A 72089-nucleotide genomic window follows, 5' to 3' on the forward strand; every position below is an offset into this window, starting at 1 on the left:
CATAATAACACACCATCACTATGTTCCAAGATATAAGAGAAGGTGGTATGGAAGGCTCAATATGCAACACCCCTCAACAAAAATAACGTTTCTTGTTGATGTAGGATACAAAACATGTGGTGAGTATGTTATTGAGAGACCATTGACAACATTAACGTATCATACGAGGTTAGAACAAAGATGCACAATATGTAGTAGGAACGTCGCACGCGGAAGGGTTCATAATATATTTAACATCCGATCCCAACAACGTCAACCATTTAAATAGAAAACCTCCCCATTGGTATGATGAATGATACGAGTGATTTGTGGAGAGGATACTCCCTTTCTTGAGTGTTTGGGGTGTGGTTGACAATGTGTGTGTCTGTGTGTGTGTGTGTGTTTATTTATTTATTTATGTGTAGGTATGTTTGTATGTATGTATGTGTGTATGTATGTGTGTGTGTATGTGTGTGTGCTTATTTCTATTTGCAATCAAATCATAATTAGGCTTGAGTGTTTGGGGTGTGGTTGACAATGTGTGTGTCTGTGTGTATGTATGTGTGTGTGTATGTGTGTGTGCTTATTTCTATTTGCAATCAAATCATAATTAGGCTTGGTGAGGAAATTGTGGTCACGGACGGTGCAAGACACATTTCAAATGGCGCATGTGATCTACACCGTTTGATCTCTATCCACAAAATGTGTGGGCCTAAAACCCAACCCGGCTTTGACAAGCCTCTGTCACATCTAACCTGGCTCTACCCATCAGATCTGTAATGTCTAACCCAGCTCTAACAAAACTGTTGAGCGATAAGCTCAACCGGATCCAGATCGACTGAATAAGCCTGAGCCGGATCAGCATCCGGAAGGATGAGCCGGATTGGTAAGCCGGTGAGCAAGTGAGCTGGTGAGTTGGGGAGCCAGTTAACCAGATCCATCGGTAACCGGAAGCCTAGTAGCAGCCTAGACTACTAGGTAGTTAATGTCTCATAGTTAGTGTCAGATGCCTGTGTGAGCATTGAAGTACACTGTACTTCTGTCAGTCCGTATGGACTTGTATAAAAGTGTTCACTAAACACATACGATGTACAGAGCATTACAGAGAACTATTATTGTTTTGTAATAGAATTTGAACGTTCTGCTCTTTCTCTGTCTCTCCCGCGTACTGTGTATATTCAAGCTCTCCATTAAACCTGCATTTCTGTTTTCGGTTTTCTATTGCTTCCGCACGCTATTCTTTTTACATGGTATCAAAGCGCGAGGGTTGAGAACCTCTGCAGCCGACATAGCTTGAAAGGAAAACCAACCAAGAAGAACAGGTAAAACCGATGGATAGAGGCATGGCTAGCTCGCTTCTGACGGAGAAGCGAGACAAAAACAGCTACACCTCTTGGTCCTACAAGATGCACCAGTACCTGCTCGGGCATGGTTACTGGAGCTATGTCGATGGAGCAAATGACACAGCACCTGATTCAACACACAAAGACTTCCCGGCTTGGGAATAATCGGCAAGCAGAGTTCTCTACTGCTTCGCGTCTTGTGTGGGCGAACAGCTTCTAGCTATATTCGGGATGCGAAAATGCCGAAGGATTCTTGGGGAAATCTGAAGAAGATTTTCGCCGTAGCACCACAACCAGGAAGCTTCAACTCCGACAAGAGCTGAGCTACTTACGACAATGCGACTTGTCGGTGGCTGATTACACCTCAAAGATCAAAGAGATATGCGACTCCTTAGCCTCTATCGATGTGAACGTCGAGGAAGGCGAGATGGTGCAGATCTGTCTCAGGGGACTGGCGTCGACGTTCGGAGTGTTCCCAACTGCTGTGTGTACACGGGAGAATACACTGTCGTTTTTCAACCTACAGTCGATGCTCCTTATAGAGGAGAACCACGCGGGTGCGTCAACAAGTGCACCCACCGATAGCCGGATGTTGTACACGGACGCGGATCGGCCCCGTGGGCGTGGTGGACGAGGTGGGTTGGCTCATAATCGAAGCGGCCGGCAAGAGCAGGACCGAAGGTACAGAGAACGTGCCGACAGCAGTTCCGAACCCTCCACCAGCAGGGGGAGTCAAGGCGGCGCCAGAGGCCGGCAAGCAAAGGCCGACACGGAATGCTGGTACTGTGGTAAAAAGGGCCACAGAGAAAGCGAGTGCTGGAAGAAGCGCACCGATTCAGATAAATCCGGATCCGGCAAGGCCGACAGAGAGAATCGGCAATACTCGCACTATGTAGAAGGATCAGGAAGATCCAAAACCGGAAAAGCCGATAAAGGGCCAGCCATGGTGATGAAACACGAGGCTAGCTCGATGAAGAAGACTACTTCCAAATCAGAGGAAGTATGGTACATTGATTCTAGTGCGTCGAATCACATGACGAGCCACAAAGAGTGGTTCTCCTTTTTGGAGAAACCAGTACAACTGGGAGTCGTCGAAACCAGAGACGACACTCCTCACCCAATCGTGCATGTCGAAGAAGTCCCTTTGAGCAACGTTGGACAGAGGGGGAAGCTGATGAACGTATTACACATTCCGACTATCACGAAGAACCTAGTGTCAGTCGGTCAAATCATTGACCAAGGGATGCAGGTGCGATTTACACACCTTGGGTGCTTCATCGAGGAAGAGGGCCAAATCATTGTGCAAGGGCGCAGAGACGGGAGGATGTTTATCCTCGATACCAATGACGTCGGCACCACTTTATTTTCCAAAGGATAGAAGATTGAATCAGATATTGATCTTTGGCACAAGTAGATCGACCACATCAATTACCAGAGGCTTAAGACCTGCAATCGAAACAAGTTGTTTTTGGTTTGCCGAAGTTTAGCAGCCGAAAGGCCAAAATTTGTGAAGTTTGCCAATTTGGGAAGCAACACCGGCTTCCATTCCCCACCAAACAAAACCGTAGCCATAACAAGCTCGACCTTATTCATTCGAATGTATGGGGACCGGCACAAAACGTTAGTCTTGGCAGGAGTCCGTATTTCGTCTCCTTCATCGACGACTACAGCCAACACACGTGGATCTACCTCATTGAGTGGAAGAGCGAAGTCTTCAAGTGTTTCCGGAACCTGCAAAGCCTGGTTGAAAGGGAAACGGAGAGGAAGATCAAGTGCCTGTGGTCGGATGGCGGAAAAGAATATTTTTCTGGCCAATTCAAAAGTTATCTGCAGCAAAAAGGAATTTGGAGAGAGTTCAGTTGTAGATACACACCGGAGCAAAACGGTGTGGCCGAAAGGAAGAACCGGTCGATTGTCGACACGGTAAGGGCAATGCTGGAGGAGAAGAGCATGCCCCATTTCTATTGGGCTGAGGCGGTCCGAACGGTCGTCTATATCCAAAACCGGATTGGTGACAAGGTGTCCGCGCATGAGCTGTATTTCGAGCACAAGCCGAATTTGAGACACCTTCAGATATTCGGTAGCATTGCATATGTGCATGTGTCGGATGAGAAGCGGAGGAAGTTGGATGCAAAGTCGGGATGACCAGTCAAATGAGGAACCGACGAGTAGTCGAGACTCTGTCGTGCTCTCCTTGCGCAAGGAACCGAGGAGACGGTTCACGCGCAAAGAGAAGAGGAAGAAGAAGATGTCGGAATACGAAACCGGCAACGGTGACACGGATCGGAGCGGATCCGACTCCGGAAAGGAGGAAGGCGGATCTTCGGCAACGAAGACCAAACCGGCCAAAAAGGGCCTCAAACCGGGTAACGATAAGATACGCCGGTCTTCCCACCAGAAGAACCCCGTGAATCGGTATGGGTACAATGAGTACATGGCGCATCACTATGCGTACATGACCAAGATGGCGGAAGTGCGTGAGCCGGAGAGCTACCTAGAAGCGGCAAAGGACGCAAATTGGCGTGCTGCTATGGAGGAAGAAATGCGGGCACTTGATGCCAATGACACATGGGACCTAGTCGACCCTCCCCGACATTGTAAACCGATCGGATGTAAGTGGGTGTACAAGGTAAAGTACAATGTTGACGGTTCGGTTAACCGGTACAAGGCCCGGTCAGTGGCGAAGGGATACGCGCAGACCTACGGAATCAACTACAACGAGACCTTCGCTCCGATAGCGAAGATGACGACAATTCGTGTGGTGTTGGCGGTTGTTGCGACAAAGGGGTGGCATCTTCACCAGATGGACATGAAGAATGTATTTCTTCAAGGCGATCTTGAAGAAGAGGTCTTTATGACCCAACCCCTTGATTTCCAGTCGGCGGTATGCCAGCTGAAGAAGTCACTTTATGGCCTGAAGCAAGCACCCCGAGCTTGGAATGCGAAGATCACGCACCAGTTGCGTAAGATGGGGTTTGCAACCTCCAAGTCCGACTCTTCGTTGTTCATCTGGCAAGGTCCAGACGGTCTGGTTTGCATCTTACTATATGTTGATGATCTAGTCATCACCAAACCCGGACTCGATGAAATCAGCTGAGTCAAGTCCCAGCTGTCGGACGCATTTGAGATGAAGGACCTGGGGAACCTTCATTATTTCCTTGGGATCGAGGTGATCCGAACCCCCGACGGCATATTGCTCTCACAAAGACACTATGTCTTGAATATGTTGTACAAGTTTGGCATGATGGAATGCCGACCGATCTCCACACCCCTAGTCCGGAACCAAAAGCTTTGTCCCGACTCCGGACCGGCCTGCGATGAGAAGAGGTTCCGACAAATCGTCGGAAGCCTTATATATTTGACAATCACCCGACCCCAACATCAGTTATCCGGTCGGCGTGATCAGCCAGTATATGCAAAAGCCGACCGTGGAGCACCTTTTGTGCGCGCATAGAATTATGCAATATGTGAGCGGCACAAAGGACCGGAGACTATTATACCGGCATGGTATAACCGAAGACCTAGTCCGCTACACCAATGCCGACTGGGCTAGCGATGCATCGGATCGCCGATCCACCTCCGGCTATATGTTTTCCCTTAGTAGCGCGGCTATTGCGTGGAGCAGCAAAAAGCAGCCAATAGTGGCCCTTTCGAGCACTGAGGCTGAATACCGGGGCACTACCATTACCACCTATGAAGCCATTTGGCTTCAACGACTGTTGCAAGACCTGCGTATCGAGGTACCAACCCCAATCCTGATCTACTGCGACAACATCAACAGCATGCAGCTCGCCAAGAACCTCGTATTCCATGCTCGCACAAAGCACATAAAGGTGCACTACCACTTCGTGCGTGAGTGTGTCCTGAGCGATGAAGTCGAACTTCGGTATGTTCATACGGATCGGCAAGTTGTCGACATCTTCACCAAACCGCTCGGATCGGACAAGTTGCAGCACTTCACTGAAATGCTTGGTGTTCAGCATCTCGACATGCCACACTTGAGAGGGAGAACGGGCAAAGGCAAAGAAACTGCTGATTGCGCCGGATGAGGAAGAACCGTCAAAGGGAGAGACAAGAAGAAGAAAGGAGCCGAGTCGACAAAGGAAGTTGACACATCCGAACAAGTCGGAGCAAGCGACAGCGGCGGCAGAGTCAAGAAGGACAGAGCCGACTGGAAGAAGAAGGCCAAGACCCAGACATGGTCCGATGTGGTGAAGGGCCTAGAACCGGAAGACGAATCGGGAGTGACCAATTCGGACAAGAGTTGGAACGAATCAGAGACAACTGATCCGGTTCAACAGACGGATTTAGAAGAACCGGATCATTTCAAGGCCAAGACTACGAGAATGCAGTGAAAGTCGACGCCAACATGAAGGAATCGGTGAATCGGCAAGCGTCGAAGTCACAGCAACGAGGGAGCTGAATTGGGCCTGTTGAGCAGACAAGTCGACCGAGGTCGAGGTGCGCAGAACCAGAGGGTTCGCGGCAAACGGGACCGGACCGAACAAGGAGCGCGAGCAAGGCGAAGTGACGCCAGAAGGAGCCGGGTGGAAGGACCGGCTGCCATGGAGACTGACACTACGATCCGACCTCAAGTTGAGCTTGAGGGGGAGTGTTGAGCGGCAAGCTCAACCGGATCCGGATCGGCTGAATAAGCCTAAGCCGGATCGACATCCGGAAGGATGAGCCGGATCGGTAAGCCGGTGAGCAAGTGAGCCGGTGCGCTGGGGAGCCGGTCAGCCGGATCCATCAGTAATCGGAAGCCTAGTAGTAGCCTAGACTACTAGGTAGTTAATGTCTCATAGTTAGTGTCAGACGCCTGTGTGAGCATTGAAGTACACCGTACTTCCGTCAATCTGTATGGACTTGTATAAAAGTGTTCACTAATCACATACGATGTACAGAGCATTACAAAGAACTATTATTGTTTTGTAACAGAATTTGAACGTTCTGCTCTTTCTCTGTGTATATTCAAGCTCTCCATTAATCCTGTGTTTCTGTTTTCGGTTTTCTATTGCTTCCGCACGCTATTCTTTTTACAAAAACTCTGTCACACCTAACTTGAGCACCTAAACCTAACATGGGTACCTAAACCTAACCCAAGTACATGCACCTAACCCGACTAAAATTTCTAAAGAGACCATTTTTTGAAAACATCAAAAACTTTTTTTAAAAACAAAATTTCAAAGTTTTACATATAAAAACTCACCAAAACTTTCATCCAACATTGAATTTAAACAAAACGTGAACAATTTTAGTCACCAAAATGGCCATACATGTTCAGAGATCAAAATCACAGAGTTGTATATTTACAAAATCCAAACACTACAAACCTAAAAAGCCACATGATGTAATGTAATAAAAAACTCAATGATCACATGTGGCTCTTGTTCAGAGCATGGCAAGATATACCCACAAGTTTTGTTGTAATTTGCATTGGAGTCATTTGAAATCAATGTCAAACCATCATGGCTCTTGTTCATAGCATGGAAAGATACACCGACAATTTTTGCTGCAATTTGCATTAGAGTCATTTGAAGTCAATGTCAAACCATCATAATGCAAACACCGAACCTTCTAAGTCTCACATATTGGCAACTACCTCATTAAGATTACTAAAAAAGTTGATTGATAGATTGAAGGTCTGCCAAACATGGCCAGAAATTAGCTCTTCATTAATTTTGTAAAAGAATTTACAAGGTTAAGGTTTACAAAGGGCGAAACTACATGCCAGAAATTTACAATTTAATGAATACAAGTTGACTGATGATCACAAAAGTTTATGTCATTCCAATCTTTTTGTTGTTCCTATCTTGCTTGCGTAGATGGCTACTCGGTACTTACAGTTGCTTGACATGGATGGAGATTGGGGTGAAAGAAAACCTTGTGAGGAGAGGTACTATTCCGATTCGTTTATAAAAAAATGTGATAATGATTGAAGGTTCTAGTTTCAAGTGTTCTATTTTCTCACGGCAACAAAGTTTATGTACGAAGGATTATCAAAACCAACAATTCAAGATGGATGGAGGCCCAAGACAATATGACATTCGGACCACGATTCCAAGAGTGTTGAAGATAGGGGAAGAGGAGGTAGCATTGTAAGGTAGTCAAAAATACTTTAGCAACTACCAACAGGAAAAGATAAATCAAGCATTTTTCAATGCTGACAAACCGAAGTCACCGGCGACGGAGCCAGTTCAGTCCGGGATGTGAACCGAACCGGATCGGGATGCGGACTGGGCCGGACCAACTAGATGCAAATCGGACGGATCGGTCGGGTCGGTTGATCGTGGTGCATGGTGTCTTAAAGATATTTGGTCCAAAAGCCTAATATAGTATTTTATGCATAAAAGAAAAAGATGTAAGCAAGACTCGAACTCAACACCTCCAAGATAAGAAGCAATAGGCTTATCATTAAGCCAAACCATTTCTTTAGGGATTATATTTTTATCATTATAGCTTTATATGTAAATTCTTATGTGTGAGAGCTTAGATGATGACATGGCAAGCATGCATTACGTGCATTGCATGCATTTCGTGCATGTCTTGCACCCTCACATGCACCATATGCATGGGGGCATCTATAAAAGAGTGGAGGAATCAAGCAAAAGGGGGATTTTTATCAAGCAATATTTGTACTTTATATCAAAATTAATATTAAGAAGAAAATTTGTTATCCTTTTGATGATATACCTTGTTCTTCAAATCTAAAGTCAAGAGTTCAACCTTAATCTCTCTTTCTATTTCAATCGTTCTGAATCTATTTTAAAATTGGAATCTTAATCTCAATCTCTCTCTCCCAATCTATCTTAAATACTTTTTCGCTAAACTAGTACAAACTTCAAATCCTTCCGGTCCAGGACCCCGGCGGTTCCGCCTCACGATCCGCACATAGTGACGGATCTTCACGACATAATTAAGTGGTGAACCCGACGTGAAAGAGGTGGCAGGAAGGATCAAATCAAGGATCAACCGATACTTGGAGATGGCATCCTCAAGCAACCAAGCAGGAGAGTTTGAAAGGATGATGCTAATCGCCGAACAAATGATGAGATCTCGAGACAACGATGCGAGCGTGGAGAAGGTTGTCGACCGTGTTGTTGAGCTCAAGGGTCAATTTGACAGAAGGAACATTACAAAGTTCCTTGATGCATATAGAAGGGAGATGAATCAAAGGGACGTGTCCGAAGCACGTCAAATCGCAAGCTTCAAGAGAGTTGTTGCCAAACAACATACAAAGACGTGTCATCGAGCTTCAAGAAGGCAAGACAACGTGGTCAAAGTTTGAAAGATCAATATTAGCGGAGTTTGCGACGGAAGATTTGTCGAGGATGACTTGACATACCTTGATGAGGTGGATAAAGAAGAAAAATAAGAAGATGTGCGCCTCGAGGGTGTACGACGAGTTCGACCAAATGTTTCGTTGTCTCCCCGCCATGGACCAAGTGCTACTTGAGGAAGACAAGACTTTGTACTTCTTGAAAGCTGTGGACATGAAGGATAGACGAGAGTTGGGGACTCTCCATGATACCCAAGCGAACGGGCTTGTGGTAGACTGGGTTGCGGTGAAGCAAGCATGCAACAAGATCGACATGCGTCATCAATGGCTCAATGATATTGACTTGGTAGGACCAAGCGTAGAAAAATCAAAACCATCTAAAGAAGTTGAGACACCTAAACAACGCATCCAACATGAAAAGAAGATTGATGAAGACTCGAGGACGATGACGGCCATTTCAAAGGAGGACAAATGTTTCGGAACGTGCGTCGTGTTCGAAACATCGGATGATGAAGGAGCAAGCCTAATTGAAGCTTGCATCAATAAAGATAAGGAGAGCGAGGCTAGTGTAATTGAGGATCTAGCCGCTAAAGAAGACATCGAGGAGGTGACTTTATCTCGACATCGCCAATCGTGATGGGGATGTGAAGACATGCCCCATACAAGTCTTCGGTAGCTTTCGTAGCAGCACGGATCTTCCACCCATGATTCGTATTTATGGGCCATCTTCCCTTCCTGTAGACCTCAGTCGACATAAGGTTGATTTCAGACCCATGGTCTATTAACTCTACGACTGTCTCTTTTCTTTCCCCTAACTTTACTGGCGTCTCCATCATTGCTTGCGCCCAATGAGGCTAAGTATAGTGGCTCTCCACCATATCTTCCTCGACTTCGTCTCTTGCCATTGTTATGGCATTCACTTTTGCTTTTAGTGGTTTCTCTTCTTCTTCGTCCGATTGTTGCCTTTTTCTCTTTACGAGGTTCACAATTGTATCATGGAACTCCTTCGTAATGCCGAGCAATTCCCTCAAGGACAAGGTCACGTGGCTATGAAGAACACGTTCGTTGAGAATCCTCTTCAAATCTGTCATCTGCTCTATGTCCGACCTTAGTTTATAGGTAGGCATAATTCTTGTCTTCCAAACGGGGTCTTCGACACCAATCTTCAGAGGCCGTACCATTTATTCGACTCGTTTCCTTGACTCTTCTTTCTGGCTTGAGTCTCCATCCTCCATTCATAAAGCTCGAGTTGCTTCTGCATCTTCTTTCTTCTTCGTGCTCCTTGTTTCATGTCTTTTTGATGGGCTATCTTGCCCTTCCATCCTTTTTCTCTTTTCATCCACGAACACCTCATGGTTGTCACACATCACTTCCGCGAGTATGGTGTTGTCATCTACCAGATCCGACCATCCGGTGATACTTTGTACACTTCGGTCCGCAAGCTCTACATCGTCCGAAGTAACTTTGCCCTTCTTCTTACACTCGAGAACAGAAGACCAAAACTTTGTTCCCGTTCTAGCAACTTCATTTTTATCTTTTCCGACTCTAATTCCAGCCAATGTAGCATAGTGCATCATATCCACATGAGTTGCCTCAACATCTTCCATAGATTTCTTCATTCCCCCTCTTTCGAAATTCACCCACAGGGGTCTTCGAGTTTCAGTCGAGCAAATCATGTTGTCATCCATGTATACGATATTTTGTCAGATGGCCTCTCGAAGGCTCGCGCAATCCCTTCTCATGTGGCCACACGCATCTAAAGGGTTCTTTTCCTTTGGGGCCCTAATGATTCATGTTGTTTAGCGTGACCATCTCGAACTTCTTCGCTAGCTCTTCGATGATGTCGTCATCAATCTTCTTTTCTTCCGGGCTACTTTGTTTGGGCAGCCCAGCTACTTTCGGTTGTCTTGTTTTCTCCCCGACAGTTGATCCCGCCAAGTCGGTGTCATCAACCCACTGTTGACGCTTGTCGAGCCTATTGCACGCCCGCTTCACCGCAATCCAATCTACCACAAGCCCATTTACTTGGGAATCATCTTCAAGAAGAGTCCCCAATTCTCGTCTATCCTTTATGTCCACGGCTTTCAAGAAGTACAAAGTTTTGTCCTCCTCAAGCATCACTTAGTCTGTGGCAGGGAGACGACTATACATCTGGTCGAATTCGTCGTACACCCTCAAGGCGCTCATCTTCTTATTTTTCTTCTCTATCCACGTCATTAAGGCATGTCGAGTCATCCTCGACAAATATTCCGTCGAGAACTCTGCCAATATCTCTTTCTCAAATTCGGACCATGTTGTCTTCCCTTCTTGAAGCTCAACGATGCGCCTTTGAATGTTGTTGGCGACCACTCTCTTGAAACTTGTAATTTGACGCGCTTCAGACACGTCCCTCTGATTCATCTCCCTTTTGTGTGCATAAAGGAACTTCGTAATGCTCCTTCCGTCCAATTGACTCTCGAGCTCAACGACACGGTCCACAACCTTCTCCACGCTCGCATCGTTGTCTCGAGATCTCATCATTTGTTCGAAGATCAACATCATCCTTTCGAACTCTCCCGCTTGATTGCTTGAGGATGTCGACTTGATCCTTCCTACCGCCTCTTTCACGTCAGGTTCACCACTTAATTATGTCGTGAAGATTCGTCACTACGTGCGGATCATGAGGTAGAACCGTCGGGGTTTTTGACCGGAAGGACTCGAAGTTTGCACTAGCTTTAGCGAGAAAGGAATTAAGATAGATTGAAAGAGAGAGAGAGAGAGAGAGAGAGATTGAGATAAGATAGAACGCTTGACTTTAGATTGAGAGAGATTAAGATTGAACTCTTGACTTTAGATTTGAAGAACAAGATTGATACATCAATTGGATAACGAATTTCTTACTTTTAATTTCTTGATTAATACATACCACCCATTTTTCTTCTTTATCCACTCTTTTATAGACGCCCCCATGCATATGATGCATGTGAGGGTACAAGACATGCATACAATGCATGGAATTCATGTGATGCGTGTTTGCCATTTGGCGCTCATGCATTACATGTGATACATGATAACCATCTACAAGTATAATGATAAAAAAATTATTTCTAAGAAAATGACTCAACTTAGTGGTAAGTTTATTGTCTCCTATCTTGGAGGTGCAAGGTTCAAGCCTTTCTTGCATCCCTTTTATTACAAATTTCTAATAGGTTTTTTAGTCTAGATGATTTTGTTCGTTTCACACCGAAATCGTCGCGATCAACCTATCCGATCGATCCGCCTATCCAGTCCGCTTCCAACCCGGTGATCCGGTCTGGTTCCAATTTCGGTTTCGGTTCTGTCGTCGTCCGTACCTTCTGATTCCGTCGTCGTCTAGTGCCGGTGTCGGTTCCGGCTCCGCCAAAACCATTACAAGTAGTTAAGCCACAATTTAGCCCAAGAACGTTCTATGCTCCACACATAAACAAAAAGTAATAATCTTGCTCTGCTTATATACTGTGGGATCCTGATTTGTCCTATATATGTGGGATATTTCACAGTTTTGTTTTTCTCTTCTTCTTCTCAAACTTCACACTCACATAACTTGACACTAAGTTGTCCATTTCACATGTAGTAAAGTACATTCGGAAACTCTTGAAGACCTCCATCTGTTGGGATATCGGTCCCTCCGAATGGGATGTCCGGAGATGAATGACGGCAAGCCCGGTTACGGTTACGGTGTCGTGAAGTACGAAAGCTTCACATTAAAAGTCTACAATAAGATAAATACGTAACTAAAATAACATTTGATAATGTTTTATAACAACACATATGATAATATTATATATATGTAAAGAAAAAATATATATATATATAGATAAATATATTATATTACACGAACAAGAGAGGACTTGAACCAATAAGCCCACCCTATGACTCTCAAATCTTACCATTTACTCTACACTAATAATATTCATAAAATAAAGCATACTTTATATATACTTTATATTACATAAAGGATTTGCTTCATGATATAAAAATAAAGTTGCATGTTGTATTCAATAGTATTTTGAGACTCGAACCCACAACCTCATACACTAAAGTCAACACACCTACCATTAGGCTAGGCCCTTTCTCTTTAAGATTATGTTTTCATGTTTATTGTTATTGCATATATTGTTTCATACATAAAAGCTCAAATGAGCGAGATGTTTATCATGCATCACATGTAATGCATGAACGCCAAATGGCGATCATGCATCACATGCATTTCATGCACTACATGCATGATTTGTACCCTCCAATGCATCATATGCATGGGGGCACCTATTTAAATGGTGAAAGAGAAGATCAAAGGGGGATATGTATGAGATATCAATCAAATTATGTATTACATAAGAGATACCATAAAATAGAGAAAGAAAGGAAGAAGTTCAAGAGAAAGGTGGAGCTCTAGCTTGGCGGTCGTGGTGGTCAACTCTCAACAAGAGGGAGGCGGTTCGAGCCTTATCTTCATTAAAATATTGAAGTGAAGATTGTAGTGGTCGACGATCAAGAAAGAGAAGAGCGATTACCTTGCAAGACAAAGTTCGGAGGTTCAACGACGTGAACAACCACTTTTGTAACTCTTTCATCAAATAATTATAAATCTCTTTTATTGCTTCAAATATCATTCTATATCCTATCTTGTCATATCTTGTTGATCACTATTTATCTATCTCTACTCTTTCGTCTCTTCCGTCCATAATCCCAGTGATTCCTTCCTCACTTTCACGATATCTTTTGTCTACGCAACGCTACGCTTCTAGGCGAGCCACGCCACGACACAAATTGGTGAACCCGACGTGAAACGGGGAAGTAGAAGAGACATCTAAAGTAAAGATCAACATCAACATGGCAAGTACGAGTACAATGGATCCGGTAATGTTGTTTATTGAAAAGTTGAATCAAGATCGATTATTTCATGCCTTACGAGAAGTCCGAGAGAAGATTGGTATGTTTGATGGCACAAATATTTCGAAGTATGTGAATATATATTATGATGAAATGGAAATGTTTGGTATAAATGATGTCAATATGATAGCAAACTTTTATAAATTAGTGGACATGGAATTAAGAGATAGAATTCATGAAATACAAGCATTGCATAGTTTGGATTGGAATGCATTCAAAGAAGCACTTGTGTCTGAATATGCTCGTGAGGATTTCTCTCGAGTTACTATGCGTTCATTTCATGAATGGATCTTAAAAGAAGATAAAGGGTTATCTGTGTCTGACACAAAAAGAGAGTTTGATAGGATGTATGGACACCTAAAGCCAGAAGAAAGAAATTCTTTGTCTTGGCAAAAGGTTGCTTTATTTTTGCAGGCAGTTGACAAGAGATATAGAAAAGAATTGGAATTTATGCTTGAAGTGCCAAATACCGAGGATGGTATAACGACAGATTGGAATGAGGTAACAAATGCTTGTAATAAATTTATGAAAAGAATGCAAAGGAATGGTGTAATGCTACAAATACCACATGTGGGAAACACAAATCGGCTTGAGCAAAACATCGAAGTTCAAAGACTTGGTCGAGAACCATCACACGAAATGGTCCATCAACCACGAGAAATGACGGGAACTAAGAGTGAGTTTTTGCTTGATGATTTAGTTCAAAGTATGAAAGATCTAACAATTAAAGTGGCAAAGCTTGAGAATGGTCAGACTTCGAGGTCAAGGGAACCATTTCGACCTCGATGCATGTGGTGTGATAGTCTCGACCATCGTCTACGTGATTGTGAAGAATATAAAGACATGGAGAATCGAGACTTGGTCTATTGGAAAAATGGTAACATTTACTTAACTGAAACTAGATCTCTGCTTACAAAGAACTTTGGTGATGGTGGTGTTAAGGTTAAATTTGAAAAAGCTGAAGCAAAGAAGGCTTCCGCAATGTACTACTCGGCAACGGCAGGGGTGCGTCTCGATGACATGCCATCCCGATCACCATTCTGGGAGAAGGTTGTAAGTACCGCACAAAAACAAAAGATGAAGATGGAAGACCTTCGTGTTGCCGGAGATTCTGTGAGGAAAAACACTGGATGGGATGTTCCAGTAGATGTTATGACAGTCTATGCTCAAATGGCAGAACACCAAGAGCATGAGGTGATAGTGGAAGAAAAAAGGAAAAGATCGGATGATGAGATTGGCTCAACCAAAAAGCATGAAACAAGAGAAAGCAAAAGAAAAGAGATGGACGCAAAAGTTGAAAAAGGTAAATCTGGTCCTTCATTCAAATTAATGTCTGATATTGAAAAGGATACAGATTTAAAGAAAGTTTTAGAAACAAGAATACTAGACAGCCGAGTAGAATTTACACTAAGAGAAGTATTAGGTATTGCAAAAAAGGAATTTCATGATGAAATAATTGATATTGTGCGAAGAAAGAAGCAAGTAAATGAGCAGGTTAAAGAGACAAATCCGAAGGTGGCATATGAAGTGGTGAGCAACGAGTCAAACAATATTGTTGTTGACTCTCAACATGCATCAACCTCAATGATAAATTCAACAGATGTAAGAAGCCATTACTCTCTCAAATGTTGGGCAAGAGCCACTACTGAGCATCATGTGAAGATTGGAAATGTTCCAGACCCCGTCATGGCACTTATTGATCATGGTTCTGAAATAAATATAATGAGTGCTGATTTTTACAGGAAAGGTAGATGGCCAATTGATACTCAACATGGTTGGCGAGTAAAAGCTGCCACATCAGTCACGGAAGATTTATTTGGTGCATGCCCAAATGTAAAGGTTACTATTGGTGATATAGAGGTAGATCAACATTTCTTTGTGCAGGAAGGATCTACCTATCCAATAATCCTAGGGCAACCATACATTACAGCGGTACGAATGGAGACCAAAGTCCTCGACAATGGTTCTGCCTATGCGAAAATCCGTAGCCAAGATGGACGACGAACTGTACAATTTATGACAGTTCGCCCAAATCATGAGAGGAACAAGCAAGAGCTTCGTGATCATTTAATACCAAAAGACTGTGATGATTTTGATAATCAGGTTTTTGACTAGGACTGTTGCGAGTGAGGGTTGCAATAGTCCCATTATTAAAAGACCCTCATATAGGGCATTACAACATATGAATAAGTCATTTCATGTTTCTGAAAGTGGTGCTATATGTGTGACTAGGATGTATGAATGCAAGAGGAACTTGAAAAAGAATGCTAATCTGTTTCAGCAGGCATTGAAGGATACTGGAGTACTTGAAATGGAAGAGCAGATTGAAAGTGTTATGGAAGAAATTTCTTTTGCAAATACTTTAGAAGAGTTAGAAATGTATTTGAAAGAAGATGATGAGAATGTTAGAAAGATACATGTAAACTCAATTGATATGTATTATGAGATTGATAGGTATAATTGTAAATATGAAGAAGTAGAAAGTTTATGTAATACAAAATACAAAACAATAGATAAAAAGGTCAAACCTGCTGCAGTACCATTACCTATTGGTAGTGAAGAGAAGATGGAGGCAGCAGCAACCGAGCCTATGCTTCGACCAATAGAGAAGATCGGACATCACTTCACTTCGGAGACAATAAATAACTTGAGAATCGGAAGGGGTGAATTTCTTCTGCAATCAGAGATCGTGACTTTCAAAGAAATGATCTTTAGGCATGGGAAAGCGTTTGCATTCAAAGCTGAGGAGATTGGTTGTGTAAATCCAAAGGTGGTGACGCCAATGGTAATATTTACTATCCCTCATATTCCTTGGAATTTTAAACCTATTGCAGTACCGAGAGCTCGATTACCTCAATTGTTGGAGTTGCTGAAGGATAAAGTCAAGATGAAGATTTTAGAGCCTTCAAATGCACCATACTCCAATAGATGGTTCACAGTTCCAAAGAAAGATGGTTCTCTAAGATTCATTCAAGATCTACAACCAGTCAACAAAGTCACAATCCGAAATGCGGGAATCGGACCGATCGTTGATGAATTTGCGGAAGCGTTTGCTGGCAGAGCGATTTACTCTATGGGAGACCTATATTCAGGATACGACCAATTTCAACTAGCAATTGATAGTCGCAATATCACAACAATGAAAACACCAATTGGGTTGGTTCGAATGTGCACTCTACCTCAAGGTGCGACGAATTCGGTTGCTCATATGATGAATGCAATGAACAAAGTTCTACATGAATACATCCCAAAGGTAACTATGCCATTTTTAGATGATATTCCTATTAAGGGATGCTTAGAAAGAGAGAAAGATGAGACTATGGTTGGAAATGGTTGCAGAAAGTTTGTGATGGATCACATTAATGACTGTGAAAATATTTTAAATAAGCTTGAGCAGGTACATTTGACACTATCAGGAACAAAGTCTTGCTTTGGGCAAAACGAAGTTCTAATAGTTGGTCATATGTGTGGGTGGTATGGGAGGAAGCCTTCACCGATCAAAATTAACGCAATACAAAATATGAAGGAAGTTTGCGACTCGGTAACAGAGGTGAGAAGATTTTTGGGTGCATGTGTGTTTTATCATATTTGGTTACCACACTTTGCACATGTCTCAGATCCTCTCTACCAACTTTTAAGAAAAGGAAAGAAGTTTATTTGGACTGATGAACATACACAAGTTGTTCAACAGCTGAAAGAAGCATTACTGAAAGCACCAGTTCTTCGTCAACCAGACTACAAAGGTGAAAGACCAATTATAGTAACAGTTGATACTAGCCCAATCGGGATCGGTTGGGTTATCAACCAAGAAGATGAAGACCAACATCGATATGCTATCAGATTTGGAGCAAAGATATTAAATGAAAGACAAAGAAACTATGCACAAGTTAAACGAGAATTGTGGGGTTTGCTTACTGCATTAAAAACAGATAGAGATTACTTGATCGGAGCAGATGTAGTGGTTGAAACAGATTGTTTGCCACTCATTGGAATGATAGCAAGTTGCACGACACCAGATATTGCAATGCTTCGGTGGATTGCATACATCAGAACCATGAACCCAGAATTGCGGCATATAAAGGGAAAAGACAACCCAGTTGCAGATATGTTGTCAAGGGCAAGGTTCATAAATGAAAAGGTGATGCAAACTGAATATAGGAACTGGGCAACTACAAGCCATCAATTTGCTCATCAAGAATCTATTACGCCTCATGATGAGTTTAATGTAAGTATAATGTTCAAAGACACAGAGTATGAAGGTCAATGGTTAGAAATAGGAAATTTTCTAAAGACTCAAGAAGCCAACCCATCATGGTCGAAGAAACAATTAAATGAATTTCGAAGACGAGCATTCAAGTTTTTTTTACATGAAGGGCATTTATGGAGGCGTCCAAAAAGACCAACCGAAAATCCTCTTCGAGTCATTTGTAAGGATGACATTAAGAGAAAATTAATTAATGAATTCCATGATAGTTTGTGGGCAGGACATAGAGGCATATGGGCGACATTTATGAAGTTGAAAGAAAAGTATTGGTGGCCACATATGTATAAAGATGTAACGAAATTTGTGGAAACCTGTGAGGTTTGCCAGAGGTATTCAACTATCCGGTATCGAGATGAGCTAAAACCAACATATTCATCATCAATGCATTATAAATGGATGGTTGATTTAGTGACAATGCCACTTGGGGAAGATCAAATGCGATATTTAGTACTAGCAAGAGAAGACCTTACAAACCAAGTAGAAGGAAGACCACTACGACAAAAAACAACTAGAGCTGTATGTAAATTTTTGTTAGAAGATGTAATATGTCGTTACGGGTGTGTTGGTAAAATAATTGCAGATAGAGGAGAACTCGACTCTGATGAAGCTAGAGAATTCTTCAGCCGAATAGGGGTCAAATTATCACTTACAACTGCGTATAATCCAGAAGCCAATGGAAAGATTGAAAGAGGACATAGCCCAATAGTTAAGGCGATCGTGAAAAGCTGTAAAGGTAAAATAAGAGATTGGCCACGCATGCTACCTTATGCACTATGGGCGGATCGAACAACTCATAGTTCAGTAACAGGATACATGCCAGCTGAATTGATACTTGGCCAAAAGCCCATCATGCCGATAGAAGAATCAATTATGTCATGGATATCTATTCCATGGAGAGAAGAGGTGAGCAGAGAAGAATTACTTGCTTTGCGAATTCAACAATTAGAGCGTCGACCTGAAGATATAGAAATAGCAGCCCAACGATTGAAGGAGGCTCGACTAAAGAATAAAATCCGTTTTGATAAAAGTCATAGAATTCGACCTAAGAAAATAGAAGAAGGAGATTGGGTGCTCGTGTACGATAGCAGTTTAGATAATCAACATAGCACCGTCCGCAAGTTCGCTGAAAGATGGTTTGGGCCTTATATAGTAAGAAAAGTATATGATAACTTTACTTATAAGCTTAGTGAATTGGATGGGACACTAATCCTAAACGTGGTAGCTGGAAAGAGGATAAAAGTATTTAAGAAAAGGTTTGAGCTTGAACCTCCTCCGATAGATCAACATGAAGATGAAAGATAGTGGCACATGCCGGAGGATGTGCAGGTCTAGAGGGGGTGGATGTCGTGAAGTACGAAAGCTTCACATTAAAAGTCTACAATAAGATAAATACGTAACTAAAATAACATTTGATAATGTTTTATAACAACACATATGATAATATTATATATATGTAAAGAAAAAATATATATATATATAGATAAATATATTATATTACACGAACAAGAGAGGACTTGAACCAATAAGCCCACCCTATGACTCTCAAATCTTACCATTTACTCTACACTAATAATATTCATAAAATAAAGCATACTTTATATATACTTTATATTACATAAAGGATTTGCTTCATGATATAAAAATAAAGTTGCATGTTGTATTCAATAGTATTTTGAGACTCGAACCCACAACCTCATACACTAAAGTCAACACACCTACCATTAGGCTAGGCCCTTTCTCTTTAAGATTATGTTTTCATGTTTATTGTTATTGCATATATTGTTTCATACATAAAAGCTCAAATGAGCGAGATGTTTATCATGCATCACATGTAATGCATGAACGCCAAATGGCGATCATGCATCACATGCATTTCATGCACTACATGCATGATTTGTACCCTCCAATGCATCATATGCATGGGGGCACCTATTTAAATGGTGAAAGAGAAGATCAAAGGGGGATATGTATGAGATATCAATCAAATTATGTATTACATAAGAGATACCATAAAATAGAGAAAGAAAGGAAGAAGTTCAAGAGAAAGGTGGAGCTCTAGCTTGGCGGTCGTGGTGGTCAACTCTCAACAAGAGGGAGGCGGTTCGAGCCTTATCTTCATTAAAATATTGAAGTGAAGATTGTAGTGGTCGACGATCAAGAAAGAGAAGAGCGATTACCTTGCAAGACAAAGTTCGGAGGTTCAACGACGTGAACAACCACTTTTGTAACTCTTTCATCAAATAATTATAAATCTCTTTTATTGCTTCAAATATCATTCTATATCCTATCTTGTCATATCTTGTTGATCACTATTTATCTATCTCTACTCTTTCGTCTCTTCCGTCCATAATCCCAGTGATTCCTTCCTCACTTTCACGATATCTTTTGTCTACGCAACGCTACGCTTCTAGGCGAGCCACGCCACGACAACGGAACCGGATGAAGATACAGGCCCGGTGAGCGCACTCTCCGGATGTGAAGAGTACCCGGTATGGAGCCGGATGATGAAGACCCCGGCTACGGAGCCGGATGATGAATGTACCCGGAGAAAGATCCGGATGCGGGGACATATTTGTGAATATGTTTGCCAAGGGCCTTCTAGGCTATATTTGTAAATAGCCCGAAAGTCATATGTGTATAAATATGACCTAGGGCAAACAGTTTTGATGTTGTTGCCCATTTCTCTGTTTGCCACTTAGAGGGAGTGAAGATAGCAGCCGAGAGAGAGAGAGAGAGAGGGAGAGAGAGGAGGTCGTTGCCTCTGTGTATTACCGCCGCCTGTGGCGAAGACAGTGAGCTCAAGGTTGTTGCCTTGTAGCTTCACCATTGTACATCTCTGTGTATAGTGATCGTTGGAGTTTGAGAACTCCCGTGGTTTTTCCCATTTAGGGTTTTCCACGTAAAACACCCTGTGTATTTTTTTCTTCTCTAGTGTCCTCGTGCATTTTGTATTTCCTGTTTTCTGTGAGTTGATCCTATTCCTCGTTTGTGACCGAGCACTGTTTACTACAAACTGGTATCAGAGCGACGGCAGTACAGAAAATGGAAGGCGGCGGCAGCGGGCAGCCGGGGATGATGGTGCTGAATGCACAGAACTACGCCGACTGGAAGATAAAGATGGAGGATCTGCTCATTGTTCGGGACCTGTATGAACCGATCGACAGGTCGGAAATTCCCAAGGGGGTACTTGAGACGGAATGGAGGCTTCTGAACCGGAAAGCCGTAGCGACGATCCGGCAATATGTCGATGTAAGCGTCCTACAACATGTGGCGAACGACACCAACGCATATGAGATGTGGAAGAAGCTGTCGGGCCTCTACGAGAGGAAGAACGCGTTGAACCGGACCTCCTTGATGAGGAAGATAGTGAACCTCAAGTACCGGGACGGCGAGAGTATGGTGGAACACGTAAGCACGTTCATGGGATTCGTGAACCAGCTTGCGGCGATCAAGTTCCCGTTGGAGGATGCAATGCAAGCCATCATTCTGATGTGTACATTGCCGGAAAGCTGGGAGAACTTGGTGGTGACACTCAGCACCTCCTGCACCGAAGATAACTTGTCTCTACAAACGGTAAAGACAAGCATTCTAAATGAAGAAGCGCGTCGGAGAGATAAAGAACCGGTCTCCGACTCGAAGGCGCTGCTTACCGAATCGGAACGGGCAAGACAATGGAACCGGAGTCCGCAAAGACAGGAGAAGTCGGGGACCCGGTCGCAGTCAAGAGGAAGGCCCACATGCTTCCACTGTGGGAAGCCGGGGCACTTCCGGAAGAACTGTCGGCATTACCGAAAAGACAACGGAACCGACGGTACCGATTCGAAGAAGTCACCGGAGCGAAACGGTGCATACCGAGGAGCCACGGACCGGAGAGGTCCGGATCGGCGAGGGCAGGACCGGAAAGGAACGACGGCACTCGCGGCAAGTGAAGAAGAGATAATGCTCATTACCGAAGAGAGGGAGCTGAACCTTGCCGGTGAAGAGATGACCTGGGTGGTCGATTCCGGAGCGTCGTTCCACCTGACCCCGGAGAAGAAATACTTCTCATCCTACACAGCCGGTGAGCACGGCTGTGTCCGGATGGGAAATGAAGGTACATGCCGGATTGCCGGCATAGGAGACGTGTGGCTGATGACATCAACCGGATGCAAGATGCTGCTGAAGGATGTTCGACACGTTCCGGAGGTCCGATTGAACCTGATCTCGGCCGGGAGGCTAGATGATGAAGGCTACACGGGTAGCATCCGGAACGGGGTCATGAAGTTCAGCAAAGGGAGCCTGATAGTGGCTCGGGCCCGGAAGGTCAATACACTGTACCTGATGAATTCCCGGCTATGTCCGGAGGAGCTGAACGTGGCAGCCGACACCGCCGGTGAGCTGTGGCACAAGAGACTGTGCCACATGAGTGAGAAGGGGATGAAGAGGCTTGCCGATGACAACCTGATTCCAGTGAAGCATGTGCACCTGGAGAAGTGCACCGATTGCCTGGCCGGTAAGCAGAACCGAACCTCCTTCCACTCAAGGCCACCGACGAGACGAAGTGCACCATTGGAGTTGGTGCACACTGACGTGTGTCAAGTAGAAACGAAGTCACATGGCGGAGCCCAGTACTTCGTGACATTCATTGATGACCACAGCCGGAAGCTGTGGACGGCACCGTTGAAGACAAAGGACCAAGTTTTGTCCGTCTTCAAAGAACTCCACGCGAGAGTGGAAAGAGAATCCGGCAAGAAGCTGAAAGCGATACGAGCGGATAACGGAGGAGAATACCGAGGGCAATTTGAGGAGTATTGCCGTTCGATGGGAATCCGGGTCGAGTTTACTGTGCCGAAGACGTCGGAACTGAACGGGCTGGCCGAGAGGATGAACCGGACCATAATGGAGAGGGTCCAGAGTATGCTGCCAAATGCGAAATTACCCAAGGGATTTTGGGCTGAGGCAATGTCGACGGCGACATATGTGATAAATAGATCACCCTCAGTACCCCTGGATGGAGACACGCCACAGAGAGTGTGGACCGGTAAGGGAGTGTCCTACCGGCATCTGAAGGTGTTCGGGTGTCTCGCATATGTGCATGTGGCAAAGGACCGGAGAGGAAAGCTAGATCCAAAGACCCGGCCATGCATATTCCTCGGTTACGGCGACGACGAGTTCGGCTACCGAGTATGGGACCTGGTCGACAAGAAGATATTCAGGAGTCGAGATATCATCTTCATGGAGGACAAGACACTCGCCGACTGGGAGTCGGAGAAGAAGATGAAGAGCTCCAAGTCGACCGGTGAGGATCAACTCTACGAGGAGCAGTCCCGACCGGCAAGGGACCGGTTAGCACTCGAGGATCCGGCCGAAGACGGTGAAGAAACAGAACCGGCCGAGGAAGATGAAACTGATATCGGAACCGGCCCCGATCCCGAAATGGATTCGGATGAAGAGGAAATGGAGGAGCCGGTTACCGAAGCTCCGGAACGGAGATATCCTCTAAGAGAGAGAAGGGCCCCCCGGAGATTTCCGGAACCAGAGCACGTGCTGCTAACCGACGAGGGGGAGCCGGAGAGCTTTGAAGAAGCAAAGCATGACACCCAGAGCCGCAAGTGGTTGAGTGCCATGCAGGACGAGATGGATTCCCTGCATGAGAACCACACATATGAACTTGTGGAGTTGCCGAAAGGAAAGCGGGCACTTCGAAACAAGTGGGTGTTCAAGCTGAAACCGGGAGATGCCGGAAACCCCCCGAGATACAAAGCCAGGATCGTGGTGAAGGGGTTCCAGCAGAAGAAGGGCATCGACTTCGACGAGATATTTGCCCCGGTAGTGAAGATGACCTCCATCCGGACGGTGCTGAGCATAGCGGCAAGCATGGACCTCGAGGTAGAACAGATGGACGTGAAGACGGCATTCCTTCACGGTGACCTCGTAGAAGAGATCTACATGCAGCAACCGGAAGGATTCGAGAAGAAAGGGAAGGAGCACCTGGTATGCCGGTTGAAGAAGAGCCTTTACGGACTGAAGCAGGCTCCCCGGCAGTGGTACCGGAAGTTCGACTCCTTCATGACCGACGAAGGGTACTACAAAACGCAGTCCGATCACTGTGTGTTTGTGAAGAAGTTTGAAGGAGGAGACTTTCTAATACTCCTCCTGTACGTGGACGACATGTTGATCGTCGGACGGGACCAGGTCAAGATACGGATGCTGAAGAAAGCACTTCACCGAACCTTCGCAATGAAGGACCTGGGTCCGGCGAGGCAAATACTAGGGATGCACATCATCCGGAACCGGAAGAAGAAGCAGTTGTGGCTGTCACAGGAGAAGTATGTGACAAAGGTGCTTCACCGGTTCAACATGTCGAAAGCAAGACCGGTCGGGTCAACCCTCCCGGCAAACTGCAAGTTGTCTAGCAAGCAAAGCCCCAAGACAAAGGCTGAGAAGGAGGACATGATGAAAGTGCCATATGCCTCTGCCGTCGGAAGCTTGATGTACGCAATGGTGTGTACAAGACCGGACATAGGATACGCAGTCGGAGTGGTGAGCCGGTACATGAGCAATCCCGGCAAAGAGCACTGGAACGCGGTCAAGTGGATACTCCGATACCTGAAGGGCACGGCAAACGTGTGCCTTCGATTCGGCTCCGGTAAGCCCGAACTCGACGGCTTTACCGATTCGGATATGTCGGCTGATGCAGATACCAGCCGGTCCACATCAGGGTATGTGATGACGTATGCAGGGGGAGCTGTTTCGTGGCAGTCGAGGCTGCAGAAGACGCTTGCGTTGTCAACCACGGAAGCGGAGTACATGGCGGCTGTTGAAGCCGGCAAGGAAATAATATGGATGAAGGACTTCATTAGAGAGCTCGGTATCCGGCAGGAGGAGTACCGACTCTACTGCGACAGTCAGAGTGCCATCCACCTTGCGAAGAACGCGGCCTATCACTCCCGGACGAAGCACATCCAGCGAAGATATCACTGGATCCGGGAAAGGATAGAAGACAAGGAGTTCGTGCTGACGAAGATCCACACGGACGAGAACGGGTCGGATATGCTGACCAAGGTGCTCACACCCGACAAGCTGGAAGCATGCCGAAAGAGGATCGGATTGGAGAGACATCCCATGCCGAAGTGAAGGGGGAGTTTGTTGGGATATCGGTCCCTCCGGATGGGATGTCCGGAGATGAATGACGGCAAGCCCGGTTACGGTTACGGAACCGGATGAAGATACAGGCCCGGTGAGCGCACTCTCCGGATGTGAAGAGTACCCGGTATGGAGCTGGATGATGAAGACCCCGGCTACGGAGCCGGATGATGAAGACCCCGGCTACGGAGCCGGATGATGAATGTACCCGGAGAAAGATCCGGATGCGGGGACATATTTGTGAATATGTTTGCCAAGGGCCTTCTAGGCTATATTTGTAAATAGCCCGAAAGTCATATGTGTATAAATATGACCTAGGGCAAACAGTTTTGATGTTGTTGCCCATTTCTCTGTTTGCCACTTAGAGGGAGTGAAGATAGCAACCGAGAGAGAGAGAGAGAGGGAGAGAGAGGAGGTCGTTGCCTCTGTGTATTACCGCCGCCTGTGGCGAAGACAGTGAGCTCAAGGTTGTTGCCTTGTAGCTTCACCATTGTACATCTCTGTGTATAGTGATCGTTGGAGTTTGAGAACTCCCGTGGTTTTTCCCATTTAGGGTTTTCCACGTAAAACACCCTGTGTATTTTTTTCTTCTCTAGTGTCCTCGTGCATTTTGTATTTCCTGTTTTCTGTGAGTTGATCCTATTCCTCGTTTGTGACCGAGCACTGTTTACTACACCATCTTCCCGTACCAAGATATTAAGCTAGTCTAAATTTGGAACCTAAATCTGAAGTAGAAAGTCGTAGAAGGATTCATGGAAGCTCGAGATTTTTTGTCACAAAAGTCACTCATAGGAACTGAAAGAATAGGAAAATGCATCATACTAGCATCACATTCTGCTACTAAAGATACATTTGATATAATGACGCTCGTTCAATCTACCATGTTATCATCACCATTGGAAATCTATACTTGAGGTCTAATGATGTAGATGGGAATGACATAAGTTTTGATGTCGTCATGATGTAGTGCAGATAAGCCATCACTTTTCAAGCTAAATGAAATATATATATATATATATCCTTTGCTTTTGTTTTTGGATGACCTTCTCTTCTATATATATATATTTCCTTTGCTTTTGTTTTTGGATGACCTTCTCTTGGATGCCTTCAAGCAAGACCCCAAATGCAGAATGCATAATCTCAACCATAAATAAGGAAGAATATGTGAATTGCTTCCCATTCATAGGCTTTTATCTTGTAATTCAGGTCATGCATAAGCTCTCATTAGGCATCAACTCCATGGACATTAGGATCTCCCTAAAGTTGCATGTCTACATCTTCTAGGGACTTATATTGGCACAATACATGCTTGTGCAAAAACCAAGCATTTCAACAAGTGACAATCAAGTTTTCCTTTTGCCTCTTATATGGGATTGTAAGGTTGAACTATTTGATCGATCTTTCATGCATACACAACGTATTCATTAAAATGAAGTTGCAAATCTCAATATGAAACTTAACGTATGTTTCCTAAATCCCTAAACAAAGATAAATATAGATGAGAAAAAGAAGAAAGTACTTATCGAGTGGAGGTAGAGGTCCAGGTTCAGGTGTCGGTGTCGATGCAAGGTGTGGGTGTGGGTGTAGGTGTAGGTGCAGGTGTAGCACGTTTCAAAGAATTGGGGAAAAAAAGTAAATGTGCGGCGTTTTAGCAAGGTTGCATGACGCCTGCTCGGGTTAGGTGTACCGCAATGTTGGGTTAGTTTCGAACCTCGGGTTAGGTCAAAAGGTCCGGGTTACGTGCTCACATAGGGTTAGGTTCAAAGACCCAACTTAAGGTTACAGAATTACAAGGATCGGGTTACGTTTAGAAAATTACACTGCCCGAATTAGGTTGACAGAGCCCAGGTTAGGTAATCTAATGGCATGATCACTACCCGAGTAAGATCTGTGTGTGTATGTATGTATGTATGTATGTATGTATGCATTGGTTCTATGTATGTAGAGAGTGTGTGTGGATTTTTGTTGGAATCTGGAGATTGTTTTTGTTTTCTTCTTTATTAAAAATTAGTAGAGAGTCTGCAGATCTTTCTTCTAGAAAAAGACAAACGAGGTTTATAAGGAGAGAATATAGATGCAGACATGGAGGTTTCTATATTCTCTCTCTCTCTCTCTCTCATATATATATATATATATATATATATATATATATATATAGCATTATACTTGGATAAGGATTTCTATCTTCTTCTTCATCGTCTTTTGGATTGCTTGCATTAGGGTAAAAACATTTCTAATTGTGATCCTCTCTTCTTCTGCTTTCTGCTGATCATCCACACTATTAGTAATCGAGAAATCATGGGTTCAATTCCGTTCATGCCCATGGGTTATATATTTGGTATCTTATATGATGGGATGGGTTTTACTGTTAATTTAAAAACACAACAAAGGAAAGAATCAAATCCAGGAAAAACATATGCGCTCATAGGAGAGCCCGATTTCTGATTAGACTGTAGAAGCCAGCAAGTATGTTAAATATGCGATGGGTATACTTATGAAAACGAGAAAAATTCAGTGATTTGCTGTGTAAAAATTTTGAATTGTCGTACGGTCATCTGGGATCGAATCCTGTTTCTATCCCTGAATTTTTCATCCGGTATTGAATCCTGTTTTTATCCCCAAATTTGTCGTCTGGGATTGAATACTGTCTCTATTCATGTTATACTTGAAGAAATATGGTTTCCCTGTAGGAACCACAGCTCTACAGGTTAGAATCCAATGATCTTCTTGAAAACAACTCACACATAGGATGCAGGATCCTGTTTATACTAGCGATGATTCGAGTATAGGCTATATATACTATGATGATGATGATGATGATGATGAATAATAGCTAAAAGAAATAGAAGGGAGTTAAGAAAAAGATTCAGAAATTTTTGTATGCATGATGGCTTGTATTTGATATATACCATAGTTAAAAAAATCATTTGTGGTGTTATGTCTTTTATCTTGTTTGATCCAGGAGGAGTTACTATCAACACTAACTGTTGTGTAAGCCATGGCGATTTCTCAGCAAGAAGCTTATAACATGAGTACCAATGGGGCCGCCTCGAGCCTGTCTCTCCCAGCGGGGGTTCGAGTCCGGGGGAGAATCGAACCCGGGTTCGAGAGCATTCTCACGAGGGAGGCCCTCTCGTTCGTGGCCGAGCTTGAGCGAGCCTTCCGGCCGCGTGTCAAGTATAACATGGCTTGTAGGAAGGAACAACAAGGAAGGTATGATGGAGGAGAGGCTCCATCTTTCGATCCCGCCACGAGAGCGATCCGGGACGGAAACTGGGCCTGTGCCACCACGCCTCCCGTGATTCTCGATAGGAAGGTTGAGATCACGGGGCCTGTCGATCGCAAGATGGTCATCAATGCTCTCAACTCCGGAGCCAAAGTCTTTATGGTAAGCTATGGTTTTTCTTTTCTTAATGCATATTGAGTATTAATACTCTGAGAGATCACATATGGTTTTTCGTTCCTTAATCCATATTGAGTATTAATACTCTGAGCGATCACATATGGTGTTTCTTTTCTTAATCCATTTTGAGTATTAATACTCTGAGAGATCACATTGGTGTTTCTTTTCTTAATCCATATTGAGTATTAATACTCTGAGAGATCACATTGGTGTTTCTTTTCTTAATCCATATTGAGAATTAATACTCTGAGAGATCGCATTGGTGTAAGTATATATTACTAAGTGTATTTGTGTACATATATGTAATGTATATGCATTTGATATGCTGTATTTAGGTTCATATCATGAATGTAGAACTGTAAGATATCTTAAATGTAGACAAAGTAATCAGTTTTAGCTAATTTAAACGTGATGTACATATAGATGGGATAGGGAGACAGAGATGCTAAAAAACGAAGATTTGCATGCATATGTGTGATTGATGATAAATGGGAGAGAGATGCTAAAAAATGAAAATTTGCATGCATATGTGATGATGATTAATGGGAAAGAGATGCTAAAAAATGAAGATTTGCATGGATATGTGTGATGATTAATGGGAAAGACATACTAAAACCAAGATTTGCATGGATATGTGTGATGATTAATGGGTTTATTATCCTGATTATGTGGGAATTTGGTTTGACGTCCTCACGCAGGCAGATTTCGAAGACTCTCTGGCCCCGTCTTGGGGGAACACGATTCGGGGACATATCAATCTTCGGGATGCCGTGAATGGTACCATCCGATACGAAGACACTGCACGGAACAAGGTGTATAAGCTCAACCCGAGCACAGCCATCCTGTTTGTGCGAGCCAGGGGATGGCACCTCCCTGAAGCACATATCGAGATTGATGGCGAGCCTGCCACTGGTTGCCTTGTAGACTTTGGCCTCTATTTCTTCCATAATCACGCGGTGTTTAGGTCCAAACATGGTGGTTATGGACCATTCTTTTATTTGCCAAAGATGCAGCACTCAAGGTAACACTTATAAGATAAAATCAAAAAAATCTTCTTCATATATTTGATTTATATATGAAGCTTCATATGGTAATGCTGCATTGGTTCCATTATTTCTTTGGATTGGAATATTAGATGGGTTGATTTATATATGAAGCTTCATATGGTAATGCTGCATTGGTTCCGTCATTTCTTTCGCGTGGAATATAAGATGGGTTGATTTATATATGAAGCTTCATATGGTAATGTATTGTTGCATTGGTTCCATCATTTCTTTGGCTTGGAATATTAGATGGGTCTCTTCATGGTGCGTGCCGATTCTTTTTTGTTAAGAATTCGCATACTAATGAAAAAACTTTTAACCATAGGGAGGCTGCTCTATGGAATTCTGTGTTCGAGAGGGCTCAGGATCTCGCAGGTGTACCCCGTGGCAGCATCAAGGCGACAGTGCTCATCGAGACGCTTCCTGCAGTCTTCCAGATGCACGAGATCCTCTACGAGTTGCAACAACACTCGGCAGGTCTCAATTGTGGCCGTTGGGACTACATATTCAGCTATGTCAAGACGTTCCGGAATCATCCGGATCGTCTCCTTCCGGACCGCGTGCTCGTGGGCATGACCCAACACTTCATGAAGAGCTATAGCGATCTCCTCATTCAGACGTGCCACAAGCGAGGAGTGCATGCCATGGGAGGAATGGTAAGGGATTAGGGTTTTTTGGATTCTATTGAATTTCTTTGGGATGATATGCTTCATATCAAATCAAGTTTTATATCCAATCAAGTTTATCAGTATCTTTGGGAATCTAGGCTTCATATCAAATCAATTTCTCTTTTAATGTCCATGCATGGGTGGTTTAGGGATTATGGGTGTTTTTAACATTACTGCAAGTTTGACGTTGTTTTTCAGGCTGCCCAAATACCTATAAGAGACGATGAGAAAGCAAATCAAGCGGCCATGGATCTTGTAAGGGCGGACAAATTACGTGAAGTGAAGGCGGGGCACGATGGCACATGGGCGGCTCATCCGGGCCTCATAGAGTTGGTGACAAAGGTCTTCAATGAGAACATGGCCAAAAACAAACCAAATCAAATGGATGAGAAGAGGGAGGACGTGAAGATAACGGAGCACGACTTGCTTCAGATTCCACGTGGCACTAGAACATTGGAGGGATTGAGGCTTAACACACGTGTTGGGATCCAATACATTGCCGCATGGTTGTCAGGCTTAGGGTCGGTCCCGTTGTATAATCTCATGGAGGATGCGGCGACAGCTGAGATTAGTCGGGTACAGAATTGGCAATGGATCAAGTATGAGGTTGTGTTGGATGGAGAAGCAGTTCCGTTAAAAGTGACAAAGCAACTTTTCGGAAAGGTAAGGTTGTTATGGCATTTCCTATATGCATTGTGTTCTAATGGTGGTACTAGATCACTAGTTCTATCATTCATAGGAATTCTAGGTGTTTGGTTAGTTTGCAAAGGTAAGGTTGTTATGGCATTTCTTATATGCATTGTGTTCTAATGGTGGTACTAGAACACTAGTTAATATCATTCATAGGAAATTCTAGGTATTTAGTTAGATATGACTTTTGGGTATTTGGTTAGTGTTTTGTTTCATTCCATTGATTTCTTTGATATGAAAATATTGATGTCCTAACCACTAGACAAAATGGACTTGGGCTTTGAAACCCTAATGAAAAAAATGCTTGAATCAACTCCACTCCTAGCCAAATGCTTATGACAAGATGTTAAAGCACTCTGTGATATGTTTTACCTCCTCTTGATCCTTGGACCTTTAGATTTTAACCATTTCATTACCTCCTCTTGACACTACCTCCTTCAAATTAAATGCTTTCATACTATCTATAAGATGCATAGTCTTCACAAAACAAATTTTCAATTGTCATGGTTAAATTGTTGAGGAGGGATCAATGTGTTTGGTTTAGCATATGCGTGTCCTTGATGTTGAAGGAAACCATGGATATTTGCTTGTATTGGGTATTATAAGATCTAAATTATTGCTTGTTGGTTTTCGGCAAGTGTCGAGTATTATGTAAGGATATTAACCGTTTAGTTGTTATTGATTCTTGGATGCAATTGAAAAATAATCCCAAGACAAACCATCATTTTGTTCTCATTGAAATAATGAGGAATTTTTAATTTGCTCGAATGCAAGATATAAAAAATTTGCTTATTATTTGGATGCTATTGAAAAGGAATTCCATCTACATCATCACACCATTTTCTTCTCATTAAATGAGATCATTTTTAATGATTTTTTAAATACATTGCTATATGTGTCCATTAAATTTACTAATATTGGTGTGTAGATTGTGGAAGAAGAGATGCAACACGTGCGTCAAGAGGTTGGTGCGGCAAAGTTCAACCAAGGTCGATACAAGGAAGCGGCATATATGTTTGCCAAGCAATGCACTACTATGGAGCTCGATGATTTCCTCACTTTGGATGCATACAAACGTATTGTAGAATACGTTCCATCGTCACGTCTCTAGGCAGACACAAAATAAAATCGTATATGTAGTTGGACCCCCATGAATGCATGTGTTCATGTAGGGTTGAAATTCCCAAATTTCTAGTGTTTTCACTAGTGCGTTTCCTTTGTGTGCGTTTCCTTTGGAGGCTAGGGATTTGAGTTTTTTGTTAGTGCTTATTATTCTCATAGTTTGATAAAGTTTGTTTTATCCATTATAATCTTGATAAATAAAACAAACCCCATGTTTTGGATGGTCAAATTTGTTGCTTTCTCTATCATGTACTTTCTTTGTTTAGTGAATGAACACAAAAGCAGTGGTCAATGGTCAAATTTGTTACTTTCTCTCTTTAGTGAATTAACACAAGAGCAATGAAGATAGTGTTTATCCCTCTAAATTTTGGGTGTAGCTAGCATTTTATCTGAGATTATATAATTTAACTGTTGAATCACGTGGAAGGTAAGAAGATGGCAATTCGATTTCAGTCTTTGAAGAGTTGAAAGCCCTTCCATTGATCTAGAGATAAGTCTTACCTTCCCAAGAAGCATAACCAAACCAGGTGGTAAGATGACACCATCGTCACAAGGGTAGTCATAAATTACTACAACCATAACCTTCTCATCATTAGCTAACCCATTAGCACAACCAAAGTAGGTGGTAAGACGACCCCGACATCACAAGGGTAGTTATAACACCACCCTCGTAACTTTGTTATTAGTTAACTCATTAGCACAATCGAACTAGGTGATACTCATAAAACCACTCTTGTTAACTTTGATATCGGCAAGCCCATCATGCAATGACTTTTGGTAGACAATAAGGAATTGACGTAGTGTGCCTTATATTTGACAATTAAGACCAAAATATATTGTTGTTGATGGATTTAATTATCAATGAATTTGTATCCGAAGTGTGATTAATTTCGGATGTACGATATCTCTTTTATCACCTCTATAGTACATTGTGCAGTCATAAACCCCTATATGTACATGGTCTTATGCATTTCTAAGGTTAGACAAATCATATCCATAATTCTGTAACTCCAATGTTGAGTGTCTACATTGTGTTAGTGCCTTCTAACTCATTGATTTTAATTTAAGGTCACAAGGAAAATATATGTCATCAAGTGAAATTCTTATTTTGACTACAGACTTAATGTGCATCCATGATGGCGTTTCTTTTTACAATTGCATCTTTGGTTTCCATGAGAACCGTAGATAATTCAAAAATCTATAGAAGATCAATTTATTGTATGTAATATATACTCTTTTATTACTAGATCATGTGTGACGATCACACCATTTGTAAGTCTGCGTTGTTGTGGCTGAAACGGTGGAGGACTCGGAAGAAAAAAACGATTGTGTAACAATCAACACATACATAGAAATAGAGTTGGATAGGTGCAAGATTGTCAGGCTAATTGGCGGCAGTGCCATTCAAGCAAGCGGCTTCTTCCTAATTGGCCGAAGAAAACATTGATGGGACACTGATTGATGGATAGGGTCGTGCTCCGGCCAAAAGAATATGTTGGTTGTTGGTCTAGTGGTGCCACACTCTCTCTTCTTTACTACATACATACATACATACATTATGACATACATTATGACATACATACATACATACATACATACATTATCACATACATATATACATACATACATTATCACATACATATATACATACATACATTATCACATACATACATACATACATACATTATCACATACATATATACATACATACATTATCACATACATACATACATTATTACATACATACATACATTATTACATACATGCATACATACATACATACATACATACATACATACATACATACTCTACTACTACTACTCTTTAAAAATAACTGTTTGTCAGTGTGAAGAGAAGAAACACAAAGCTTATAGAGAAAAGAGAAGAGAAGAGAAGAATTACATACAGAAGAAGAGATAATAAAGAAGAGAAGAGAAACAGTCTACAGAAGAGAAGAGACAAGAGCGATCTTCTCTTCTTCTTCTGCTGGACCTGGCCCCTTCCCAAACAATGGCTATGGCTATGGCTATGCCCACGCAGATTCCTCTGCTTCTGTTGCTTCTCTGCTCCATGTCTGCGCTTTCTTTTGCCGCGGCCTCTGAAACTTCCGAAGCTTTCGTGAAGAGAGTCATCCAAGAGAACACGATCGTCGTCTTCTCCAAATCGTACTGCCCGTACGTCCTCCCTTTCACTTCCTCTCTCTCTCTCTGTTCATTTGTCCGATCGAAAGCACACAAAAATGGCATGCATCACGCATTCTCTGCTCATTTGCCCAGATTTAGGACTTAAGCGTAATCTGGTCCCATTTCAAGATGTATACAAATGCCTCCATCGTTTGCTCTGATTGTAAAATTCAAAGCATTGCAATAAACAAATGTTTGCATCATTTTAATTTTTTTGTTTCTTTGATCAGCTCTGAACCCTTAGTCTTGACCAAATTTTATTGCAATATACGAACATCTCCATCATTCTATGCTCCTCCGTAGTGCCTTATAAATTTATTTGATTGCTATAACATACCTATCAGTTTCCGTTTCTTTGCTCAGATTTGAACACTAGATTTGATCTTTCTGCTAACCTTATTCCAGTTCAACACACTTCTATGACGCCTATCATTTTTTCTGTTCCTTTGTTCAGATGTGAATCTTAGAATTAAATACTATGAGTATTTCAATACGATAAGATCTCCGTTATTCTCTGGTTCTTCGATCACAACTCACACCCAGCTGATTCCATTTGAAGGCACTAACATGCCTGTCATTTTCTGTTCTTTTACTCAAACTTGCAGTAGGCTTGTCCAATCATTTTCTGCCATTTTACTGAGATTGAAAACATAGACTACGATCTCTCGCCCATTTTCTGTTTTGTTGCTCAGCCGTGAAGCTTGGACTTGGATAATTTCTCTTCTACGCACTGAGATCCTCACCATCCTTAAATCCTCTCCCTCAGAGTTGAACCTTAGACTTGGTAGCTCCATTTAAGACACCAACGTTCCTATGATTTCTGCGTCTGTGCACGAATTTAATCCTTACACTTCACTAATTCTACTTTAATACTCTAAATTCTTTGCCATTTTCTTCAAATTTGTATTTTTTATGTGGGTATTTCGATTTCAACGATATCTGTCATTTTCTATTTTTTTCTCTGGTTTGAGATCTAAATTGGTTGGTCAGATCAGATAAATAATACCTATCTTGGCTGCATACTGGTCAACTTTCTTGGATCATCTGTTATTTTAGCAATGGATCTGAGGTTTTATCACTCATTAACGTTCTTCATTTTTTGTAATTGTTTTAGGTATTGTAAACGAGCCAAGGCTGTGTTTAATGAGTTGAAAGAGAAGCCATTTGTTATCGAGCTTGATGAAAGAGGTACTCTTTCTTGCTTTCTGAGATTTTCAAATGTGATGAAATGATGGAAAAACAGACAAGAGCTCTCAAAACTAGGTGGAAAATGTCACTATACATGTAGAAAGCATTTCTCAGAACAATGTTGAACATGATCTGAACTACTGTGGAATAATGTTCCACACAAAGAAAAAGTTCCAAAAACAATTAATTTTGAGTGTGAACTTCAGTATTATGTTCATTCAGCTTCCCTTTTTATGACATTTCCACTTGCTATAATATAACTAAGTGCTTCTATGATATGAGAGAGCTAATTTGATAGCATAACCTTGACATTTACAACATGGCACATCTTTACTACCTAGAGATGCTGAGTGATAGAGAGACAATGAATTGTGAATAATTCATTGTAGATGTATTCTGGTTTACTTGAATCAATCTTGTTGAAAGGATACCCTGCAATATAAATTTTGCACTAATGATTGAATGCAAGAAGGAATCATGCTATTATGGTGGAAGAATTTTTTATTCTTTTTAAAACATGAATGGAACAAGCTATAAAATAAGTTGGAGTCTGGAAGTTTAATATACCATCAATTTGGAGCTATATACATGTATACATTCTACAGACACCGCCCCCCTCCGCTACCCCCCTTCCATATGTACTGTTTCAATCATTGATTCTGATTATGTAATAATGTTTTTGCTATCCGTTACAATGTTTTGAGCTGTCTGAGAATTATTTCTTTCTGCTTACGAAATGAACAGATGATGGGTCTGCTATTCAGAGAGCAGTGAGTGATCTGGTGGGCAGACGCACTGTGCCGCAGGTCTTTATTCATGGCAAACATCTTGGTGGTTCTGATGGTAAAATTTCTGTTCACAACTTGTTTATGTCATCATTTTGTGTTTACAATAGTAACCCATGAACTTTACCCTTATATATATATATATATATATATGGTTTTCAGATACAGTCGAAGCTTATCAGAGTGGGAAGCTAGTTGAACTTATTGGCAATAATGATTCTGAGCTATAATTGCATCAATGAAGCCATTGCCATGCCCAAATATCTTTGAATGCTTTGAATTGTTTTAAACAATTGCTGTGAAGGTGATTGTATTGAAGTGCCTTCAACAAATGATGGCAACTAACATTCAATTTCTAAGCTAGTTTGTGAAAAATGGAATATTCTGCACATCCCAGTCACATTCATTGAAATCAATTTTGGAAGTTCATATTGCTTTCAGCAAGAAATGTTTTATCTGCACATTTGCTTTTCATATGGTTTTGTTTTCTCCACCATTAAGAAACAAAGTCACAGAAATGCAAAGACAATATGAATGTTCGAGTAAGGTGCAAATGTCACAATGCAGTTAAGTTGTGTCGAATGTAGTGTAACTCGAAGAATTTCAAGAACAATCATTAATCATGCAATGCCAATAATACCAAACACCATGTTGAGCACAAAGGAAAGCATTGCAAATCCCCCAATTATGGCATTAATCCTGGTAGTGAAGGAATGAAGCCTAAGCCAAGCTGGGTACGTTGGGACATTCTCCACAACTATTCAATCTAGAAGCATACATACATTGGAGAGTTGCCCTAAGATTAGAGAACACTCTGGTGAACTAATAACAAACATTGGAAATTAGCAAACATTGAATAGAGGTAGAAAGGTAGAACTGGGTACATTGATAATTCTTGGTTCAAACCTTAGATTGTTCCCAACAATGGCTCTTATTTGGTTGTGGCCAGGGTGTCTTGTCTTCTGCTAGGTGTTTTGTCACGACTCACATCTCCTGGCTGTAGGTTCATCAACACTCTCCAAGGTAATACTTTCAGGTACACTATTTGGTCATTTGCCTCTCATGTACACTATTTGGTTGTTTTGGTGGGTTGTGAGTTGTGTATTGCGGGCTGATGGCCATGAGTACTTCCGATGGGTGTGAGTGTCTTATCTTTTAATGTCTATTATGAGCCTTCAAAATATCAAATTGCTAATGACCATATGCTATTGCACCAGATTTTAATAGCCATCATGATCATGAATTATATCTATTTAACAAATATTGGAATGCTCATACACTATGAATCGAGCCCACAAACATACCCTTGTGGTTTGTTCTCACATGCATTTTAAAACGGATGATAAGAGTTAGAGTACGAAAACATGATGCTTGTGTCATAATTTATAGGATCATTTTATATTTACATAATCAATTGGGGTGCACTATGATTTAATTGCAAGTACTGCTGGGATTGAATAGTAAAGTCAAATAATACCACTTACCAAGTACCAAGATAATGATGAAAGGGTCAGAGAATGGGAGAGCAATGCTTTGTCATAATTTATTAGATCAGTTTATATTTACATAGTAAAATGGGGTGCTTTGTAATTTTATTCAAGTATTATTGTAGGGGGATCTAGGAGTAAAATCAAATCATACGCCACTAACCAAGGTATGAAGATAGAGTGCTCTGATGGTGATCCAAAGAGACATTGGATAGCCAAGGGGTTGACACTACCCTATTGTATGCACTATGGTCGCTCATTATATAGGGATGAGTCATGACTACCACTCCTTGCCTAGACTATAATTGTGTTCAGCTTCTTCAAGATAGAGAATAAAAAAACACTTTTCCTCCATTGCAAGTCATAATGCAACGGTTAAAATCCCCCTTGGAAGAGAGATGTATATCATTATATACAAATGCATCTACATGTGGTGAGCTACATGTATATAGGTAAGGCATATTTCCTTCAGTATGATGTAGGATGCATGAATAGTGATGAATTTACATTATAAACATGTGTCACATGCGAAAAATATTTAATGCTAATTGAATGGGAGGAATTTCGGTTTTTGCTCGTCTTCAGAAGCCTTGATATGCAAAGGGCTATGAAGCTATCTCTTGCAATATGCCATGGCATATTCCAGATAATTTAGTTTTTATAGAAACAAAAGAATTACATCATTGAGAGATATATTGAAATGAAAAAGTTAGTTCTTTCAACCCACCAGATAGAACTAGCATCCTAGCGTATGAATGGGCTGAACAACCACTTTTATCTTTTATTATCTTGGAGATGATAACAAAGGTCACATTTATCTGTAGCCACTTGATGTAACAAAGCTGTTGCCCTGGACAATCTAACACTAGGAGACACCGTTCTCAAAAGCCTGACAACATCAGCACTTTGATCTCAGTAATTGTGGATGTATCAAAATAAGCAGTCTGAACCCTGACCTTTAGTGTGGATTGTCTGGTTTTCTGCATCCTCTTGTTCCCAATCCGAATGATGCGAAACATTATAGAACTAAACCAATACAAGAAATACAAATATTATACATAGATTTTAATTATTTTAGCAGCATCCACCATCCACCAGACAGGATTACATCATTGATGATGTATATAAAAGCATGGAAAGTTGAGGCCATTTCCAGCAAAGTCTAAATAGCATTTGTCTCCATATAAGCACTAGAAAATACTTAAGGACTTGAAATAGAACATTATTGGTAGCTGCCACCATTATTTTAATATCTTTTTATATAGCCACCTGCTGTGCAAACTAGATTTCTAGACCGATCAGTTCAAACAACTGATTGATTGATGTTATTGATCTTCTTTCCTTCATTATTTTTTTTGCTGCAAATAAAGCCTGTCGCTCACAGGATGCTCGTGCATCGAGGTTCTGAATGGATTCGAAATCCTCGACATGTGCTATTCCAACAATCCTTCTAAAAAATAGAAATCACATGTGAATATTCAATCGTCATTATCCTTGTAGTCAAAATATTATTTAACTGCTTCTCACCGAATCATTTTCGCAGATGCAAAACCAAGTGTATCATGTAATAGCTCTTTCATATATTTCTTCTGTACTAAAATCCTTTCTGAAGAACTCTTGTAGACCTCTGCATGGAATGCATCGCCAGAGTTGTCCCAATGAGCTGTCCAAAGTGATAGGAACTTCTGCTCGAAACTATTCCATGTTTCTGCTATAGTAGTTAAGATCCATCTTTTGTAGGGCTGTAATGATACACAACACCAAATCATGAAAACTACCCAGGAGTATGCATGAATACAAGCATGCTCAATGCCTGGATGTGTGCACGTCCATTTACATATACCTGTATATGCATGTTTCTTATATTTGCTTTCCTTTTATATTTCCAAAGATATAAGATTCAAATCACATGACACCTTGGTGAGCCTCAATATTACAAATTAAGAATGACATTCTGTGTAAGATTTATGCATATAAAACCTTACTCTCTATCTTTAAAACCTTCCTCCAGTTTCCTGTCATTTTAGTTTCTGAAGGCATCATGGCCATAATTTCAGTTTCCAGTGTATTATGCTCTATACTCTTATCAAACAAAATACAAATGCAAAGAAAGTGAACATTGAGAGTCGATCAGGTATTGCATTATCAATTTTAATACAATAGATATAATGCAATGCGCAATGCTGCCTCCACTGTCCTCTTCAAAAAAGTGTGAAGTTTTTTATTAGTACCTGACGATCATTTTCATGATCAGCATGTCCATCTTGAGAGAAATATGATAATAGAAAATTTCCTAAAAGGGCGCCAACATCAAATCCAATAGGTCCATAAAATGCAAACTCGGGATCAATAACTTTTGTCGATGAAACTGTAACCATGATTGATCCAGTATGCAAATCGCCATGAATAAGTGCTTGAGACTGCTCACAGAACCTACAGAAAAACGCAAATAATGAACTTTCCCCACCCTCATGATGATTCCAGACATAAAACATTAGAATTTTAAGATGCAAATATTAGGAACTTCGGATGCCAGGGAAGCCAAAAAAGACAGGCCTAAGCAAAAGTCTAGAATTATTGTCTATAAATGTAAGCCTAACATTATTTATAGTCTTCCTGGAAAGTTAGCAATGCAAGATTAATTAATGCTTCTTTCTTTTCATTTTCTTTCAATATTTCTTTCACTACCAAAAATAAATTGGAATTTTGAAATCTTCTTATAGTCAGATGTGTATTTCCGATTTTTATGATTGTGCTGTGCACATTTGTACATGTTTCGGGATCTATATATAAGTTACTACCAGCTAAGGCTGATAAAGTCAATTTCGATATTTCTTAAAAATATGTGAAAGAGAGACTGTGTCAAACGAAAACATTGATTTTGTACCCAAACATGAAAATTATTAGAGATATGCCCTAATGTAAGCATATGATAAGGATAAAAGAATGATAGATAGATAGATAGAAAGGAGAGAGAGAAAGAAGGGTGCCGATCCACCCGATCACCCCCGAGTGAAGGGATAGAGATGGACTCGAGCCTCGATCGGCGTCCCATACCACCACCGTGGCATCGAGCCGTACCTGGTGTTGGCGCGCTCGCTACAAGAGTTTAACCACCACGAAACAGAGTCTCGATGTAGTCAAAAGATGATGAAATGAGGGTAGCTAGGCCTCTTATTTATAGCGATACCCAAGGACCCAAGGTCCCCAGGCAAATTCACACTTGGCCTAATGGGTTGTCTCAATCCCGAGGATTAAAAGTAATCCTCCCTTTCTTTACACTCTCGTTTAACCCTCACACTTATCCATGTGTATAGAACACTATGGTAAATTCTTACCACGGGATATTATATGGTCATGCCCGTAACAAAAACCCTAGAGGAGGTACTTTTCAAAATGGCATCTGTATTCCATTGATAAAATATGAATGTGGTAATCGAGCTATGTGACCAATGAGACTTCTGTACAATGCTCACAAAGCTTCATCCCTTAAATTTTACACTCAATACACACCTACACAAATGACCATCAATATAGTTATCCTTTAATGAAATCATATTACCTGAGAAATGTTTTTTTTTAAATCACAATTTCAGTTAGGATATCAATTTCTATTAACTGAGTACTTGTGATGAGGTACATTCAACCTAACGCTGTCACTTCCTAGAAGATTATCCTAATCTGCTTCACAGTGTCAAGCAGCATGTTGCCTAAGAGATGCTTGTGTCCTAACAGTCGAAAATAAACAGAAGACTCAGGCTCCTCTGTTTTTTGGCAGCAAATATTTTCTTTCATATAGATAAGATATGATGTATGTGTGCACAGCATCTTATACTGGCATGAACCATCTCTCTTGGGTGTGCTCAAATATGTCTAATATCTCCCTTTTTCTAAAGCAAATGACCATTCCCCAATGAAATTTAAACTAAAATGGTCCTTTAAAAAAAGCAGGCAAGATAACACGTACTTGGACTTGAGCTCTGCAATTTCCAGTTTCAGCACTTCATCTTCACGCAAGGCTTTGGCATCATCATCAAGGTGAGGCGAAGTCCAACGATTGTTGGTTGCAATCATATACGGTTCAGTAAAGATAACTTGTTCTGTGAGCCTACATAGCTCTACATTACCGCAAAACTCAGCAACTGAAACCCCAAAATAACACAGATCAGGCAAACTTGTAACGAGTATAAAACCAATTTTTTAATGGCTGAGCTGAGTAAATTAATCTGCCCTCTCATGTCTAATTACGCTCGTTACCTGCAGATCGATGAACCAATGTTGTAATAGCCAAAAGAGAGGTATGGAAAAGGGTCGTTGCCATGTATTCTGACATGTGCTCTGCTAAGAGAGGATATATGGTGCCTTTGATCAACCCTTTCCGTAAGATTATATGGGGTGGCTCTAAATATTGCATGATTATTGTTGACATGACACGATCAAAATGATAAACTTCTGGAACATGCTGTGGACACAGATTTGCATGTTTTTGAAGAGTAATTGCTTCGTAATACGAGCGGTCAGACGTTATTGGCCACGATTCACCAACACAGCGAACATAAGGTACTGACTGCATCCAAAAGAAAAGGCATTTTTTTAAAAACCAGACGAAACGGGGGAGAACAAGATGACATGGAGAATCTTGATGACTTATATAAGCAAATAACAGTTTTCCTAAATGACTCACATAGAGCTCATTCCTGTCACCATATATCAATAATTTAATTGTATAACATGCCATTAAATAAACCATTCTGCATATCTCTTCTCATATCAAGGCTTATGAATATTTTTGAGGTTCTAAAAAATCTCTTCCAGGTATACGTCTAGGAATTGTGATTCATTTGTCCAACTTGGATAACAAGCAGCTCAGTTTTCCCTTAGTTTTTTTGGTATATCAGTTGCAATTCATATCTATTGTATTCAAACAATAGTTTTGAAAACTTCATGAATACGCTATAGTTCCTATATGTTGTCATGAACAAAAAACTTTAAAATTTTTATGGGTACTTGATTGTGACATTTTTGGTTCTCATTCTTTTGTTCACCCTCAAGCATAATAATGTTTTCTAGCCCCCCTATGAGTTTTTCTTACTAGCTTACCCTTCTGTTGTTTTATATAGTCCAATGCCTTTTTAATCTTTCTAATGTTGCTTTAGCTAGTTTGAGCTCCTAACTAAGTCTGATACAATACAAATTTTTGCAAGGTCATATATCCACCAAAACAACAAGAACCAGAAAACAATTGCAATATTCTGGTGGATTCATAGATCCTAGACAGAGAGCTGAATATTAAACAGATATACAAACATGTAGAATAAACCTTATTTTTTCTGCACACGAAATATTAGAGCATAGCAACAAGCTCGTAGAACGATTATTTCAATCTAGCTTTTTATTGTAATTCTCTATAGATTTCCAGGGTTGAAACGAGACTCAGCCAAGCATTACAAGTTCTAACATACCTGTTTCAACACAAGTGATCCATTAGGTCCCACCACAATGTATACAAAGTTCAGATTTCCATCCCCAACTTCGTCCACCTTCCAATCCTTCCCTGTACCACCTAATCTGCTTGAAATACTTGGATACATCTCTATGTACTCAATTGCAGTTGTAGAATTTAAGATATAGAACTCTTCTTTCTTGTTGAGGGCATAAGTTTCGTCATTCAATCCACTAGAAAAACCATCTTCTCTCTTTTGTATTTCATGTGCTAAAGGTAGAGCTGGCTCCTTGTTTTGTTTGAAGAATGAGATGATGTCAAAGGCTGTTGAGTCTGGCAGTTTCTTTATGATGCCCTACTAACAGCACAAAACAACACATGCACTTTTAAATCTACATAACAACATTTAGAAATAAAAAAATAGTGTATGAATGTTGCTAAATGCATTACTTTGTCGGTGATTATGGCTGTTATGAATCTAGCTGGTGTCACATCAAAAGCAGGGTTCCACACAGAAATCCCTGACGCTGCAATCTGTGATCCTTGTCCCCCATGCGTGTGGGTTAACTCTTTTGGAGACCTCTCTTCAATAACAATGGTTTCTCCAGATGGCAAAGTAGTGTCAATGGAAGTCAGAGGTGCTGCCACGTAAAATGGTATGCCATGATGAAAAGCTGACAGTGCCAGGTTGTATGTACCAATCTTATTTGCAGTGTCACCTGGTAATCACAGACAATGATGGAAAATAACATAAATTATAGAAACTACAAAACTGTTTGTTAACACAAAATGCCAAATTAGGTCAGATATCACTCAAGAAACTGTTAAAGCCCAGGTTCAGAGATTGCATAACCTAGGCTTTTTAAAACATTAAAATGTGATATAAAACTGTGGTCAAGAAACTCAAGAACCTTTAATATTTTTGGGATTAAAGGCCCTTTAGGTTTCTCTAACTATACTAGAAAAACGAGTTTATATTATTTAATATTTTCTAATTTTTGTTTATCATTTTCAGTGCTGTACTGCAACTTCTAAAAGAATATTTTGTAGTTTGAATTTAATATTTTCTAATTTTTGTTTATCATTTTCAGTGCTGTACAACTTCTAAAAGAATATTTTGTAGTTTGAATGGGATCCTGTACAAGATTCCACACAGCATTAAATAAGTATTTATGAGGCCATGACTTCGTGTCACATTAGCATTTAAAGTTCTTCTAAAAGCATATTCTATGTATCATGGATAGCATGTATATATATATGTGTGTGTGTATGTGCACCCCTCCTACCTTGTATTTTTAGGTGGCAGGCTTTTGTTTTGCAGATTTGCTTCTACTTCTTTAATCCCTACAACGTGTTAAACCCCATTAATGTTTTTAGTTTCTATATCTCTGCCTTCAGATATTTCAGAAAATTGTCATTCTATCTTCTATTTCCTTACAAGTATGATTTCTATGACCAGAAATCTAAAATATGTCCAAGGTAGCAATATAGTGCAGATGATTGAAGGTAATGCCATTGCTTTTGCATCTATGAATGGACAGGACATATTACAGGGACATCTCAGTTTGCAAATTAGTTTGATGGGAAATGTCATTATGGTAGTTGGATGTAGTTGAGATTCAGTTCCCAAAGTGATCTGGTTGTTAGCAGAGAAATCCTAATACAAAATAGTTCTTAAGCAAATACAGAAGACTATATACTATAGCAACAAAGTTTACAACCATTCCAGTTCTCTATAAGAATAAAACACAGTTTTGTTGTAGATAGATCCACAGAGAAGGTACACTAGGGACATCTACCAGCTAGTCAAACAACCATGGGCCTTTTAAAGGTCAATCCAAAATCAGTAAACCATGAATAGCTGGCCATTAGCATCATATAGCAACAAACATATCACAACCCACCATTAGCAGCAATGCGATCTGCTCCAACAACAACAGCATCAACCTTTCCAAAACTTTGGAGAGCAGCAGCTGCTGAATCTGCAATGAGGACTGCAGGTATTTTCTCATAGACCAATTCATAAGCTGTCAATCTTGAGCCCTGCAAATATAGAACATACATAGAAGAAGGAAGATATTTCAGTTGGTTCACTGAAAGAACCCGTGTAACATAGTGAATGTGTCATAACTCTGCAACCATGTTGGGTGCTCGAAAATCCCCACATCCATCTTAATACCTGATTGAACGGCCTCGTCTCTGTACAGTACACCGTGTCAAGTTTTCCCTGGGCATACAGACTTCTGATAACACCCAATGCAGTTCCATATGCTGCTGTAGCCAAACTGCAGCACGATACAGATCAAATACATATACAGGTAAAGACAAGAATATGATTGCATGTAATAGACTGACCACCCTTACCTGCCCGTATTACAGTGTGTAAGAATAGAAACACGTTCTTTGTGTTTTGGTTGATTCAATATGAGTTCAGCACCATAAGCTCCTATGGCTTTGTTTGATGCCACATCATCAACAAGCATTGCTTCAGCAGCTTCAATATATGCCTATTCATGGTTTACATGCACTAGACCTTATGTGGTCAGATATGTAATAGCTTAGCTATAGAGGATAGGTATAAACATTGTCTTGTCTCTAATGCTAAAGGCAAAATTACCATGACTTACATTAAAAATTGACTCTCCATTTGATGCTGTAACTGCAGCTTTACGTATAATTTCCTTCAATTTGATAGAAGCATCTGAAAGATTGACTGCTGTAGGGCGACTGTCATTTTATTTACATGGGACTGAAATTAGTAAAATAGCACCAACAGATAAAGATCTTTAGTCGATGTGCCTATGTACTATACCTCGTGATAAGGTAGTCTAGTTGACGGTATAAGAATTGAACAGCATCATCCACACTTTCAGGTTTTGGTTTCAAGTTGAACACCTCAACAGCCAGTGAGAGAGCAGCTGCAATGGCAATTGCAGGTGCACCCCGTACCACCATCTCTTTGATTGCATACCTGATAATAAAACATTTCAATTTCACTCTTGCAAACATAGTCCAAATTCATATAGATACTGGTATATTCTCTATTAAACCCTCATTACTGTTCCTGTATACCCAAATGAACTTTTCAAACACAGGCCATCAGAATTAAGCCAATCCATCAAAATGTCATTTCTCAACGGTGTATATATCATTTAAAATAACTTTTAATCTCCGCGTAAACATCAATTTTCATGTTCCTCACTCCCTCATTGCAATAATACGACCACGAGTTTTATACTGTTAATTATCAGACAGAGTTTCGAAATATATTTCCCAGTTCAAAGAGTTTCCAATAAATAAGGTCCAAATAAAGCAAATCCAAATCAAGGCTCAGGACTCCATGGATCTAGCATTTAATTAATATTTACAATTGTAATATCGAATATCTAAGAAAATTTTAGTGAGTCTCACCATCCACGTGAACAATCTGTAATGTCCATATACTCGGTCTCCAGCGGTAGCTTTCTCTGCAAAAAAATCAATCACAACATCAAAAGAAAAATAAATTTTAAACAATTTAAATCATGTAGCATTTCAAATCACAATCAAATACTTGTTGATCTTCAAAGCACATTTTAAAACAATACTTTACACTCCAAGGAGCAACCAGAATGTACTTCAGAAGTTGAACAACATAAATCTCCCTGGTCCCAATTATAACCAGATATATCAAGGGGATAAAATCTACCTCAATAATCTTTCTACAAAAACTGCAGATGCATTCATACCTGAACTGCAGTGCTTTATTATAGAACACATTCAATAAGCTACAGATCTATCAATAAATATTTGGACCAAGTGATAAGTTAAGGCTGAGCATATCCTAACTACAAGGCATTGACAAAATCTTGCCTGGCCTTGAGGTCATTTAGTTGAGTCAGGTAGCCAACATCGACCCACAGTTTTTGGTTTTCCTGGGAGTATGCAAGTTTCGGGGTATTTCAAGCTATTTAAGTGTTGCCTTTGTTGGTTACATTTAGGCGTTACCCTCGTTTTAGGTTATGAGGGAGGATATTATTGGAATTTCAACATTCTCACAGGTTTGTAGATTAAACTCTTCAACCGGCCTCTTCCTCGTTCTCGAATCAGCCTTCCTTCTTATTCAACAGTTCACCAGCTCCCGACTCCAACTCTATCCCTCCCTTAACTTAATACTCTCCATTACTTCTTTTCTTTAACATCTTCTTCTTCTTCTTCTTCTATTGCTTTTTTCTCTCTTGCTCGTCTAGTGTTCTTTGCCTACATCAACATTACCATCATGCCGGCACCTTATCCACTAGCATTGAAAGCCCAAAGTTCACAAAGGTGAGTTGAAGTCACAACAAGAAAAGCCCCGACGCATCTAAACTATTATTTCTGCATACTTTGTTTCTGTATTGTTTGCCATCTGATTACATTCTTGACTAAATTGCTTCTATTATTTCTAACTCATTACAGCCTGAAAATGGTATTTCCATTGTCTGCTATTGTTCGTGTTACAGTCTGAATACTGGTTCTCCTTATCATTCTGTTCATACAGTTGGAACATCGGCTCTCCTTATCTGTTCTCTGTGTATAACACATGAATTTAGAACAGCAATGAGTTTAGAGCATCATCGCATGTCCCTAAGTAGCCTGAAACCTACGACACAACAATCACAAACCATCCTTGCAACATACACAAATTATCCTGGCACCACATTCTCTCTGCAGTGTGCACTTGTAGATATATGAATGCATCATTTAGGAAGAAAAATCTCAGCATATGATCCTGTCAATTCTGTCAGCTCATTCTCTGTTGTAACCTCTTGTTGAGTTGAGTATCTATCCTGGCCCATTTTTGTACAACTTAAGCATAGAAAGCAAGAATAGGAAACAATCTACAAAGCCAGAAAGCAAGGGAGATATGGTGGTGGTGTGGCCAGTCATTGGAGAATCCAAAACATTTAAAGAGGATCAAAGGCTTTATTTTAATAGATCAAAACTTACCTTCCTTCACCACACCCACACACACACAAAAAGAAAGAAAGGGGAATTCTATTCATTCAAGAATTAACATGGTAACCTAAAACCCTATTCTATTCATTCAACAATCAAGAGAGGACCTATCTTACTATGGCAAGCTAAACCCTGAAAACTCTGGAAACCCCGGGGCGTTTTCCTCTGTTTCCCCAGGCGCCCCTGGTCAGAAACCGAATGGGAGAAAATGGGGAGGATGAATTGACCATATAATTACTCAAGAAAACACTTATAAAAAGTGGGGGGAGCGGGTTGTCGAGGAGAAGATGATGATGATAATGAAGATGGAGAGGAGGAGGAGGAGGAGGAGTGCAGAGAGAGAAAGTAACCTGATCGAGCAGCTGGAGGCGACCACGAGAGTAGTCGATAGCTAGAAGTGCGTTTCCTCCTGCATCAGTAGCAGCAGCAGCAGAAGAAGAAGAAGAAGAAGAAGAAGAAGCCATGGGCGATCAGAGAGAGCTCTGGTCGTCTCCTCTGTTTTCTTCTTCGTTTGCTTCTGAAGACTGAGACACAGTAAAGACACTCACACCCCAGAAAAAGGAAAAGGAAAAAACTCACACATTCATTCATTCATTCAAGTTTTCGACCACAGTATGAACCATACGTACCATACGTGCATTCGCATTCGCGGATGGTAAACACCCTCGAAGTATGGTAAATACCTTGTTTATTATTAGGTAAAAAAATGAAAGTTAAGGTAAAAAGTGTAAAAAAAACTCATAAGAATGTTTTGATAACACACGCATTCGTTTGAATTCGTATGAAAAAGAATGTTTGCCAATGCATTCGATAAATTACGAATCTAATAGATTGACACATGCGTGATATTCGTGATATTCTCCATGCGCAATATTCTCAATATTCGACAACACGAAATGGCCCCAAGAATATTAAAAAACCATTCGTTTTGCAAAATAAATATAAACATTTTATTTATTTATTTCAATAAATTTATTTCACCAAAAAAAGAACAATTACTCATTAATAGATTATAGTGTCAAAAGAGAGTTTATGAAACTTATTTTAATTAATCAATTAATTAATTAATTGTTAAAAAACGAATATTTTTATATTTATTATACAAATATAATTAGCATGAACTTTGAAGATATAATTAGTTTGAAGTACTATTTTTAATGTCAAAATAAAAACATCTATAAATTTTGAGGGAATAAAAAGTGAGAAATTAATGAGCCTTTATTTTTTTTGTTTTATTTATTAAAAATAAAACGAATACTTATAACTTATAAGTTATACATTTATTATAAAAAATTAGTAATGTCAAATCCCCCTATTTTATAATCCCTATTTATTGTCAAGTTCCTTTTTTTTTATCCTAGGAAATTAAGAAAGACAGTTTTTTTTTTTTTGAGTTAAACGAATACTTGACCACCCATTCGTATTCGTATTCGTTTGCATTCGAATGGGAAACCTGACGAATGCGAATATGTCAATCTATGATTACGATGAAGAGGAGAGGCTCATTATGTACTTACTGCCTTGACTTAACTCGATAGAAGAGAGGCTCATTATTTATTGCCTTGACTTGATTCGATAGAAGAGAGGCTCATTATTTACTGCCTTGACTTTACTCGACATAAGAGAGGCTCATTACTTACTGCCTTGACTTGACTTAATAGAAGAGAGGTTCATTACTTACTGCCTTGACTTGACTTACACTCATGCCAAGCTAACTTCTCTTCCATGGTGAGAGAAGAGGCTCCTTCTTTCCTATCTTCCTCCACCAAGCTAAAACCATATTCGTTTAAGGTGTTGTAATATTAATAAGGCATAAGTAAACCCATTGTCGCACATGACAGCACCAACTCAACTCTCTCTCTCTCTCTCTCTCTCTCTCTCTCTCTCTCTCTCTAATGACTACTCACAAGGCACTTGCACTTGCACTACACCACTTGTTTTTCACCACCATCCCCTCATGCCTATCGTAGTGATTTATTGGTAGAATTGCCTATCAATCAAGGAGCCTAACCTCCCCATCATATAAAGTACATTGTGCTTAGCCACATAGTTATACATATTTCGTCATTAAAAAGTATGTTTCACCTTTCTCAACACTATTTATATATATCAATATATCCTTTGTCAACCCATTAGATTCAACGAGAAAAGAAGGGGAGCAACATCAGATTCTCAACTCATACATTTTCACCACCACCCCCTCATGCCTACTGTAGTAACATTCATTGGTAGATTGGCTTTTCAGTCAAGGAATCTAACCTCCCCATCATATAAAGTACATCATGCTTGACCAAGTAGTTATACGTATTCAGCTATTAAAAAAATATGCTTCACCTTTCTCAACACTATTTATATATCAATATATCATTTGTCAACTCTTTAGTTTCAAAGAGAAAAAACAGGGGAGTGACATGCAATATGCGTGTGTCACACACAAGTATGTGTGTATCCATATGCCTCTAATATTAGGAACACATATTTATAAAAAATTTATTTGTATGTGAAGTCAATCGCAAGCACTACATTTAGACAAAGATTAGATAATAAATGTATTCTCTCTCTTTCCCTCATTCCAAAGAAACCAGGGAGAAAAAAGTACTTAAGATCTAAAGGTAGAAAGAAGATCCACAAATAGAAAATTTCCTTTAATTAATAAGAGCCCATTGTCATGGAGTTAGGCGCGTGTATGTGAAATGTGAGTTTAACCACTGAGAACTTGAACTAGAGAAGATGGGATTTGCTCGAGTTGATCACTTTGGGACCCTCGTAGTTGTCAATTGTAATGGCTCTTAGCTTCCTTCAAATGTCCTTTATAGACTTTCATAATGTATTGATGTGTGTGTTTTCTTCTATGTACAAGTGAACACGTTGGGACCCTCGTAGTTGTCAATTGTTATGGCTTTTAGCTTCCTTAAAATGTCCTTTATAGACTTTCATAATGTATTGATGTGTGTGTGTGTGTTTTCTTCTATGTACAAGTGAACACGTACTATGTATTTGTGTATATGTATATCAATATCTGGAAGTGGGCATATTGTTGTATGTGTGTGCATGTATATACATGTGGGGGGTTGCTCTTCCATCAACACCCTGCCTATTTGTTTCCTATGCAAGAGATGTAGTAACATCAGCTAGTTGCACTTGTGATTTCTACCGGTGGGGCTGATTTTGTAACTTTTTATAGTGATGTTTAATGTGCCCATGGTTGTTACCATAAAAACACTTTGGATGTCCTTGTGTATCTCACTATGGGAGTGACCTTATGGATGGTATTTGCATATTTTGTACATTGATATCCATGGGGACAACCTTTATGTTATAGTTTGATGTTGTGTTTGCGGTTGTGCAATTTGAAGGTGCTTCTATTCTTTGTGCAATTTGGATCGTTGAATGGAATGTGGTAGGTCCTTAGTCATGGACCCATCAAGAGATGTTGTGTCGTAGGCATGACCACAAAAAGAATAACTTTATTTCTTTAGACATTGCAAGATCAACACATAATAGGAGTTGGTTCATCCCCAACATCTATAAAAGAATACGTGTGGAAGCTTAACAGACACAACCAGGTAACAACAGACAAAAGACAAGAGACAAGAAGTTTTGATGGAAAGCTTAATCAACACAAAGTATGCGGGAGAGACAGAGAGAGCAGAACACAGAAAACTCTATTCCAAAACAATACTCTAAAACTCTGAACATAGGATGTGCTTAGAGAGCACTTTTATACAAGTCCATACGGACTGATAGAAGTACTAACTCGTACTTCAATGCTCATCAATGAGCCCCTACACTAACTCCCAAAATATATTCCTTAGCGGAATATCTATCCAACAGCCTCCCGGTTTACGCATCGCTATGGCCTCTCGTTGCACACCTGGTTTACACACCCAGTCTACGCACTGGTTTACGCATCACTATGGCCTCTTGTTCCGCACCCGGTTTACACACCCAGTCTACACACTGGTTTACGCATTGGTTTACGAACCCAATGTTGAGCTTTGTTGAGTGGCAAGCTCAACTGGAGCCGGATCGGCTGAATAAGCCTGAGCCGGCAAGCGAGACGGATTGATAAGCTGTGAGCAACCGAGCTGGCAAGCAACAAAGCCGGTGAGCTGGGGAGCCGGTTAGCCGGATCCAATCAGTAACCGGAAGCCTAGTATTAGTGTAGACTACTAGGCAATAATAGTCTCGTAGTAAGTGTCAGATGCTCGTGTGAGCATTGAAGTACGCGGTACTTCTGTCAGTCCCACGAGGACTTGTATAAATAATGCTACTAAGCATAGTTGTATATACAGAGTGTTTTATTGTTTTTGAATATAGCCTTGACGTTCTGCTCTCTCTCTGTCTCTCCCATGTACTCTGTGTATTCCCTACCTTCTCTATTTTCTAACGCTTCCGCAAGTAATCGTTCACATGGTATAAGAGCACGAGGGTTGAGAACCTCTGCAGCCGACAAACGCTTGAAAGAAAACCCTAACAGGTCGTTAAATAGCAGACAGAGAAGTGATGGATAGAGGGATGGCTAGCTCGCTCCCTGTGGAGAAACTCGACAGATCCAACTATGCATCTTGGTCGTATAAGATGCACCAGTACTTGCTTGGGCATGGCTACTAGAGTTTCGTCGAAGGAGCCAACAAAACAACACCTGATGCGGCACATAAGGACTTCCCAGTGTGGGAACAATCGACAAGTAGAGTGATGTACTGCTTCGTGTCCAGTGTCGGAGACCAGCTACTGAGCCACATCCGAGATGCCAAGATGCCGAAGGAGGCTTGGGGGAACCTGAAGAAGGTTTTCACCGCGAGCACTATAGCCTGGAAGCTGCAACTCCGACAGGAGTTGAGCAATGTCCGACAGAAGGACATGTTGGTGGTGGATTACACGGCCCGGATCAAAGAGATATGTGACTCACTTGCCTCTATCAACGTTACCGTAGAGGAAGACAAGATGGTATAGGTCTGTCTTGGGGGCCTGGCATCTAAGTTCAGGGCGTTTCGAACAACGGTGTGTACAAGGGAGAATACGCCGTCATTTTTCGACTTACAGTCGATGCTCCTTGTAGAGGAGAACCACGTCGGTGCGTCAACTAGCACACCCACTGACAGCCGGATGCTGTACACGGAGGCGGATCAGTCTCGTGGGCGTGGTGGATGAGGCAGGTCGGCACGCAATGGAGGCGGCCGACAAGACCAGGAACAAAGGCACAGAGAACGTGCTGACAATAGTTCCGGATCCTCTAGGAGCAAGGGGAGTCATGGCGGCACCGGAAGACGGCAAGAGAAGACTGCAACGGAATGCTGATACTCTGGCAAAAAGGGCCATAGAGAGAGCGAGTGCTGGAGAAAACGAGCCGATTCGAACAAATCTGGATCCGGCAAGGCCGGCAAGGATGGCTGGCAAAGCTCGCACTACGCGAAGGGATCGGGAGGATCCAAGAACGGTAATGGGCCAGCCTTGGTGATGAAGCATGAGGCGAACTCAATGAAGAAGACCACTTCCAAATCAGAGGAAGTGTGGTATGTTGATTCTGGTGCGTCGAACCACATGACGAGCCACAAAGAGTGGTTCTCCTTTTTGGAAAAACTGGATAAACCAGGAGTAGTCGAAACCGGAGACGACACTCCTCACCCAATCGTGCACGTCGGAGAAGTTCCTTTGAGCCACGTCGGATAGAAAGGGAAGCTAATGAACGTATTACACGTTCCGACAATCACGAAGAACCTGGTGTCGGTCGGATAGATCGTTGACCAGGGGATGCATGTGCGGTTTACGCACCTCGGGTGCTTCATCGAGGAAGAGGGCCAGATTATTGCGCAAGGGCGCAGAGACAGGAGGATGTTTATCCTCGACACCAATGACGTCGGCACCGCTCTATTTGCAAAAGGATAGAAGGTCGAATCGAACATCGACTTGTGGCACAAGCGGATAGGCCACATCAATTACCGGAGGCTTCAAGACCTGCAAACGAAACAAGTTGTTTTCGGTTTGCCAAAGTTTAGCGGTCGAAAGGCCCAAGTATGTGAAGCCTGCCAACTCGGGAAGCAACACCGGCTTCCATTCCCCACCGAACGTAACCGGAGCCGTAACAAGCTCGACCTTATCCATTCGGATGTGTGGGAACCGGCACATAATGTTAGTCTTGGCGGGAGTCGATATTTCGTCTCCTTCATCGACGACTATACGCGGCACACATGGATCTACCTCGTTGAGTGGAAGAGTGAAGTCTTCGAGTGTTTCCGGAGTCTCCAATGCATGGTGGAATGAGAATCGGAGAGGAAGATCAAATGCCTGTGGTCGGATGGCGGAAAAGAGTACTTTTTCGGCCAATTCAACAGTTATCTGCAGCAAAAGGGAATTCAGCGAGAGTTCAGCTGCAGATACACACCGCAACAGAACGGTGTTGCCAAAAGGAAGAATCGGTCGCTCATTGATGCGGCAAGGGCAATGCTAGAGGAGAAGAGCATGCCCAAACTCTACTGGGCGGAGGTAGTCCAAACGGCTGTCTACATCTAGAACCGGATCGGTGACAAGGTGTCAGCTCACGGGCTGTATTTCGGGCGCAAGCTGAATTTGAGACACCTTAAGATCTTTAGTAGCATTGCATATGTGCATGTACCGGATGAGAAGCGGAGGAAGCTGGATGCAAAATCGCAAAAATGCATCCTAATCGGCTATGCTCAAGAGCAAAAGGGTTATAAGTGTTATAACCCCCGGACAAAGCAGGTCCGAGTTAGTCGAGATGTCGAGTTCGATGAATCGGCATCGTGGTACTCCTTACCGGCTCCGACTTCCGATTCCGACCCGGTGCCGGTTGTTGAGGCTAGTGAGCCTGAACCGGCCCAGGTAGAGGATGATGAAGCGTGGATTCAAGATGAGAGTCCGGAATCATTCCGGTAGAGCGGGCCGAACGACAGACTGAGTCAATCTGACTAGTCTGATGAGGAACCAGCGAGTAGTGGAGACTATGTTGTGCACTCCCCGCGCAAGGAACCGAGGAGACGGTTCACGCGCAAAGAGAAGGGGAAGAAGAAGATGCCGGAATTCGAAACCGACAAATATGAGTCGGATCGGTGTGCATCCAACTCCGCCAAGGAGAAAGGCGGATCTTCGGCGACGAAGAACGAACCGGCCAAGAAAGGCCTTAAACTGGGTAACGGTGAGTTACACCGGTCCACCCGCCAGAAGGATCCCGTCACACGGTACGGGTACAATGAGTACATGGCGCATCACTATGCGTACATGACTAAGGTGGCGGAAGTGCGTGAGCCGGAGAGCTATACAGAAGCGGCCAAGGACGCAAATTGGCGTGCCGCTATGGAAGAAGAAATGCGGGCACTTGATGTCAACAAGACATGGGACCTGGTTGACCCTCCTCGTCACTGTAAACCGATCGGATGCAAGTGGATATACAGGGTAAAGTACAACGCTGACGGTTCTGTTAACCGGTATAAAGCCCGGTTAGTGGCGAAGGGATACACGCTGTCGTAGTGTATTTCGTGAACCGCCTCACGCAACGATCTGGAGCCGAAAGGCACGACAGCGCAAACCCACGGAATCGACTACGACGAGACCTTCGCTTCGGTAGCGAAGATGACGATAGTTCGTGTGGTGCTGGTGGTTGCTCCAGCAAGGGGGTGGCATCTTCACCAGATGGATGTGAAGAATGCGTTTCTTCAGGGTGATCTTGAAGAAGAAGTCTTTATGACTCAACCCCCCGGCTTTCAATCGAAGATGAACAAGTCGGTGGTATGCCGACTGAAGAAGTCGTTGTACGGCCTGAAGCAAGCCCCTCGAGCTTGGAATGCGAAGATCACGCACCGGTTGCGTAAGATGGGGTTTGTGGCCTCCAAATCGAACTCTTCGTTGTTCATCTGGCAAGGCTCAGCCGGTCCGGTATGTATACTGCTGTATGTTGATGATCTAGTCATCACCGGACCGGGTGTTCCAGAAATCAACCGCGTCAAGTCCCTATTGTTGGACACATTTGAGATGAAGGACCTGGGGGACCTTCATTATTTTCTTGGGATCGAGGTGATCTGAATCCCTGACGGCATATTACTCTCACAACGACATTACGTCTTGAATATGTTGTTCAAGTTCGGCATGACAGATTGTCGACCTGTCTCCACACCCTTGGACCGGAACCAGAAGCTCCGTCCCAACTCCGAACCGGCCTGCAACGAGAAACGGTTCCGACAAATTGTCGAAAGCCTTATTTACCTGACTATCACACGCCCTGACATCAGCTATCCGATCGGAATGATAAGTCAGTTCATGCAGAAGCCGACCGTGGAGCACCTTCAGTGCGCGCAACGGATATTGCGATATGTAAGCGGCACGAAGGACCGGGGACTGTTATACCGGCGCGGTATAACCGAAGAGTTTGTCGGTTACACGGATGTCGACTGGGCTGGCGATGCATCAGATTGTCGATCAACCTCTGGTTACATGTTTTCCCTAGGTAGCGCGGTTGTTGCGTGGCGCCGCAAAAAGCAGCCAACAGTTGCTCTGTCGAGCATTGAGGCTGAGTATCAGGGCGCTACCATTGCCACCTGTGAAGCCATTTGGCTTCAACGACTGCTGCAAGACTTACGGATCGAGGAATCGACCCCGATTCTGGTCTACTGCGACAACATAAGCAGCATGCAACTCGCCAAGAACCCTGTGTTCCATGCTCGCATGAAGCACATAGAAGTACAGGATGACTTTGTGCGTGAGTGGGTCCTGAGCAGTGAGGTTGAACTACGGTATGTGTTAGGAAACAGGTCCCTCCGGATGGGAGTGAGAAGAACAGTGCTGATGAGAATTTCGGCCGAGGCCAAAACCGAATGAAGAGTACCTGGTTACGGAAGACCCGGTGAGAACCGGATGAGAAGTACCCAACTATGGAAGACCCGGTGAGAACCGGATGAGAAGTACCCAACTATGGAAGACCCGGTGAGAACCGGATGAGGAGTACCCGGCAAGAGCCGTGTTGAGAATCAACGCTCCGATTCACCTTCGCCGCTCGGCCACAACCGAGAAATCGCAAATCAATGCAGCAGAAAATAGGAAACACAGAGAAAGACACGATAACACAGGGATTAACGTGGAAAACCCTCTACGGAAAAAAAAACCACGGGAGTCCTCAAACTCCAACTATCACTATGAACAGAGATGTACAATGGTGAAGCTTCAAGGCGACAACCTTGAGCTCACTGTCTTCGCCACAGGTGGCGGTAATACACAGAGGCAACGACCTCTTCGTCTCTCTCTCTCTCTCTCTCTCTCTCGGCTGCTCTCTACACTCTCTCTAAGTGGGAAAACAGAAAATGAGCAACAACAACAAACTGTTTGCCCTAAGTCATATTTATACACATATGACTTTCGGGCTATTTACAAATATAGCCTCAAGGGCTCTTGGCAAACATATTCACAAATATGTCCCCGCATCCGGATCTCTCTCCGGGTACATACATCATCCGGCTCCGTAGCCGGGTCTTCGTCATCCGGCTCCGTAGCCGGGTCTTCATCATCCGGCTCCGTAGCCGGGTCTTCATCATCCGGCTCCGTAGCCGGGTCTTCATCATCCGGGGCTCCGTAGCCGCAACCGGGCTTGCCGTCATTCATCTCCGGACATCCCATCCGGAGGGACCGTAAATCCCAACAAACTCCCCCTTCACTTCGGCATGGGATGTCTCTCCAATCCGATCCTCTTCCGGCATGCTTCGAGCCTGTCGGGTGTAAGTACCTTAGTCAACATATCCGACCCGTTCTCGTCTGTGTGGATCTTCGTCAGCACGAACTCCTTGTCATCTATCCTTTCCCGGATCCAGTGGTATCTACGCTGGATGTGTTTCGTCCGGGAATGGTAGGCCGCGTTCTTCGCAAGGTGGATGGCACTCTGACTGTCGCAGTAGAGTCGGTACTCCTCCTGCCGGATACCGAGCTCTCTAATGAAGTCCTTCATCCATATTATTTCCTTGCCGGCTTCAACAGCCGCCATGTACTCCGCCTCCGTGGTTGACAGTGCAACCGTCTTCTGCAGCCTCGACTGCCACGAAACAGCTCCCCCTGCATACGTCATCACATACCCTGATGTGGACCGGCTGGTATCTGCATCAGCCGACATATCCGAATCGGTGAAGCCATCGAGTTCGGACTTACCGGAGCCAAATCGGAGGCACACGTTTGCCGTGCCCTTCAGGTATCGGAGTATCCACTTGACCGCGTTCCAGTGCTCTTTGCCGGGATTGCTCATGTACCGGCTCACCACTCCAACTGCATATCCTATGTCCGGTCGGGTACACACCATCGCGTACATCAAGCTCCCGACGGCCGAGGCATATGGTACTTTCATCATGTCCTCCTTCTCAGCCTTTGTCTTGGGGCTTTGCTTGCTGGACAGCTTGCAGTTTGCCGGGAGTGATGACCCCACCGGTCTTGCTTCCGACATGTTGAACCGGTGGAGCACCTTCGTCACGTACTTCTCCTGTGACAGCCACAACTGCTTCTTCTTCCGGTCCCGGATGATGTGCATCCCTAGTATTTGCCTCGCCGGACCCAAGTCCTTCATTGAGAAGGTTCGGTGAAGAGCCTTCTTCAGCATCCGTATCTTGACCTGGTCCCGTCCGACGATCAACATGTCGTCCACGTACAGGAGGAGTATTAGAAAGTCTCCTCCCTCGAACTTCTTCACAAACACGCAGTGATCGGACTGCGTTTTGTGGTACCCTTCGTCGGTCATGAAAGAGTCGAACTTCCGGTACCATTGCCGGGGAGCCTGCTTCAGTCCGTAAAGGCTCTTCTTCAACCGGCATACCAGGTGCTCCTTCCCTTTCTTCTCGAATCCTTCCGGTTGCTGCATGTAGATCTCATCTTCGAGGTCACCGTGAAGGAATGCCGTCTTCACGTCCATCTGTTCTACCTCGAGGTCCATGCTTGCCGCTATGCTCAGCACCGTCCGGATGGAGGTCATCTTCACTACCGGGGCAAATATCTCGTCGAAGTCGACGCCCTTCTTCTGCTGGAACCCCTTCACCACGATCCTGGCTTTGTATCTCGGGGGGTTTCCGGCATCTCCCAGTTTCAGCTTGAACACCCACTTGTTTCGGAGTGCCCGCTTTCCTTTCGGCAACTCCACAAGTTCATATGTGTGGTTCTCATGCAGAGAATCCATCTCGTCCTGCATGGCACTCAACCACCTGCGGCTCTGGGTGTCGTGCTTTGCTTCTTCAAAGCTCTCCGGCTCCCCCTCGTCGGTTAGCAGCACGTGCTCTGGTTCCGGAAATCTCCGGGGGGCCCTTCTCTCTCTTAGAGGATATCTCCTTTCCGGAGCTTCGGTAACCGGTTCTTCCGATTCTTCTTCATCCGAATCCATTTCGGGATCGGGGCCGGTTCCGGTATCATTTTCATCTTCTTCAGCCGGTTCTGTTTCTTCATAGTCTTCGGCCGGGTCCTCGAGTACTAACCGGTCCCTTGCCGGTCGGGACTGCTCCTCGTAGAGTTGATTCTCACCGGTCGACTTGGAGCTCTTCATCTTCTTCTCCGACTCCCAGTCGGCGAGTGTCTTGTCCTCCATGAAGATGATATCTCGACTCCTGAATATCTTCTTGTCGACCGGGTCCCATACTCGGTAGCCGAACTCATCGTCGCCGTAACCGAGGAGTATGCATGGCCGGGTCTTTGGATCTAGCTTTCCTCTCCGGTCCTTTGCCACATGCACGTATGCAAGACACCCGAACACCTTCAGGTGCCGGTAGGACACTTCCTTACCAGTCCACACTTTCTGCGGCGTGTCTCCGTCCAAAGGTACTGAGGGTGATCTGTTTATCACGTATGTCGCCGTCGACATTGCCTCAGCCCAAAACCCCTTGGGTAATTTTGCATGCGCCAGCATACTCCGGACCCTCTCCATTATGGTCCGGTTCATCCTCTCGGCCAGCCCGTTCAGTTCCGGCGTCTTCGGCACGGTAAACTCGAGCCGGATTCCCATCGAACGGCAATACTCCTCAAATTGCCCTCGGTATTCTCCTCCGTTATCCGCTCGTATCGCTTTCAGCTTCTTGCCGGATTCTCTTTCCACTCTCGCGTGGAGTTCTTTGAAGACGGACAATACTTGGTCCTTTGTCTTCAACGGTGCCGTCCACAGCTTCCGGCTATGGTCATCTATGAATGTCACGAAGTACTGGGCTCCGCCATGTGACTTCGTTTCTACTTGACACACGTCGGTGTGCACCAGCTCCAATGGTGCGCTACGTCTCGTTGGTGGCCTTGAGTGGAAGGAGGTCTGGTTTTGCTTACCGGCCAGACAGTCGGTGCACTTCTCCAGGTGCACATGCTTCACTGGAATAAGGTTGTCTTCTGCAAGCCTCTTCATCCCCTTCTCACTCATGTGGCACAGTCTCTTGTGCCACAGCTCACCGGCAGTGTCGGCTGCCACATTCAACTCCTCCGGACATAGCCGGGAGTTCATCAGGTACAACATGTTAACTTTCCGGGCCCGAGCCACTATCAGACTCCCCTTGCTGAACTTCATTACGCCGTTCCGGATGCTACCTGTGTAGCCTTCATCATCTAGCCTCCCGGCCGAAATCAGGTTCAATCGAACCTCCGGAACGTGTCGGACATCCTTCAACAGCATTTTGCATCCGGTCGAGGTTGTTAACCACACGTCTCCTATGCCGGCAATCCGGCACGTACCTTCATTTCCCATCCGGACACAGCCGTGCTCACCGGCTGTGTAGGATGAGAAGTATTTCTTCTCCGGGGTCAGGTGGAACGACGCTCCGGAATCGACCACCCAGGTCATCTCTTCACCGGCAAGGTTCAGCTCCCTCTCTTCGGTAATGAGCATTATTTCTTCTTCACTTGCCGCGAGTGCCGTCGTTCCTTTCCGGTCCTGCCCTCGCCGATCCGGACCTCTCCGGTCCGTGGCTCCCCGGTATGCACCGTTTCTCTCCGGTGACTTCTTCGAATCGGTGTCATCGGCTCCGTTGTCTTTTCGGTAATGCCGACAATTCTTCCGGAAGTGCCCGGGCTGCCCACAGTGGAAGCATGTGGGTCTTCCTCTTGACTGCGACCGGGTCCCCGACTTCTCCCGTCTTTGCGGACTCCGGTTCCATTGTCTTCCCCGTTCCGATTCGGTAAGCAGCGCCTTCGGGTCGGAGGCCGGTTCTTTATCTCTCCGACGCGCTTCTTCGTTCAAAATACTTGTCTTTACCGTTTGTAGGGACAAGTTATCTTCGGTGCAGGAGGTGCTGAGAGTCACCACCAAGTTCTCCCAGCTGTCCGGCAATGTACACATCAGGATGATGGCTTGCATTGCATCCTCCAACGGGAACTTGATCGCCGCAAGCTGGTTCACGAATCCCATGAACGTGCTTACGTGTTCGACCATGCTCTCGCCGTCCCGGTACTTAAGATTCACTATCTTCCTCATCAGGGAGGTCCGGGTCAGAGCATTCTTCCTCTCATACAGTCCGGACAGCTTCCGCCACATCTCATAGGCGTTCGTATCGTTCGCCACATGTTGCAGGACAGTTACATCGACATACTGCCGGATCGTCGCTACGGCTTTCCGGTTCAGAAGCTTCCACTCCGACTCTATTACCCCCTTGGGTATCTCGGCATTGTCGATCGGTTCGTACAGGTCTCGAACGATGAGAAGGTCTTCCATCTTTATCTTCCAGTCGGCGTAGTTCTGTGAGTTCAACACCATCATGCCCGGAGGCCCACTACCGCCGCCTTCCATTTTCTGCACTGCCGTCGCTCTGATACCACTTTGTTGAGAATCAACGCTCCGATTCACCTTCGCCGCTCGGCCACAACCGAGAAATCGCAAATCAATGCAGCAGAAAATAGGAAACACAGAGAAAGACACGATAACACAGGGATTAACGTGGAAAACCCTCTACGGAAAAAAAAACCACGGGAGTCCTCAAACTCCAACTATCACTATGAACAGAGATGTACAATGGTGAAGCTTCAAGGCGACAACCTTGAGCTCACTGTCTTCGCCACAGGTGGCGGTAATACACAGAGGCAACGACCTCTTCGTCTCTCTCTCTCTCTCTCTCTCTCTCGGCTGCTCTCTACACTCTCTCTAAGTGGGAAAACAGAAAATGAGCAACAACAACAAACTGTTTGCCCTAAGTCATATTTATACACATATGACTTTCGGGCTATTTACAAATATAGCCTCAAGGGCTCTTGGCAAACATATTCACAAATATGTCCCCGCATCCGGATCTCTCTCCGGGTACATACATCATCCGGCTCCGTAGCCGGGTCTTCGTCATCCGGCTCCGTAGCCGGGTCTTCGTCATCCGGCTCCGTAGCCGGGTCTTCATCATCCGGCTCCGTAGCCGGGTCTTCATCATCCGGCTCCGTAGCCGGGTCTTCATCATCCGGGGCTCCGTAGCCGCAACCGGGCTTGCCGTCATTCATCTCCGGACATCCCATCCGGAGGGACCGTAAATCCCAACAAGCCGGATGGTGCAAACCCGGTGAAAACCGGATGAGAAGTACCCAGCTACGGAAGACCCGGTGAGAACCAGATGAGGAGTACCCGGCAAGAGCCGGATGGTGAAGGCCCGGTGAGAAGTGCTCACCGGATGAAGGGACATATTTGGAAATATGTTTCTGAGAGTCCATCGGGGCTATATTTGTAAATAGCCGAAAAGTCATATTAGTATAAATATGACTTAGGGCAAACTTTGTTTATGAGAGTTGTTGTCATTCTTGTTGGTGCAAGACTAGAGAGCGCATAACTGTGTACAAAGAGAGAGAGAGAGAGAGGAAGAGGTCGTTGCCTTTGTTGTAACCGCCGCCTGTGGCGAAGATCGTGAGCACGAGGTCGTTGCCTCTGTGAGCTCACTGTTGTAATCATTGTGATATAGTGATAGTTTGGAGTCTGTGGACTCCCGTGGTTTTTCCCTCTCAGGGTTTTCCACGTTAAACATCCTGTGTACTCTTCTCTCCTTTGTGTCGTGTGTTCTTTTCCCGTTTTTTGTGTTTGATTCTAAGGTCGATTGTGGCCGAGCGAAACGACACAGAAGATGGACGAATCGTTGGGAGGCATGTTCAAGCTCACCGGCTCCAACTATTCGGTGTGGAAGTCGAAGATGAGGGACATGCTCGTGGTTAAAGATCTTTGGTTGCCGGTTCAATTCAGGGACAAGAGACCGGACAAAATCGATGCCACGATATGGGAGGTGATGCACATGAAGACAACGACGTACATACGGTGCTTCATCGACATGAGCCTATACAACAACTTCAATGAAGAGAGCAAGGCTCATGAGCTATGGGAGAAGATCGACATTATGTTTCAAAACAAAAATGTTGTCAATCAGGTTTTGGTATTCCGGAAGTTAGTAAGACTCTGGTACCAAGATGGCTCCAGCATGGCGGAGCACATGAATGCCTTCCAGGGGCTGATCCACCAGGCAACATCATTGGAAGTACCTGTCGCCGATGAGGTACTAGCGCTACTCCTGCTCGGTTCCCTCCCGGATAGCTGGGAGACGTTGGTTGTCACTTTGGGCAACGCCGGGCCGGAAGGGAAACGGTTATCCCTAGCAAGAGTGAAGTCGAGCTTGCTAGATGAGGAGGCGCGTCGGAAAGATAAGGATACGAGCTCCGACTCCAAAGCGCTCCTTACCGAATCGGAACGCGGAAGACATAGAAACCGTAGTCACCAGAACCGGGAAAAGTCGGGGACACGGTCAAAGTCAAGGGGGAGGCCTACTTGCTTCTATTGCGGCAAGCTGGGACACTTCCAGAAGAACTGTCGGCATTTCCGGAAAGACAAGGAAACCGACGGAATCGATTCGAAGCGGACACCGGACCGGAACGGTAAAGACCGGAGGGGAACGGACCGGAAGGGAACAATGGCAATCGCGGCAAGTGAAGAAGAGTTGATGCTCATCACCGAGGAGAGTGAGATAAACCTTGTCGGCGACGAGATGACCTGGGTGGTCGACTCCGGAGCGTCGTTCCACCTTACCCCGGACCGGAAATGCTTCTCATCCTACTCAACCGGTGATCACGACTGTGTCCGGATGGGGAATGAAGGTACATGCCGAATTGTCGGTATAGGAGACGTGTGGCTGACAACACCAACCGGATGTAAGATGCTATTGAAGGATGTCCGACACGTTCCGGAGGTTCGTCTGAACCTGATATCAGCCGGTCGGCTAGATGATGAAGGCTACACGGGTAGCATCCGGAATGGTGTTATGAAGTTCAACAAAGGGAGCCTGATTGTGGCTCGGACCCAGAAGGTTATGTCCGGAGGAAGTGAACGTGGCATCTGACACTACTGGTGAGCTATGGCACAAAAGGCTGTGTCACATGAGCGAGAAGGGGATGAAGAGGCTTGCAAACGACAACCGCATTCCAGTGAAGAACGTGCACTTGGAGAAGTGCACTGATTGTCTAGCCGGTAAGCAAAACCGGACCTCCTTTTGACCAAGGCCACCGATGAGATGTAATGCACCACTAGAGTTGGAGCATATTGATGTGTGCCAAGTGGACACGAAGTCACATGCAGGATCACAGTACTTCGTGATGTTCATAGATGACCACATCCGGAAGCTGTGGGCCACACCATTGAAGACGAAGGATCAGGTGCTATCCGTTTTCAAAGAGCTCCACGTGAGAGTGGAAAGAGAAACTGGCTGAAAGCTGAAGGTGGTTCGAGCAGATAACGGAGGTGAATATCGGGGGCAGTTCGAGGAGTACTGTTGCTCGAAGGGAATCCGGCTCGAATTTACCATGCCGAAGACGCCAGAATTGAACGGGCTGGGCGAGAGGATGAACCGGACCATAATGGAGAGGGTCCGGAGTATGCTGGTGCATGCAAAACTACCCAAGAAGTTTTGGGCTGAGGCACTATCGACGACGACATATGTGATAAACAGATCACCCTCAGTACCCCTGGACGAAGACACGCCACAAAGAGTCTGGACCGGTAAGGAAGTGTCCTACCGGCATCTGAAGGTATTCGAGTGTCTTGCGTATGTGCATGTAGCTAAGGACCGGAGAGGAAAACTAGATCCGAAGACCTGGCCATGCATATTCCTCGGTTACGGCGACGATGAGTTCGGCTACCGAGTGTTTGACCCGATCGACAAGAAGGTATTCCGGAGTCGAGATATTATCTTCATGGAGGACAAGACGCTCGCTGACTGGGAGTCGGAGAAGAAGATAATGAACTCTGAGTCGACCGGTAAGGATTGATTCTACGATGAGCAGACCTAACCGGCAAGAGACCGGTTAGCACTCGAGGAACCAGCCGGTTATGGTGAGGATACCGAACCGGCAGAAGAAGAGGTAGAGGAAACTAAAATCGGAACCGGCCAAGACCCCGAATCGGATTCGGATGAAGATCAAATAGAGGAGCCGGTTGCTGAAAGCCAAAGACGGAGATATCCTCTAAGAGAGAGAAGGGCCCCCCGGAGATTTCCGGATGCAGAGCATGTGCTGCTAATCGATGAGGGGGAGCCAGAAAGCTTCGAAGAAGCGAAGGGTGACACCCACAGCCGAAAATGGTTAAGTGCCATGCAGGATGAGATGGATTCCCTGCATGAGAACCATACGTACGAATTGGTGGAGTTGCCGAAAGGTAAGCGGCCACTCCGAAATAAGTGGGTGTACAAGTTAAAACCGGGAGATGCCGGCAACCCCCCGAGATACAAAGCCAGGATCGTGGTGAAGGGGTTCCAACAGAAGAAGGGCATGGACTTCGACGAGATATTTGGCCCAGTAGTAAAGATGACCTCCATCCGGACGGTGCTGAGCATAGCGGCAAGCCTAGACCTCGAGGTAGAGCAGCTGGACGTGAAGACGACATTCCTTCATGGTGACCTCGAAGAGGAGATCTACATGCAGCAACCGGAAGGATTCGTGGAGAAGGGGAAGGAGCACCTGGTTTGCCGGTTGAAGAACAACCTGTACGGACTGAAGCAGGCTCCCCGACAATGGTACCGGAAGTTCGACTCCTTCATGACCGATCAAGGGTACCACAAGACGCAGGCCGATCACTGCGTGTTTGTGAAGAAGTTCGAAGGAGGCGACTTCCTAATACTCCTTCTGTACGTGGACGACATGTTGATTGTCGGACGGGACCAAGCCAAAATACGGATGCTGAAGAAGGCTCTCAACCGAACCTTCGCGATGAAAGAGTTGGGATGCATATCATCCGGAACCGGCCAACGAAGCAACTGTGGCTGTCATAGGAGAAATACGTGACAAAGGTGCTTCAACGGTTCAACATGTTAGAAGCAAAACCGGTCGGATCGACACTCCTGGCTAACTGCAGGTTATTTGGTAAACAAAGCCCGAAGATGAAAGCAGAGAAGGCTGATATGATGAAGGTTCCATATGCCTCTACTGTCGGGAGCTTAATGTACGCAATGGTGTGTACCCGACTGGATATAGGATACGCAGTCGGAGTGGTGAGCCGGTTTGTGAGCAATCCCGGCAAGGAGCACTAGAACGCGGTCAAATGGATACTCCGGTACTTGAAGGGCACTTCAAATATGTGTCTTCGATTCAGCTCCGAAAAACCTCAACTTGACAGTTTTACCGATTCGGACATGTCGGCTGATGTGAATACCAGCCGGTCTACATCCAGGTATGTAAGGACATATGCAGGGGGAGCTGATTCGTGGCAGTTAAGGCTGCAGAAGACGGTTGCGTTGTCAACCACGGAGGCGGAGTACATGGCGGCTGTGGAAGCTGGCAAGGAAATACTATGGATGAAGGACTTCATCGGAGAGCTAGGTATTCGGCAAGATGAATATCGGCTCTATTGTGACAGTCAAAGTGCCATTCACCTTGCTAAGAATGCGGCCTACCATTCCCGGATGAAGCATATCCAACGAAGGTATTACTGGATCCGGGAAAGAGTAGATGACCAGGAGTTCGCGTTGACGAAGATCCACACGGCCGAGAACGGGTTAGATATGATGACCAAAGTACTGATACCCGACAAGCTGGATGCCTCGGCCGAAACCGGATGAAGAGTACCCGGTTATGGAAAACCTGGTGAGAACCGGATGAGGAGTACCTGGCAAGAGCCGGATGGTGCAGACCCGGTTAGAATCGGATGAGAAGTACCCAACTACAGAAGACTCGGTGAGAACCGGATGAGGAGTACTCGGCAAGAGCCGGATGGTGAAGGCCCGGTGAGAAGTGCTCACCGGATGAAGGGACATATTTGTAAATATGTTTCTGAGAGTCCATCAGGGCTATATTTGTAAATAGCCTAAAAGTCATATTAGTATAAATATGACTTAGGGCAAACTTTGTTTATGAGAGTTGTTGTCATTCTTGTTGGTGCAAGACTAGAGAGCGCGTAACTGTGTACAGAGAGAGAGAGAGAGAGAGGAAGAGGTCTTTGCCTCTGTTGTAACCGCCGCCTGTGGCGAAGATCGTGAGCACGAGGTTGTTGCCTCTGTGAGCTCACTATTGTAATCATTGTGATATAGTGATAGTTTGGAGTCTGTGGACTCCCGTGGTTTTTCCCTCTCAGGGTTTTCCACGTTAAACATCCTGTGTACTCTTCTCTCCTTTGTGTCGTGTGTTCTTTTCCTGTTTTTTGTGTTTGATTCTAAGCTCGATTGTGGCCGAGTGTTACGCACGGGGCATGTAGTTCCTGTCAGTATGTTCCCACGGATCGGCAAGTTGCCGACATCTTCACCAAGCCACTCGGATCGGACAAGTTGCAGCACTTTACCGACATGCTTGGTGTTCAGCATCTCGACATGCCACACTTGAGGGGGAGAACGAGCAGAGACACCGGAACGGGCAAAGGCAAAGAGACTGTCGATTGCGCCGATGAGGGAAAAATAGAAGGCGGCAGAGTCAAGAAGGACAGAGCCAACTGAAGGAAGAAGGCCAAGACCTGGACAGGGTCCGATGTGGTAATGGGGTTGGGACCAGAAGACGAAATGGGAGCAACCGATTCAGACAACAGCTGGAATGAATCGGAGACAGTCGATTCGGTTCAACAGACAGATTCAGAAGAACCGGATCAATTCAAGGCCAAGCAGACACGGATGCAGCGGAAGTCGATGCCATCGCGGAGAAACCGACGGATCGATAAGCGCTGGAGTCACAACAGCGAAAGAGCTGAGAGGGGCCTATTGAGCAAACATACCGACCGAGAAGGTCGAGGCACGCAGAACAAGAAGGGTCGCGGCAAACAGAACCGGACCGGACGAGGAGCGCGAGCAAGGCGAAGCGACGCCAGGAGAAGTCGGTTGGAAGAATCGGCTGCCACAGAGACTGTCACTACGATCCAACCTCAAGTTGAGCTTGAGGGGGAGTGTTGAGTGGCAAGCTCAATTGGAGCCGGATCGGCTGAATAAGCCTGAGCCGGCAAGCGAGACGGATCTGTAAGCTGTGAGCAACCGAGCCGGCAAGCAAAAGAGCCGGTGAGCTGGGGAGCCGGTTAGCCGGATCCAATCAGTAACTGGAAGCCTAGTATTAGTGTAGACTACTAGGCAATAATAGTCTCGTAGTAAGTGTCAAATGCTCGTGTGAGCATTGAAGTACGCGGTACTTCTGTCAGTCCCACGAGGACTTGTATAAATAATGCTACTAAGCATAGTTGTATATACAGAGTGTTTTTATCGTTTTTGAATATAGCCTTGACGGTCTGCTCTCTCTCTATCTCTCCCGTGTACTCTGTGTATTCCCTACCTTCTCTATTTTCTAACGCTTCCGCAAGTAATCATTCACAAGCTTGTATCTCAACACTCCCCCTTAAGCTCCACTTGAGGTTCCGCCTGCTCTTCCGGATCTTTGTTCCGGCTTCTCCTGGCTTCACGCCTCGCTCGTGCTCCTCGACCCGTTTGATTTCGCGCGCCTCGACCCTTTCGGTCGGCTTGTCTGCTTGTGTGTCCTTTCTCAACTCCCTTGCTATCGTGGTGTTGGTGCCTCTTCCGCTGCCCTTTCCTCCGCTTGGCCTTTAGTTGATTCAGTGTCTCCGAATCGAACATTCGAACCGAATCGGTTGTCTCCGATTCGTTTCCACTCTTGCCCGAATTGACTATCTCCAATTCCTCTTCTGTCTTTAGGCCCTTAACTACATCAGACCATGTCTTGGTCTTGGCCATCTTGGCCTTCTTGGCTAGTTCATCTCCCCCTTGTTCGGCTGACTTCGGCTCTTCCCTTTGGTTGTTGCCCTTGTTTCCGCCTTCGGCTTCTTCAGCCGACTTGAAATTGAATTCTTCATCCGACTCGGCTTCACGGCCATTTCCGCTCCTTTCCTGCTCCCTTTCCTGGTCTTTTCTCCCCCTCAAGTTCGGCACGTCGAGGTGTTGCAAACCAAGTGCACCCGAGAATGGCCACAAATTGTCAAGACCAAGGAGCTTGGTGAAGATGTCGACAGTATGCCGATCTGTCGGAACATATACTAGTTCAACTTCACAGGAGAGGACACGCTCGCGGACAAAATGGTAGTGCACCTCAATGTGCTTGGTCCAGGCATGGAAGATGGGGTTCTTCAAAAGTTGGATGTTGATGAGGTTGTTGCAATAGATCGTCATCGGATCAGACCCCTCCACCTGTAGATTCTTGAGTAGCCTCTTGAGCCAGATGACTTCGCACGTAGTGACAATCACTCCTCGATACTCGGTCTCTGTGCTTGACAACGCCACTGTCGGCTGCTTTTTACTACTCCATGTGATCGTTACACTTCCCAATGAAAATGCATATCCAGATATTGATCTGTGATCGCTGGCATTTCCGACCCAATCGGCATCCGTGTAACCGACTAACTGCTCGACTACTCCTGCCCTATATAGCAACGCCATATCCTTAGTGCCACGAACGTAGCGTAATATCCTTTGCACGCACTGAAGGTGTTCGGCCATGGGCTGCGACATAAATTGACTGATCAGGCCGATCGGGTAACTGAGATCCGACCGAGTGATCGTCAAATAAATTAGGCTTCCAACAATCTGTCGGAACCGTGTTGGGTCACACATCGTTCTCGAATCTAGGCTAAGCTTTATGTTTCGGTCTAGAGGAGTTGAGATGGACTTACAGGCTGCCATCCCGAACTTGAAGAGCATACTTAGCACGTAATGTCCTTGGCTGATCAGTATGCCTTCGGGGATGCGGATCACTTCGATCCCTAGGAAGTAATGAGAGTCCCCTAGGTCCTTCATGTCGAATGATGCCGCGAGCTGGGACTTTACGTGGCCAATGTCATCTAGGTTGGTGTCGGCGATGACTAAATCATCAACATAAAGTAAAATACTAACCGGTGTCGGGGTAGTTGTGGTTCATGCGGCGAAGTCGCAGGAACTAAGGTTAAAAGGAGTTGGTTGTATATTTTATCAGGCTTGTGTAACAATGTTAGAAAGATTAAGGATAGGAAGAACAAGAGTTACAAGTAATATGAGAGAGACAGATGAGCATAGATAAGAGATAAGAGACAATGTATGATTTAAGAAGTGAAACTGTATTATAAGAACAAGCTTTATATTAACAACACACTATTTTACCAAAGTTACGATGTCGTGCCTTTCGGCTCCGGATCGTTGCGTGAGTCGGGTGGGAACCGCCGAGGTTTTGGACTAGGAGGAAGAGGAATACAACTTAAGGCTAGTTATGAATAGTGGAAAGAGAAGTAGGATAGCAATCTCGTGAATCCCACGAGTTTAGTGTAATTAAAACAATATTTAGATTATAAGAGCAATTAGATGGCAAAATTCGTGAATCCCACGAATATATTAGATTGATCAAAACTTGTATATTAATCAACAACCATATACATATTTTTCTCCTCCTTATATAAAGATGGAAGAGGCTAAGCATGGCTTCATGCTTTTTCACCTAAAGTACCCATGCACACTAAATGTGCATGTGATGTTTTGTCATTTCCTAAATATAGGGCTCGTGCACGCTAGATGTGCATGAGTCACTTTTAATGTCACGTGTAAATAAAATATTCACACTCTAAAGAATACATGATTTTTACCTTTTAATAAAGGTATGTGTAAATAAAGGTCTTATACGTATTAAATCTATATTTATAACACTAAAGATAAGTTATTACAATGGTAAAGTTGGGGTTTATCTACGTGGAGGTGCATGGTTTGAATCCTGCCCTATGCACGTGATAAATTCTTTTGATATATTATTTATTTATTTATATGTATCTAAATTCGGATATATTATTTTATGGTTTTCACGTAGTGTGTGGAATACACTACGACACTCGCCCCCTCCGAACCCGCACATCCTCCGGTATGTGCCAAAGTTCTCGATTCCCCATATCCGTCTTCACCCAAAGCTTCCTCCGATTCTCCCCTTATGTCGACTATGAGTTGTAATTCACGTTCTTCGCTTCCCGCATCCCCGTGGTCTTCGTCTGATTGCTCCTCGTAGTCGGCCTTGGCTTGGATCACATAGGGTTTGTCGTCGGTCCGCTTCTTGAAAATCTTCACCCGCTTCCCGGCTATAGGCACTCGGAGTATTGTTCCATCCAATTCGGACAGTCGGTACGTTCCGTTGTCGAAGACTTTCTGAACCTCGTATGGCCCGAACCACCTATTCGCGAATTTCCGCATCGTTGTATGTTGATGGTCCAAACTACTGTCATAGACGATCACCCAGTCTCCTTCTTCAATCCTCCTCGGTCGTAGTCGGTGCTTTGTGTCGAACCGGCTTTTGTTCCTTAATCGTGCTTCTTGTTGTCGGCGTATTGCTTCCGCTATGTCTGCCGGTCTTCCCTCTAGTTGTCGTATCCGGACCGCTAGTAGTTCTTCCCGGCTCATCTCTTCCTTCCACGGTAGCACTGTCCATGTTGCGATCGCGGTTTCCGTCGGCATTACCGGTGCTTGTCCGGTCATGAGTTCTGCCGGCATGTAACCGGTTATGGAGCTATGCGTCGTCCGATCCGCCCATAGTGCATACGGAAGCATCTGCGGCCAGTCTTTCACCTTTCCATCGCATGCCTTCGCAAGTGCTTTCACGATCGGACTATGTCCTCGTTCGACTTTCCCGTTGGCCTCCGGATTGTATGCCGTTGTCAGTGATAACCGAACTCCGTGTTTGGCGAAGAATCCCCTAGCTTTGTCCGAGTCGAGTTCTCCTCGGTCCGCAATCACTTGTCCTACGCACCCGTACCTGCAAAATACTTCCTCCAAAAGAAATTGGCATACCGCGGAACACGTTTTCCTCTGAAGCGCTCGACCTT

The 72089-nt window shown here is 43.7% G+C and overlaps 4 protein-coding genes across 4 annotated transcripts; 2 read left to right on the top strand and 2 right to left on the bottom strand.

Moving 5' to 3' along the window:
- Nucleotides 1-27886: 27886 nt before the first annotated feature.
- Nucleotides 27887-31922, top strand: MLS (malate synthase). Its single transcript, XM_087332256.1, has 5 exons — nucleotides 27887-28289; nucleotides 29003-29325; nucleotides 29673-30003; nucleotides 30214-30678; nucleotides 31634-31922. Exons 1-5 carry the CDS (start codon nucleotides 27900-27902, stop codon nucleotides 31814-31816), a joined length of 1692 nt encoding a protein of 563 aa, XP_087188382.1. The 5' UTR covers nucleotides 27887-27899; the 3' UTR covers nucleotides 31817-31922.
- Nucleotides 31923-33764: 1842 nt separating this feature from the next.
- LOC147854043 (glutaredoxin-C4-like) lies at nucleotides 33765-36369 on the top strand. Its single transcript, XM_087331816.1, has 4 exons — nucleotides 33765-34001; nucleotides 35125-35198; nucleotides 35943-36041; nucleotides 36146-36369. The coding sequence occupies exons 1-4, from the start codon at nucleotides 33838-33840 to the stop codon at nucleotides 36211-36213; spliced, it is 405 nt and encodes a 134-aa protein (XP_087187942.1). The 5' UTR covers nucleotides 33765-33837; the 3' UTR covers nucleotides 36214-36369.
- Nucleotides 36370-38351: 1982 nt separating this feature from the next.
- MTK (S-methyl-5-thioribose kinase) lies at nucleotides 38352-41791 on the bottom strand. Its single transcript, XM_087331966.1, has 6 exons — nucleotides 41728-41791; nucleotides 41438-41612; nucleotides 39702-39903; nucleotides 39451-39552; nucleotides 38998-39212; nucleotides 38352-38496 (listed from the first exon to the last, which is right to left on the bottom strand). Exons 1-6 carry the CDS (start codon nucleotides 41789-41791, stop codon nucleotides 38352-38354), a joined length of 903 nt encoding a protein of 300 aa, XP_087188092.1.
- A 1132-nt stretch (nucleotides 41792-42923) lies between these two features.
- On the bottom strand, nucleotides 42924-48418 carry LOC147854045 (NagB/RpiA/CoA transferase-like superfamily protein). Its single transcript, XM_087331967.1, has 9 exons — nucleotides 48241-48418; nucleotides 46325-46380; nucleotides 45726-45884; nucleotides 45541-45640; nucleotides 45278-45420; nucleotides 45093-45198; nucleotides 44818-44956; nucleotides 43364-43632; nucleotides 42924-43268 (listed from the first exon to the last, which is right to left on the bottom strand). Exons 1-9 carry the CDS (start codon nucleotides 48352-48354, stop codon nucleotides 42924-42926), a joined length of 1431 nt encoding a protein of 476 aa, XP_087188093.1. The 5' UTR covers nucleotides 48355-48418.
- Between the last annotated feature and the right edge of the window lie 23671 nt (nucleotides 48419-72089).

The sequence above is a fragment of the Azolla caroliniana genome, unplaced genomic scaffold (assembly GCF_043228905.1).
Source record: "Azolla caroliniana isolate FFs.n. ecotype wild unplaced genomic scaffold, voAzoCaro1.0.p SCAF_16, whole genome shotgun sequence".
In the NCBI taxonomy this organism is placed as follows: Eukaryota; Viridiplantae; Streptophyta; class Polypodiopsida; order Salviniales; family Salviniaceae; genus Azolla; species Azolla caroliniana.

Coding starts and splice junctions, on each gene's coding strand:
- LOC147854045 (XM_087331967.1), bottom strand. CDS start 48,354: ATGGCTTCTTCTTCTTCTTCTTCTTCTTCTTCTGCTGCTGCTGCTACT. Junction 45,421..45,540: donor ATGGAGAGTCAATTTTTAAT/GTAAGTCATGGT, acceptor AACCATGAATAG/GCATATATTGAAGCTGCTGA. Junction 43,633..44,817: donor AGATCGCATTGCTGCTAATG/GTGGGTTGTGAT, acceptor TGTGATTACCAG/GTGACACTGCAAATAAGATT.
- LOC147854043 (XM_087331816.1), top strand. CDS start 33,838: ATGGCTATGGCTATGGCTATGCCCACGCAGATTCCTCTGCTTCTGTTG. Junction 35,199..35,942: donor TATCGAGCTTGATGAAAGAG/GTACTCTTTCTT, acceptor CGAAATGAACAG/ATGATGGGTCTGCTATTCAG. Junction 36,042..36,145: donor ACATCTTGGTGGTTCTGATG/GTAAAATTTCTG, acceptor TATGGTTTTCAG/ATACAGTCGAAGCTTATCAG.
- MTK (XM_087331966.1), bottom strand. CDS start 41,791: ATGGCAACGACCCTTTTCCATACCTCTCTTTTGGCTATTACAACATTG. Junction 39,553..39,701: donor ATCATGAAAATGATCGTCAG/GTACTAATAAAA, acceptor TTGTTTGATAAG/AGTATAGAGCATAATACACT. Junction 39,213..39,450: donor TTTTAAAGATAGAGAGTAAG/GTTTTATATGCA, acceptor GTATCATTACAG/CCCTACAAAAGATGGATCTT.
- MLS (XM_087332256.1), top strand. CDS start 27,900: ATGGCGATTTCTCAGCAAGAAGCTTATAACATGAGTACCAATGGGGCC. Junction 30,004..30,213: donor TGCATGCCATGGGAGGAATG/GTAAGGGATTAG, acceptor GTTGTTTTTCAG/GCTGCCCAAATACCTATAAG. Junction 30,679..31,633: donor CAAAGCAACTTTTCGGAAAG/GTAAGGTTGTTA, acceptor ATTGGTGTGTAG/ATTGTGGAAGAAGAGATGCA.